Source organism: Camellia sinensis, chromosome 8, assembly GCF_055761805.1.
Source record: "Camellia sinensis isolate YWXY chromosome 8, ASM5576180v1, whole genome shotgun sequence".
NCBI lineage: Eukaryota > Viridiplantae > Streptophyta > Magnoliopsida > Ericales > Theaceae > Camellia > Camellia sinensis.
The window spans coordinates 169,546,716-169,618,804 of record NC_138968.1 but is presented as its reverse complement, the minus strand read 5'-3'; the positions used below and the strand labels follow the sequence as shown (position 1 = coordinate 169,618,804).

Genomic DNA, 72,089 nt, shown 5'->3' with positions numbered 1-72,089 from the left:
GGCTAAGGTGTATATATGGGGTTTGAGGTCCTCTATTACTTGGCTTTTCTCACAAAAAGATCGAATGATAGAGTGCCTGAAGAAGTACATTCTAGCTCTCAATTGTTCAAATTTCTCACTGGTGAGTTGTCTGATTTATTGGTTAGGAAAGGGGGCAGTTATTTTTCCTGGAGCTAATTTTTTAAGCTGGTTGGTTAAGGTTCGAATGGTTGCTCTCAATTGTTTTTCTTCGTCTCGGAGCTACTCTAGCTCTTCACTGACCATTTTGCCTTTATCCATAATTTTCTTGAAATTTCTGGTAAGGCCTTCACAATGTCTGCACATTTGGAGAGGATTTTGAGAATCTATATGAGGGTTAGAACTACTGCTTCCAGTACTACTGCTTCCAATTATCTGGCTAACTAGAACTCCACTAGTAGCAAGAATAGTTAACTGCATCTTGCCTAATGTGTCCAGGTAATCTTTAGCTATCTGGCTGATAAAGTAACTGGTTCCTATTTGTCTTCGGGCATATGTACTAGCTGACTCGAAATCATAAAATCGTTTATACTGAAGTGTGGGAAAATTTTTAACTAAGGGTTCAACTTCTATCCAGTCATGGTAAATACCACGCTTGGTTCCTTTAGCTACTACATAAAAAGAAAAACTTTTAGACAAAGGTTTATTTTGAATTTTTGAAAAATATATACTAAGAGAGTTTAAGGCTGACAGACGTTTAGCTGGGTGGCTATGGTTGTTCCAAAGGTTATCTAGAAGACACTGTTGAACTGGATCTAGCTCAATTCCTGTTAATGGTCTGAACTTGTTTCTGCTTTCATGAATGAGAAGAGCAAATCCCCCAAAGTTCATGGTTTTGTTGTTCTCCATTATCTGTACAAAAATTAAACTGGTTATTTTCTTTTTCTAAATAAATTTTCTTACTTAACCAATCTGTTAACCTATTATCACTCCCTTTAATATGTTCAAATTCTACTTTATATCCTTGTCCTACTATATAGTCTAAAAATTTTGCCCATCTTCTAGTACTTAATTTGCGCTCGTTAAGTTTGTTATGAAATCTAACTATAGCTTCACAGTCTGTTCTAATTGTAAAGGGTTTGTGCAAAAATAATCTGAATTTGTTTATTGCATATACTACTCCTAGTATTTCAAAATCTAGGTTGATCATGGTCGTGTCTTTTTCTTTAAATTTTTCAGAACTATATCTACAAATGAGTTCTTTATTTTTTCTATCATACTTACTAGGTTTAGCTAATAATATTGTTCCCCATCCTAATTGACTTGCGTCTGTTTCTACGATTATATATTCTGATTCCAAGGTAAGTTGTAGGTCTGGTAAATTTTTACAAATGTCTTTAATTTTCCTAACTAGAGCTATATCTTGTTGATTGAAATATTTTTGTCCTGTGGGTGTGGTCTTACTATATAGTGGTCCTATTATTTTACTAAGGTTGGGAATATGCATTCGTGCATAATTTAAAATTCCTAAAAATGATTGAAGTTATTTTGTATCTTCTAGTTTATTTGGATAATCTAAAATTTTCTTGACTACGTGAGGTTGTAACCTAATTTTTCCATCTCCTAACTCCATTCCTAAAAATTCTATATGAGGCTTATTTAATACCATCTTTTTCTTGCTAATTATTATTCCATTATTTATGAATTCTTCTAATGCTATATATAAATGATCTATGCGACTATTTTTATCTAGGCTAAATACTAATATGTCATCTATATATATACCAGTATAAAACTATATTTATTAAATATACTATCCATCTTACGCTGAAATGTGGAAGGTGCATTTTTTAGTCCAAAAGGCATAACTAGCCATTCGTAATGTCCTTGTGGGCAACAAAAGGTTGTCCATGGTATGCTTTCTTTTTCCATTTTTATCTGCCAAAATCCTGACTTTCAATCGAATTTACTAAATATTTTTGCTGTATGTATTCTGTTTATGAGCTGGTCTTCATCTGGTATATTATATTTATTGTCTTCTGTATTATCATTTAATCTTTTATAATTTATAACCATTCTAGCTTTTCCTCTTTTTATCTCTGCATGATTTCTAACCATGAATGCAGCGCTCCTATGCAGGCTATTACTTGGTCTAATTACTCTTAAATCTAATAACTCCTTAATCTGTGTTCTAAATTCTTCTATATCTGCTAGCGTATGATCTATTTGTGCTGAGGTAATCCTATAATCTTTATTTTTTATATCTAAACTGGCTAAAACTTTATTTCTTTCCCAGTAATTCATGGGATGTTCACCTAAAATCTCTGTTGTTTCAGCTAGTCTTATTATTTCATCTAAATCATTTTCTGTTCTTCTGTATACTGGTTTTTTCTTTAATTTTCCTATTTTTGAAAAAATTAATTCTATGTTAACTGTCTGTTGAAAATCTTCTAGGTTCCATTCAAATTCTTCTAAATTATCTAATTCATAATTTTCTATGCCTAAATTTTCTAAAGAAGTATTTGCTATCTCATCAGGTATATATTGTTGGGCTAGCTCGGGAAAAATGTTTCTACCAGGAAATAAAAAACTAGTGGGAACTGAATCTACTCCTATGGTACCACCATGATTCGCACGCAACTCTAATGAATGGGTAATGGTGCTAAGGGCATATGTTATGGGTGTATGTACAGTTCGTTTGAAGAAACTAATGTTGTTCTGACTGATAAACATGCCGCCGTGTAAACTAAGGATGAAGTTAAGTCCTAAGATGAAATGATAATTTTGTCGAGTATTTCCAATCCAAACTTGAGGTAAAGGGAACCATTCTATGTGTTGAGTTTGAGAACCTAGATGATGAAAACTAATATGTGCGCCATTGATGCAATGTGTATATGTCTATTTAGTGCCATCGGCTATATTGACTAAAGCTGGGGCAGTTAAAACTGTGCTCCATCCTGATGGAACTATGTGTTGTTCAATATATGACTTACTGGCTCCAATGTCTATCATGGCATCTATACTAAGGATTTTTTCTACAAATTTAATTACACAAGAGGTCTCAACTAAATTTGACTTGGGTATAACAGGGTAATTAAATGGTAAGTATGCATTATCTAAATGTGTCTGGGAGTTCTGACTAAAGGGTTGAGAATCAATTAGGTTGACTAATTCCAAAGAATTCATATGTTCTTCCACAAGTTTATCTTTTAAAGGGTATTTATTGTGAAATTGTTCTAGCTGCTGCTTAAACTGTCTATTTTCTAGTTCTAAACATTCTATGTCAAAACTAGTCTTAGTCTTTATCTCTCGTATTTGTAACTTGAATTCTTTTACTTGTATTTCTAATTCTCTAATTGTTAGATGTAATTCTCTGCTTTCTATACTTTGATCTTCGCTATTATTTCCTAATGTTATCTTATGTGTCATGTTTAATTTTTCGAGACAGACTATACAATAGGTTATACTGCATAATAAACACTGAGTTCTCTTATCTTTAGCTGGAAACCAATTACAATAACTGCATCTAGTGGTATCAAATCCTAGTCCTATTTGAAAATTATGCTGACATTCAGTATCTGCGTTGCATTCCATCATAAAGAAAGTATCATGAGAAGGAGTCGTTCCTATTTCTTGGTTGAGTTGTCTTAAAAGATTATCTACATCTGTATCACTTTCTGAATCACTATCTGAACTTATGGCTTCTATTTGATATTCATAATTACTGACTATGCTATACACTTCTGAATCATCACTATTTATGCTAACTATATCTTCTTCTAAGTCTTCTATTATATGTAGTCTTTCTATCTGTTTATTAGTATTATGTATTTGTCTTTTTGGGCAGGCTTTTGCAAAATGATTGGGTTCTCTACATATAAAACAATTGCATTTTTTATTGTTGGATTTTCTAACATATCTTTGTTTTCTTTTATCTCTTTCCTCTTCGGATAGTCGCTTATAATTTATCTTATTAAAAGTTCTACTCTTTCTTATGAATTTTTGTTTTTTTCATGGTTTTCTATATTTTTTCTTCCATTATTTTTCTTTTTTATATTTTTCATATTTTTTGTATTTTTTTCCTATTATATTTATCTTTATATTGCTGCGGAGTATATATTACATTGCTACAAAAATCATAATTTTGTTTTTTCAAATCTTTCTGTATTTTGACTTCTATACATTTTTCTCTGAGCTTAAGAAATGTATAAACTATTCTAGGTCCTATTCCTAAAGTTCCTCTTATTTTTACTTCTCCTGCGGCTATTTTTGCTGGTAAATTTGCATGATAAACTGACCATTTATTTTCTATTTCTCTTCCTAATTCTCCAGGTAATTTTATAAAATATTTATTTCCTATTTCCTATTTCTTCATCAAAACTTTTTCCAGTTCTAGCTGCTATGGCTAAGTATTCTTTACTAAAGGGTACAATATATTTCCAACTTCCTAATGTTATCTGATCTAACTCAGTTAATGCTATGCTTTGAGTGTGATCATTTCTTTTGGAAGGGTCATATCCTATAAGTATTTCTTTTATAAAACTAATAAAATTCCATGGGTTATCTCCTAGTTCTTTAAGCTGTTTAATTATCTCCTCATATTTTCCTTTAAAAGTTAGATAAATATTATAAGTTGAATCTCCTAAAAGTGTCTCCATATATTCCCACATATCCGTTGATTCAAAGGGATTACTCATCCATACCTTTACCGCATCTTTTTCCTATTTTTCTATCGCTTCTTGCCATATCTGAGGGTCAAATCTGGCTAAATCTAAAAGGGTTCCTTGATTATTGACTGGCTGTAATTGTATGCTCATATCTGGTTGTCTACGCTTTTCATGAAATCTATAGCTTTTATTTGGATTTGCTTTACTGCGTCCTAAACTAGCTAATGGTCTTCTTCCTCCTACTACATAATGCATTGGTTCTACGGGATCTTCTACAGTTGGTTGTGGGTTACTGGTTCCGGTGCTTTCTGTGTTCATGTAAAAAGTATCTTCTAAATTAGATTGTTTTGGTATTCTAAATATCTTGCTAGGATGTATTTTATCTTATATGATATCATCTACATATTCTGTATGAAATTCTTGATCTAGAAATGACACTGCTTCATCATGGATATCTCCTCTAACTAAATATTCAAAATATCTGGTATCTAGTATTTTATTCATATCGGTTAGAGTAAAATTTTTCTAAATCTATCTCATCAATATTATATATTTTATTTTGTGATATTATTTTGGGCATTGATTTAGACCCCCTTAAAACACACACCCCCACAACCCCCTCACACACATGGAGGTTGGGGATTGGGTGAGAAGAAAAAAAAAAAAAAAAAAAGGAAAAGTTGACCAATCAAAATTAAAGGGGGTCAAGGGGGTGACCCCCAAAGGGGTTCTCAACCTTTATTCTATTATTTTTTCCTCTGTCATTACATAAAGTTGATTTATGTCACTACGATTGTCTTGATTTTCTTCCCTATCTATACTACTAAATTCATCATCTTCAAATTTTTCTGGTGCTACATACGTAGATTAAACCGGTCTAGTTAATGTCATTACAGGTCCTGTTTTGATTATTTGATCTGTTAATTTTTCAAATGTTAATGGGTAAATTATTTATAAATAAATCAAATTGACTTGATAATTGTAACTTGTAATTCATCACATTCATATTTAAAAAATAATTGACAAATATGATTTTTTTTATAAAAAAAAAAAGAATTTCAGAACTATAGAATAATTTCCCGTAGGTTAACGAAATTTCTATTGAATATTTCTATGATGTGCGAGCAGGACAACACTTTCACTAGTTTAAAAGGGCTAATTTTTTTTAATTGTTTCTGCTTGTTTTATGTAGTCCTCTTCTCTAAGCAGTGACGTCACAATCAGAAAAAAAAAAAAAAAAAAAAAAGTTTGTCGTTTGTACAATGCTCCCTTTTTCACTTCTATTTTGTTGAGTTTTTTTTTCAAAAAAAATTGACCATGGTTAATGTTACTGTTTATAAAAATTATATTAAAATATATGAGAATATGTGAAATGAGAGTCTATTTTGAGCCATTATGTAGATTAAACAGGTCTAATTAACGTCACTACGTATCTTGTTTTTTCTTATATGGCACATCCATTCTTCTCTCATTCTATTTTTCTATTTTTTCTTATCTTTTTTATATTTTTTATTTCACTTTTTAATTACTTATGGCATGGATATAAAAGATTTTCAAAATATTTAAAGATAAAAGATTTTCAAAATATTTAAAAATAGAAGATGAGTTTGATTCTAATTTAAGTTTCTTCATCAAAACTCTCAATCCTAACATCTCATGAACCTCTTTCCTACGTGGCACATCCATTCTTCTCTCATTCTATTTTCCTAATTTTTCTTATCTTTTTTTATATTTTTTATTTCACTTTTTAATTACTTATGGCATGGATATAAAAGATTTTCAAAATATTTAAAGAAAAAAGATTTTCAAAATATTTAAAAATAAAAGATGAGTTTGACTCTAATTCAAATTTCTTCATCAATTTATGTCTTACCCAAGGATATTTGAAATAAATAAATAAATAAATTTATAAATCTCAAAACCTAACTTCTATGACAATATGAAATTAGGCAAAAAGATTGGAGAACAAAAATAACGTTCTAAATAAATTAAACGGGTGATTTAACCAATTATGCAAGATTTTTAGCATCTTATATGAAAAGAAGCACATGTTTTAAATCTCATATTGTGTTTTTTGCTCTCCTTTACTTTTGCAATTTATCTAAGTTTCTCTTTCTATATTCGTATAATTTATCTTCAAATTTACATTTGATTTTTTTTTTAATCTTTATTTTATATTTACAGGATCGATTCTTGCTTTTGATTTTTAATTAAGTTTATTCTATTTTTATCTGATTTTCACTTTCTATATTCTTATAATTTTTTATTCTTTCTTATTTCAATTAAGTAGCTTTAGAAGACAAAATTTGATTAAATTATAGGTAGTAGACACAAAATAGAGTTAAAATTTGTATAATAAGATAACATAATTGCTTATTTTTTAACTACACAAAATTTAAATTTTACAAAATTATAAGTGGCACTTAAATCTTATCTGATTTTTAACATACTACCTCGATTTATTTTAGGTTTTTTTTTTTTACAAATTTTAAAAAATTATAAGTGGCGTTTCACTCTTATCTAATTTTTTAATTATTACCCTCTCCATTTCTTCTGTTATTAGAGTTATATTAGATTTTATTTTTCTTTTCAAGTTTGTCTTATCTTATTTTTTAATTTTAAATTTCAACTTTGTTTTTTTTTTTTCAATTACTGAATTTCTCTCAACCTCATTTTTCTAGGATTTGTCTAATTTTCTTATGTATATATATATATATATTTATAGTTTATCTTCAAATTTAAACTTAATTTGTTTTTATCTATATCTTATATTTACAGAATCCACTCTTACTCTTAATTTTCAGTTCAACTTTTTTTTTTCTAAAATTTATTTAATTAAATATAGTAAGATCACTAAATATATTATTTCAATACCCATCTATCTATCTATCTATACTATATCTATAAGCAAATGTAGTGATCTCTTAAAAAATTCAAAACTCTCAATACTAACATCTCATGAACCTCTTTCCTACGTGGCACATCCATTCTTCTCTCATTCTATTTTCCTATTTTTTCTTATCTTTTTTATATTTTTTATTTCACTTTTTAATTACTTATGGCATGGATATAAAAGATTTTCAAAATATTTAAAGATAAAAGATTTTCAAAATATTTAAAAATAGAAGATGAGTTTGACTCTAATTCAAGTTTCTTCATCAAAACTCTCAATCCTAACATCTCATGAACCTCTTTCCTACGTGGCACATCCATTCTTCTCTCATTCTATTTTCCTAATTTTTCTTATCTTTTTTTATATTTTTTATTTCACTTTTTAATTACTTATGGCATGGATATAAAAGATTTTCAAAATATTTAAAAATAAAAGATTTTCAAAATATTTAAAAATAAAAGATGAGTTTGACTCTAATTCAAATTTCTTCATCAATTTATGTCTTACCCAAGGATATTTGAAATAAATAAATAAATAAATTTATAAATCTCAAAACCTAACTTCTATGACAATATGAAATTAGGCAAAAAGATTGGAGAACAAAAATAACATTCTAAAGAAATTAAACGGGTGATTTAACCAATTATGCAAGATTTTTAGCATCTTATGTGAAAAGAAGCACATGTTTTAAATCTCATATTGTGTTTTTTGCTCTCTTTTACTTTTGCAATTTATCTAAGTTTCTCTTTCTATATTCGTATAATTTATCTTCAAATTTGCATTTGATTTTTTTTTAATCTTTATCTTATATTTACAGGATCGATTCTTGCTTTTGATTTTTAATTAAGTTTATTCTATTTTTATCTGATTTTCACTTTCTATATTCTTATAATTTTTTATTCTTTCTTATTTCAATTAAGTAGCTTTAGAAGACAAAATTTGATTAAATTATAGGTAGTAAACACAAAATAGAGTTAAAATTTGTATAATAAGATAACATAATTGCTTATTTTTTAACTACAAAAAATTTAAATTTTACAAAATTATAAGTGGCACTTAAATCTTATGTGATTTTTAACATACTACCTCGATTTTATTTTAGTTTTTTTTTTTACAAATTTTAAAAAATTATAAGTGGCATTTCACTCTTATCTAATTTTTTAATTATTACCCTCTCCATTTCTTCTGTTATTAGAGTTATATTAGATTTTATTTTTCTTTTCAAGTTTGTCTTATCTTATTTTTTAATTTTAAATTTCGACTTTGTTTTTTTTTTTTCAATTACTGAATTTCTCTCAACCTCATTTTTCTAGGATTTGTCTAATTTTCTTATGTATATATATATATATTTATTGTTTATCTTCAAATTCAAACTTAATTTGTTTTTATCTATATCTTATATTTACAGAATCCACTCTTACTCTTAATTTTCAGTTCAACTTTTTTTTTTTCTAAAATTTATTTAATTAAATATAGTAAGATCACTAAATATATTATTTCAATACCCATCTAAATAAATATCATAGCATTTAATTGTTAACTTTTAGCATGTTCAACATTATTTACCATTTTTTGTTACTTGGCCGTGCATAACACGGGTTATCGCTAGTTTTTTAGATCTTAATGGGGTGTTTGGCAATAAGAGGTTGAGGTTATTATAGTCTCTTTTAGAAAATTAGCCCAAAAGTCAGCACTATAGCACCTTTTTACTGATTTTCAAAAAAAATAAAAAATAAAAAATAGGCTGCTGCCCGGACAGTGTACAGCCGGACAGTGTTACAGTAATTTTGCCCCTTTATATCAATTTTAAAAATAAAAAGTTATGGATAAATCTATCATTTTAAATTTAAACATCATTTCAACACACTTTCCAATATAACAACTCAACTAAAAATTCATCTCATCTTCTCAAACACAAAACTAAAATAGCCTATTAAAATAGTCAAAAAACCAAATAACCTACTAAAATAGTCACTTGCCAAACGAGACCAATGAGTAAATAATTTATAAAAAAATCAAATTGACTTGATAATTGTAACTCATGATTCATCACATTCATATTAAAAAAATAATTGACAAATATAATTTTTTTTAATCAACGATCCATACATAACCTTAAAAAATTAATAGATGAAATCATTGAAGAGGGCCTGTGGTGGGTCTACTAGACCATCCAATTGGAAACTAGAGGGAAGCTGTGTTCATAAAATGTATATTGAAATTTTAATTTTTTTAAAAAAATTATTTGATCTTTAGTCAAAATCCGATACGACGGAATTTTATTTCATTTTATTATTTATTTTTAGGACATGCCTACCTTAAACATATGATAAAAGTGGAACAAAAACAACTTCAACTTTTAAACACTATGGCCCTGTTTGTTTTGGGATATAAAGGATGGGAGAGAATTAAGATGGATGTGAGATTATTTAGTGTTGTATTTGTTTATAGAGTTAGAGAATAGATTAAAATGGAGGAGGGGATTAAGATGGAGGTTGAAAGAGCGATTGGGATGGAGGAGGTGGAGGTGGAGATGATATTAGAAAAATAGTGAGGGGATTATAAATTTTTTTATTTATTTTTTATTTTTTATATATTAGAATTTTTTTAAAACATTAATATTTAATTTTTTATATTTTTTATTTATTTTATTATTTTATATAAAAATAATTTAATAATTCTTACATTAATAATTATTATCAAAACATTTTAAGTTGGTTTGGGATGTTCTAAAAAAGTACACTTTTTGACTTATTGGCTTATATGGATTGGGTTTGGGTTGGGTTCATGTGATGTGTTAGAGAAGTGATATGATTTAAATAAAATGATGTGATTTAAATAGGATAGTGACTTTTTCACTTTTTGTATTATTTAGGCCAAGTTTGGCAACCCAAAAATAATCCATCTTTTTATCTTTTTTCCATCATATCACCACTCTACTTTTCTACATATCTTTTTATAAAAAGACAAAAAATACACTTATTTAAATCATCTCAAATAAACCCTTAATTTATGTCAAACCAACCCTTAATCCCGTCGCTACGAATTCTCATCCCTCTAAAGACAAATGGGGCTATATCTTACGCACGCGGTGACATCTCAAAGCAATAATACAAACTATGGCATACATAAATATATAGCTTATGTCCAGTCTTTAATCAGACTGCATCGTGTTGTTGGATTTGTAGAGGCTCATCATGGGTCTCATTTTGATAATCTGAACTGTGCAATGTGTAGAACTCGTCGAGTACTATATGTCTGTAAAAAATCACGTTGATCAGATATCGATAACTATGTGATCAAAATAGATTTTTGTCAACCGTTAATTTATTCACCGTCCATTTTTTTATACAAAACAGATTAACGTGATTTTTTATCCGATTAACGTAATTTTTTATTATTATATAGTACTCGATGAGTTCTACACATTGAACGGTTCAGATTATCAAAACGGAACCCGTAATGGACCTCTACGGATCCAACAGCACGATCCAATCCGATTAATGACTGAACAGAAGCCATGCCCCATATATATATATATATATATATATAATTGAGCTACTTTATAGTTTTCATAAAACAACCTACCGATCAATTGCAAAACACATTTATTGGCTTTTGAGGTCTGGTCTGGTCTGATCTGATCTGAGCTGATCTGATACAAAATGTCTGATGAAGTGGTTCTTGTGAGTTTCTGGACAAGTCCTTTTGGTCTGAGGGTGAAAATTGCCCTTGAAGAGAAGGGTATTGAGTACCAGTACAAAGAAGAGGACTTGTTCAACAAAAGCTCTTTTCTATTGGATCTGAACCCAGTTCATAAGAAAGTTCCAGTGTTAATTCACAATGGTAAAGTCATATGTGAATCCCTACCCATACTTCAATACATTGATGAAGTTTGGAAGGACAAATCTCCATTGTTGCCTTCTGATCCTTACCGGAGAGCACAGGCTAGGTTTTGGGCTGATTTCATTGACAAGAAGGTTGGTTCATTTTTAGCAATTTTTTTTTTTTTCTTTTTTTCTTTTTTTCATTTCAGTTTGAGTTTTGATGCCGCTCCGAAACCGATGGAGGCAGGTTTTGATTGGTGTTTTCATAATTAAATATTCTATCTGTCCGAAATTATTTATTCATTTTTGGCATTTATGACTTTTAATTGGCTTAATAAATAATATACTTCTGTTAAAAAAAAAATTATTATTTTTTTGATAAATTAAAAGATCTCAATTAATTCTTGTAGAAAAAATGTTCAAAATCGCTGAAAAAATAATAAATTGAAAAACAATTTTTTTAGATGTCTGGAGTAGTGAAAATGGCCATACAATTTGAGATGGAGGGAGTCACATCTTCTGTGATTCTTTGTCGTAAAGTGATACGCAAGTTTTATACATTTTTTCATTGAAAAAATTATGCACCTTGAAAAAGTATCCTCAAAATGAAGTGTATGAAGTAAATTCAAATTTGCTCCACGCATTTCATCTTCATTTAATTTTTCTAGTATTGCTAATTATTATTATTTTTTCCCAACTAATTTGTTGAAACTGTGTGACCTGGCACAGATTTATGCAGCATGTAAGAAGGTATGGATGAGTAAAGGAGAAGATCAAGAGATAGCCAAAAGAGAACTGATAGAGATCTTTAAGTTGCTAGAGGGAGAGCTTGGTGACAAGCCCTACTTTGGTGGTGACAACTTTGGGTTGGTTGACATTGCACTTGTCCCATTTTATAGCAGGTTTTACACATTGGAGAAATTTGGAAATTTCAGCATAGAAGCAGAGTGCCCCCTTTTGGTGGCATGGGCTAAAAGGTGTATCGAAAAGGAAAGTGTGTCCAAGTCTCTTCAAAACCCAGAAAAACTCTATGAATTTGTTGTCAAGCTTAATAAGATGTTAGGAGTAGAGTAACGTAGAGTAGCCTGCCTTCGACAGTATTTATATGTTTAGTCTCCAATTAGCATGGTAATAAAGAAGTTATAGTTGCTCAATTGAAGTTATTTTGATAGCATTATTGGCATTGTAATCAAGAAGTTATATTTGCACAATTGAAGTTATATTTGCACAATTGAAGTTATTTTGATAACATGGTCTATATCGATGTTTCTATGAGCCATATGACATGTAATGATACAGGATTTTCTTTTCTCAAATTTCTATATCTCTCTGTCTTAATACATTCTCAATTGGTTTGTGGCTAAAATTTCTATGTTTCTATTGATGTTTCTAAATTTGAGGTTCATATCTTGAGGTTCACATATGCCTCAAAATTCTTATATAATTCCATAGTAGGAAGTGCATTGAGACAAGGGGCGCATGTAATAAATGGACTACATTTGCTAATTGTATATCAAGTTCAAACTGACATTTATATATGCATTATTGTGCTAAACATCACATTATATAGTGGATCGCACAATTAAGGCTCTCCAAGTTCCAAAATTAGAACTTTCAATATTTTTGTTATTCAAGTATAACTAACATAAACGAAACATTCCCATAAGCAAACACAACCTCTAGAGAACAAATGGTAAAAAGAAAAAGGGTCCCAATATAGGCAAAAGAGAATAATGAAAACACTATGTCATAACACTCCAATTAAACACTCTTTTAGGGATTTACTTAGCCTCAAGTTTCTTTTTGCTCCCTAATAAGAAGTCATAGAGCTTGTGGTGGTTAGGAAATGACTTGGACACACTCTCCTTTTCCATACACCTATGACGCCAAGCAACAAGTTTAGGGCACTCTGCCACAATCCTGAAGTTGCTAAGCTGCTCAATTGTACAGAAAAAGTTGAAAAATGGGATCAGTGCCACATCCACAAAGCCAAAGGTGTCACCCCCAAAATAAGGCTTGTCTCCAAGCTCTCCTTCCAACAGCTCCAAGCACCCAATGAGGTCATTCTTTGCTGCTTCTTGGGCTTCACCTGTGGATGACCACGTCAACTTCGAAACACTACATATCTGTAGAACATGCAATAATGAAATGTTGGTACGTAGGCACAATATTTCAAACAATACTTAACAGTGGTTAGGTAAAACAGATATGGAAGAGTTAGGGCTCACCTTCTTGTCAACAAAATCATCCCAGAACCTGGCTTGAGCTCGCTGGTGAGGATCACAAGGCAATAATGGAAATTGTTGGAAATGGTTTAGAAAATTCTGGGTAAAATCAGAATTTTTTCCTAACTTTGATCTATTTTTTAGGTGGGCCCCGTGCGTCGATTTTCACGGGTCAAAGTGGTAACGCGTTCTATGTCGTATTGTGATTCACGTGGTATATTTGGTTGCTCAAAATCATTATCTAGTGAATAGAAAATTGAAGTCAAAGTATGTTCCGTGAAAATGGAGTTTTGGTAGAAAATCCTTAAAGATTTGAATAAGGCTTGTCCCACATTGATTTGGTGGGAAGTTTTGAATGGGCTTATAAGGCATGGGATTGGAACTTGGGGTGTACCCCAAGGGGTACTCAAGTGTTTTAGAGAGGGAGGTTATGGAAAAAATGGGCTAGACCCATTGGACCCAAAAAAACATCATGTGCGCGCCGCCATCCGTCGGGTCAGGCTGGGCTTAGGCGCAAGCGCGTGGTGTGAGGTTGGGCTTGTTCGGCCCAATACCTATCTTTTTGGACCAAAAACATTTGAATTTAATTTTATTTTTTGGAAAAATTAATTCCGAAAATAAACTGGTCCGATTTTGCTGTACACCCTAACAGGGCGCGTGGTGTGAGGTTGGGCTTGTTCGGCCCAATACCTATCTTTTTGGACCAAAAACATTTGAATTTAATTTTATTTTTTGGAAAAATTAATTCCGAAAATAAACTGGTCCGATTTTGCTGTACACCCTAACAGGGCCCTTCCCCTTTTTTTATCTGTTTGAATTTTTGAACAGATTCAAATTTGTTTAAATTCAAAACCAATCATACCTGTTCAAACAGGTTTGCACCTGTTTAATTAAAAACCTGCAGCCACCACTACATCTATAAATAGGACAACCCTCATTTAATGTTTACACATTCAGAAATTTCGTACTTCACCTCTGCAAATTTATCCTTCATTTTGTTGCATTTAATTTTTGTGAGAAAGAGTATAAACACTTAGTGTGTTCGTTAGGCAAACAATTTGTAGTGTTGCTATTGTTTGTAGTTGATCATTTCATCTTGAGAGATAGACGTCCACATTCTGAAAGCACCGTGGAGAGGACGAATCTGTCTTAAGGACACAGTGTCAAACACTGGACTTGATCAGATATTTATTAGAAGAAATTAATCAAGTAAGTTGTTTAATTTATTATTCTGTTTTATTTGTTTATTAAATCAGATTTTAATTTTATTTTTGTAACAAAATAAAATCTGTTTTTATTTATTTATTTATTTCTAGTTTGATTTTTATAATCAAACAAACTCTCTCTTTTCCTTTATTCCTTTATATTCTTATTGTTGTTTAATATACAACAGAATTTAATCTATTTAAATACAGTGAAGATTGTCCAACAGTTTTATGGTTTCATACTTCATCGATGTACTGAACAATGATGAGTGGCTCGCACACTGGTTTGCCGTTGTGGATCAACACTGGGACTTGCTTATGAACAGGGTTCATCTTGAGGAGCAGTGGACTCTTATTGCTTTTGATTTTTGTAATCAAACAAATTCTCTCTTTTCCTTTATTCCTTCATATTCTTATTATTGTTTAATACACAACAGAATTTAATCTATTTAAATACAGTGAAGATTGCCCAACAGATTTATGGTTTCATACTTCATCGATGTACTGAACAATGATGAGTGACTCCCACATCGGTTTGCCGTTGTGGATCAACACTGGGACTTGCTTATGAACAGGGTTCATCTTGAGGAGCAGTGGACTCTTGTTGCTCCGGTCCTCTTCTCTGGACTCATACTCTACTCCTTTCTCAGCCAAGGCTATTTTCACCCTCGTCGCAAAAGATCTAACCCAGAAGTCCAAGAGAATGAATTCGTCCGCCATTAATGAAGATGTGTAAAAACTCAGTGAAGATGGAAGATTGACTGAAAAAGAAGAGAGAAGGAAGGTGGGTTTAGCGAATTGTGTTTAAGGTGTTTGTTTTAATGCCAAAGAAAGGAGGTTGGAGCGAGTATTAAATAGCACTTGTTCGGCAGGTAGGCTGATTTGACTTTTTGGTTAAATTAATTATAGAGAGATATAATAGTATAAAAAATTAATATGATACATAGTCATATTTAAATTAAAATTATTATTTTTTTAAAAGTTTTAAAAATAAAAAAAAAAATCAATACAAATAAACTTTTTAAAATCAGACTAAAATAATCAAAAAAATAAAAAGTCAACCTACTTCCTAAACAAAGCCATAGTATAACTTTTTGAGGACCGTTCAAAGGTTTTGTTTGGTAGAATTTTTCTTAAGTTAAAAATTGATAATCAGAAAATAAAAGTTAAAAGTATCCATTCTCTAACTTTCAAGTAATCAATTTTTTTAAACTTATTTAAACTATTTCTGTCTAATCTATCTATATATTATATAAGAAAAATGGGTTTCTAACCCACAAGCTCTGTTGGAGTTCTAATATCTCAATCTTAATTTTCTAATTTTTTGATTTTTTTTTTAAAAAAAACCTTAACATTTATTGACTTCTTTCAACGCACAAATCTTTTTGACTTCTCTGATACCTATTGCTATACAATTTTCAACTTTTCTCATATACTATGGTTAGTGATGGAATTATTAAATTATTTTTATAAAAAAATCTTTAAAAAAAATTGTATATTAAAAAAAATCTAAAACAAATATAATTTTTTATTAAACCAATCTATCTATCTATCTATTATATAAGTAAAAAGGGGTTTATAACCACAAGTCTTGTGAGAGCTCCAATATCTCAAACTAAAATTTCTAATTTTTTGACTTTAAATAATTAAAAAAATCCTCTAAAGCTCTCATTCAAGCAAATATATATATATATATATATATATATTTAATATCTCTAAATTTATGATTTTCAAATATAAAGTATATCATTTATAGGCACTAAATATGGAAAGCAATCCATTAATTTAAATTTAAAATTATAATGATTTATCCCATAATATATAAGCTTTAAATAATGATCTATTCTATGATTTATCTATATATATACTATTATAATTGCAAAATATTGTAATTTCATTAAGATTGAAAGTTGTAATTCTTTTTTTTCATTTTTTTTTATTTTGTTTAATTTGTTGTTAATACGTATTACAATATGATTGGTCTATAAATTAATTTTATATTCTTAAAATAAAGGATAAATTACAAATACACCCCTTGATGTTTGATTAAAATACAAATCACCCCATGGAGTTCTAAAAATTACATTCCACACCTGAGATTTCTAATTTCATAACAAATCGCCATCTTTATTAATAAATCATCAAATCAATTAACAGTTTTTAATGATGTTAGAAATATGTTTCAATTAACAATTTAGGTAATTTTATTATTGTATAGGACAACAATTATGAATTTTATATTTTTAGTTAATGTTAAATAAAAAAAATAACAAGGGGTTATTGTAATTTTCCAAATCATAGAGGGCAATCTGTACTTTAAGCAAATCTCAGGGGGTGTATTCGTAATTTACCTTAAAATAAAATTTTAAATTTAGATTCTTACTTAAATTATGTTGCTATAATTGGAATGAGACCAATATTCATTCCTTAAATTTTGCATCCTTTATTAAATTATAAAATAAAACTACAAATTAATTTTTTTTTTCAAATTATATTGTTACAATTAAATGAGATCAATATTCACATTTGTACAAGGGGGTGTTATAATTTTCCAAACCATAGGGGACAATCTGTACTTTAAGCAAATCTCAGGGGGTGTATTTATAATTTACCCTAAAATAAAATTTCAAATTTGGATTCTTACTTAAATTATGTTGCTATAATTGGAATGAGATCAATATTCATTCCTTAAATTTTGCATCCTTTATTAAATTATAAAAGTAAATTTCAAATTAATTTTTTTTTTCAAATTATATTGCTACAATTAAATGAGATCAATATTTACTTGTGTCATAATATACATGTGTTCAAATTATTAATTGTTATTAAATTGTTATTTCTTTTTTTGTTTTAAATTTTATAAAATAAAGACTAGAACAATAATATTTTTTCATATAATTTTTTATTTTTTTTTTTGACAAGAGAACAAAACATAATTTTTTTAATACTTACCAAATATGGTGAATTTTGTTAGATTTTTTTAAAAAAAAATCTCAACTGTTAATTAAAGAAATTAAAATAAAGAATAAAAATATCATTGGCTCAAAACTTTTGCTAAAATAAATTAGAAAGAAACGTTAATTTTTTTTTTATTAAAAGTGATAGGTCGCTAAACTTTTTTTATTTAAAAAAAAGAGGGTTATAAGTGATAATTTATTGTTCATCTAAAATTATTTTCAGATTAAATGAAAATACCATATTAAATTTTCTTTTTACCTTTTTTTTTTATTCAAACACTTTTATTTTGTAAGAAATTTGTTTTTATTCTATTTGATATTTTATTGTGATTTTTAAATTAAAAATAATTTCTAAAAAATCATATTTAAATTATTTATGCCATTATAAAAAGTAAATTTTTTTATTATCACCTTAGTAGTAGTTTGAAAAGTGCTAAATAAGTATACTTTTTTAATTTTTACGAAAATCCGTACAGAAAAGTAAAGATGTAATGTAAATTAAAAAAGATAATTAAGTATACTTTTTTTACTTTTTACAAAAATATATACAAAAAAGTAAAAATGTGATGTAACCTAAAAAAGATAATTAAGTATATTTTTTTTACTTTTTACAAAAATATATACAAAAAATAAAGATGTAATGTGACCAAAAAAAGATAATTAAATATAATTTTTTATTTTGTATGAAAAGATGTATAAAAAAATAGATTTGTGATGTGATCCAAATTATAAAAAAAAAATAAAAAAAAAAGTGAGCTATTTGATGATTCATTTCTAAAAGGTTTATTTTTTAAATATTTTCAAAAAAAATTCTATCGAAAATCTTAAATATATTACTTTTTCTATTGTTCATTAATATTAAATTTTTAATTAATTTTATTTATTATTTAAAAAATAAATTAGCAAATAATTTATATATTTATATATAATTTTGTTTTGGTTTTTCAAGTTATCTGGTGTTTCTATCCAAGTTTACTCAAATTTAATTTGAATTTTTGAATTTTTGCATAGGTCCTCACTTAATTAAAAACTATATTGTTTAATTTTTTAAAAAAATTTAAGCTTGACTCAAGTTGTTTGCATTAAGTTTACCTAAATTTGCAATTCTAGCAAGGGCGATTGAAAATTATATGATTAAATTTGTGACAAATTTGTTGGCTTTTTGGCTTTCGAAGGTTATTATTGTAATTGCGAGCGTGCCAGCAAGGATCAATCAGTCCTTACAAAAATTTAATTGCCAACCAATTATCAAACGATTGTGTTTTAGTTCTCTCAGCCTCAATGAAGATGACTTTTACTGGTGGCTTGATTTAGGAGAATTAAGCAAGCAAAATATCAATCAAATAAAGAACAACTGAAGCATTTCATTAGAATGAAAAACTTACAATAATTCAAACTCAGCCTCGTAGAGGTTTACAGCGACAATTTACTTGAAACTACTCCTATGAATAAAGCGCAGTGCAGAATTTAAAGTACTAGAATGTAAAGAACAGGAACGTAAAGAACAGAAAATGTAAAACTAAGTAAAGTAGAATACGACTGGTTTTTTGGATCTGAGTCTGGACCCTTTTTCTGGGCTTTCTCTGCCATTTATACTACTCGAGGATGACCATCGAATTGCATTTCCAACCGTCGAACTGCTCCTCCATGATCGCTAATCATGTTGCCTCAAGATTAGCTCCATTACGCCATCACTTGCAGTTAGGCTTCCTTCTTAAATTTGAATTTAAATGTGAGTAACCGTTGATGCCACATCACCTTGTATCTCTTTGTTGATCCACTGCTACTCAGATCTCGTAACAACCAATACTAACTGCCATGCGTACGATCAGGATCAAAGATTTGGATAGTCCTCCCGTACTACATTTACTTCGCCACGCGTCGAATTGTAACTAGCTTGTACAAAATATGTAGCCAACATTACCCCCCGCACTAATATACCCAATACTTGGTGATATTAGTGGATCAAGGTCTTTTTCCCACTTCTTAGAACGTGCATGGGTTTTACATTTTTCCAGAAATGCAACTGTCATTTATTATCTGCATTAAACTCTCCTTCAATCTTTTGAACAACCCCACCACCTTAGCATTTGAACAGACTGATACATTTTATGGCCGAATCAATTTTCTCCTCCAATGATCGAGCACACGAAGAGTCATATAATGATGATGTTCCTCCTCGAAAGAACCTCCATGCATTAATTAGTCATCTTTACCCCCCTTTTCTATATTCAGGTCATGGATGCCTTTGCAGATTATCAACCCTTGGACTTCGAACATACTGCCCTTAATCCTTTGATTCAGAAACTTATAAATACGGACACGGAAAGTTCTTTTTCTGCCTCACCCTTGGACTACGAACAAACTGCTCTCAATCCTTTGATTCAGAAAGTCGCAATATGGACATTGGAAGTTCTTCTTCACAAACCTCTGCATGGGATAAGGCTGCAGCTTCTTCCTTTTCTGGGGCTTCTGGCTGGACAAATTGGCCAAAGCCTGAAGCCTGTGATTTGAGGGAACGAATCCACCACCACTTTGTTGAGTTTACTGATCCTTTAGAGTTCCTTTCCTATGCGCGAAGCTCGGTGGTATATCCCTCTGTTCCCATTGACCATCGACGTAGTTTGGAGGAAAATCTGCTTGTGGCATGGTATACATCTTCCATGCCTACAAAGATAGTGCACCCTGCCCGACATCTAGAAGAGGCACAGGGGTACAATCCATCATTCTTAGCCCAGAAGGCAAAGATTTGTTCTTCTGACTGGCTTGATTATATTAATGCCTTTGTTCCTTCTGCCCTTGCTCCACCTCCTAAAATAGAAGCATCCACACCTTTTTCTTCACCAAATCCTTACCGGACAAAGAGACTGAGGCTTGCCCTCTCCGCGGATAAGATCTTTCCACCTTACAAGCCTCCACCTTCTCCTACTCCAGCTGAGCGAAAGCAAGCTCAACTTCTACTCGCGGCTTTCTCTCACTTGCCCTCAATGTTCTTGAGGACGAAGTCCCTTTCAAGAACCTTCGATGGGCTTGTGATATTTTGACTCGGGGCCATGTCCTCAAGCCCCTCACCCAAGCAGAGCTTCACATGTTTTTGGACCAACTTCCATTGCTTCTCCACTGACATCGGGCCTCCATGGCTACCATACAATCTTTAGACCAACTCTCGTCTCTTCGAGTTCATGCCCAGTACGAAGCAGAGAATTTCATTGAAGAATTTAATGATTTCAAGAATAAAGATTCTGCCTACTGGAATGACTTGGATATAGACGAACTGGAACAAGGGTTGAGAGAAACAGCATTCGAAATAAAGGTTGAAGAGCTCTTTTACGAAATGAGAGCACATCAACTCATGCAGCCAATGTTAGAAGAAATAAAGGATAGAATAAAGAAAGAACAGAAATTCATTGATCATAGCTGAACTAAATTTCATGATCTTGTTATTTATTTCATTCCTTATTTTTATGAGCTTGAGTTTGTACCCAAATAGGGTCATTCAATGTAATTTCTCTTGTTTTAATACCACCAAGACTTTTTTTCTTTATTTGGCATTGTTTGATCTTGTCTCCATTTGTCTTTAAAAGCAAACTCAAGGCTTCGAAATGAACAATCTTATCCTTCAAACCTGGACTCAATCGTCTTAAATGAACATTAACAAAAATGACCATGAACTTTTTCAATTTATGGAATGCAGTTGATAGTTTTTGATGATTTTTATTCAGGATCCATGCTTCGAATCTAACAACCTTACCCTTCAAAACTTGTTTCAATCATAACCAACATATGGTTAATGATTTAATATGATCAATCAGTTTTAAATTGATCCTTTTGCTTTGAACAACAGTCCATAATTTCAAAAAATATGGAAGCCCCTTTTGAGGGCTGCACTGTCTTAGTATGAAAAGACAATTGGTTTTGATGTTTCGAATACCAATTTCCATTCTTAAGGGATCTCTATTTTTGCTTCGAAGAACATTACTTTTATTGAGAAACCTAAAATAGGTCTTTAATCCCTTTGAAGTAAATGAATACTTAAGCATTCTTGTATCTATTAGGTATGGAATGTGCTTCGAAGCCGGCTTCGTAATTTCGAAGCCGCTGTTACTTGACTTTTGGCGCCAAAAATCTAGTTTCGAAGCCAAAGATTTTATTTTGAAGTTGGTATTATCATCTGGGTTGTGTTTTTCTCTCCAAATGTATCAATATTGAAGGAATCTCTCCGTATTCGTACTTTTAGTACTTTAACAAATTACGCGATATATTTTCCAGACACAAAGACTTTAAAACCCTTTTTATTTCGTACTCTGAAATCACTCGCTCGTTCAAAACACAAACCCTTCTCCATGACTCCTCCTTGCTGCTTGTTACCACTGGCTTCTTCTTCTCTCAAAGTGCTTGCTGGTGATCACATAAGTCCAACCATGGCTTTGAAAAAATGCATTGATGAAGAGATCGCCAAGTTAACAACTGGTGAGTCAAAAGCCATAAACGGTCGTTTCTTCGTCCCTCGCCACAGCAACAAACAAGAATACGTCTGGGGCCCCATCTTTCGAGAGGCACCTGCTTAACTTCCAGCTTTATACCCTCGGCTGGAGGACCATTTTCTTCTTTACGAAGGAGGGCTCGATTGGGGAAATTGGAGAGTGACCCGACCTCATCGTTGTTGGCCAACATTGAGAGCTGAATGGGAAGAATGGTATGACAGAGTTGTACCTACGCGAGAAGATGACCTGCAAGAGCTCTGTATTCTCGATGCCCTCCGTCTTTCCAGGTTTATCATTCCTGAAGACCCTTTCTTGATTCCTACTGCTCTTTGTTTTTGGAACATGGCATTCAATTTTTTCCAATTTCGGTGTGACATGATGGCTCCTACCGTTCTTGATATTTGCCATCTTTTAGGGCTTTCATCCCTTGGCTCTCCTTTCACTCCTAGTTATCCAGATCTCTCTGTTAAGTTCTCCCTTCCACCCTTAAACTCCTCCTACAGTGATTTTGTAAAGGCCGAAAATAAAAGGGTAGGTCCCGTGAGGGATAGAGAACTTTTTTCCTTCATTTTGTACTGGTTGTGCAAATTCCTTTTCTGTATATCATCTCAGAGGATTATGCCTGAGTTCGCTCCACTTGCGAAGGCACTTGTTTTGAAAAAACGTATAGCCCTGGCTTCTTACCTCTTAGGCCATGTTTATAAAGCATGTTCCCAATTTTGTGAGAAACCTCTCGATGTGAACCAAGGGGGTCCCCTTTGGGTGCTCCAACTTTGGCTCTTCGCCTATTTCACTGATTTGCATCTCAAATGCTTAAGATTCCTTGTTCAGAACCCTAGCACTTATGGAGAGAAGTGTGCTAGGATTACTCTTTATCCTGCTTCATTTGCTTATTACCTCACCTTTTTTCACCAACGCCCTATTTCTCCATCTCCCACCTTCTTTTGTCCCTTTGATGCCAACAAAGGACCTGCTTGGCTATAAACTTTTTTGGCTGATAAAGAGTGTTCCACTTCACCTCACAAAGATATGTGGGCTTATATTTTGTTACCAAGGGAGCTGTTTATTGGCACTTTAAACCGTCGAGCTTATAAATGTATAGCTAAGGTGTACTGCCCTTCTCAGTTTGCCAGACAATTTGGGTTCACTCAAGGGATTCCTGTTCCACTTTGCAGTCTCTCGAATGTCCATCTTACGGCCAGAGACCTGAGAATACCGAGATCAAAACTAGAGGCAGCTACATTCAAACTGCTGAAGGAATTATATGAGTTCATATTTGTCCCATTTCTTCCCTATGGCTTGGTTTTGAAAAGATTCCAAAACTGGTGGTCAGTCAACATGGAAGTGCGCCTATCAGCGCACCCTCACGATTTACTAATAGGGTTAGGAGTGTCTTCTAGGGCTAAATCAACAACAGCTGAGAACATGCCTTCTCTTTCCACAGTTGCCCAAACTGTTCCTACAGCCTCACCCCCTTCGGCTAGAGTCATTAAAGCTGCTTCAAAAAAGGGTAAGTAATTTCAGGTCACTTTTCTTTTCGACTCTTTTGTTTGCTTCCTTTACACTCATACATTTTGGTGTAGGGTCTCCACAAGAAGAATCTCCTAAGAGGACTGAAATTCTAGCTGCTCTCAAGGACAAACAACAGTAGAAAAAGAAAAGAAAGCTGGTACTTACTCCTGAAAAATCTGAATCCCACACCGAAGAGAGGGAGATTGAGAAAGAATAGGAGGTACCATTGTAGAGGAAAAAGAGGAAGCAGATGACTGCCTCTTCTGCTGATTCAGTCGAAGACCCTACTCCTGGGACAGTTACCGAAGCAGCAGAAAAAGAACTTGCCCCTGAAGAGTCTGAATCGCATCTTGAAGAGAGAGAGGTTGAGAAAGAACAGGAAATGTCAGCACCAATAAGAAAAAAAAGGAAAATGACTGTCTCTCCTTCTAACTTCGTCGAAGACCCTATTCATGAGGCGGCTGCTAAAGCAGTGGAACATAAACATTCCAGGGCCATAATTGTCTTTGAGAGAGCGGAGAAGAGACGGCAGCAGCAATTCTTAAGAGATGAAGCTGCTGCTGCTGACGCAATCAAAAGGAAGGCTGTAAGAAGGCAACACATTGCTGAACACTACTCCCTCCGAAGCTCTCCTATTGTTGCTATCACTTATGAAACAAGTAACTTCTTTCAAGCCTCTATTGTTTCTCTCTTATCAAATTTTTGGTGTTGAACTTGACGTTATCGAGCCTATTCTTAGTACTTTTCTTCTTTTGCAGCAACAACTACTGAGCTTATTCTTCCAATGAGGACTCCTCAGTTTCAGTTGAAGTTGAACAGATGCAAAATGTGAGGACTCTTCAGATAATGCTCCCACTTCCTAGGCCTACATTCAATGTATCTTCCTTGAGGCCAAGCATTCCTGCATCTCTTTCTTTTGGATTAATTCCATATCTTCCTTACTTATCTTTGGATCTACCTCAATTCATTTCTCTTTCGAGCCTTGCTCTTCCCCCTCCTCCTAAGGAAGTTCCACCTGCTGCTCCATCTCTGATGGTAGTTGATTCCCCTACAGAGGGTGCTGGTAGCTCTCCAACTCATGGTTTATTACCTTTACTTACTTCCAACCCTTCTTCTCTTGACCTATTAGTGGCTAGGACCATAGAGACTGCTGAAGATGCTCCACCTATTTCTCCTATCCCCATGCAGTCCTCTGTGCTTTCCACCACTACCCTTTTTGCACCCCTCATGTCCACGGTTGAGGTAGATATCTTTGAAGCGAGACTAACCAGTCTCTTTGACATGCCCTCTATCTCTCCAATAGCCAATGATGAAGTTGAGCCATTAGTTTTGGCTGACTCTTTACTAGAAATTTTTCAGAGTCCTTCTTCCAGAAGTAAGCCTTTTACACCTCTGATAGATTTGGACAACTGCCTAGAAATGTTGACATCTTTTTCAAGGATTCCTTTCGAGGCCCTAGAGAGACCTATAATAAGGAATGGCTTCCTTCAGTGCTGCAAAATTGTTAAGCAATCTGGCATGTCTGTCTCGAGTCATTTATCTCAAACAGCAGCTACTATTGACTTCTACATCAATATTTGCTGTGCTGCCAAGGCTGCAGAGGAGAAATTGGTCAGATATCAGGACTTTGTTTCAGCAGTACATGCTGAGATATCAGAGTTGAAGGGACAACATTCCTCTGTCTCCCAATTTCGCACTCAACTATTGGAGAGGAAGGCTCAACTTGATGAGGAGTTATTTGTAGTCAACCAGGCCTTAGCCCGAGCTGATACTAAGTTGCTGATCACCAACCAAGGACTGGCCGATCGAAAGCAAGAAATGACTACAGCCATTCAGTTGTTTTCATCTTTTAAAACTAGAACATCTGTTGTAAAAGAACAACTGAGGCATTGTAATGATTTTTGGGCCAATTTATGACAGAATGTATTCAACTCTTTATGAAAGACAAATTCTTATTTATCATTTGAGTATTTTTGTGTTCTTGTACTTGGCGTTTATTTTTCTCCCTGTGTTTTCCATATAGTTAGAAAATAAGGCTTCAAATACTTGCCATTAATTTTTTTGGGATGTACATATCTATTCAAATTTCTCAAATGGTATGCTCCAAAAGGAAGGACTCTATGGACTTAGTATGGCCCCTCCCAATTAGGTGACCATTTGCCAAACTTATGGCTTTTAAACCCTGTTAGGAGTATAGTTTTTCACACCAAATCACCTTCATCGAAGCCAATGTGTTTGACTTTCTTATTGTAATTTTTGGCTGCTTTCTTCTTTTGAAAGAGAATGCTATTTAATACCAGAATTCTAGCTTCATCTATTCTTTCTAATTCCAAGCACATACTCTGATGGTATTGCTCAGGATCTAGCTGGTCTTGGTATCTTACCCTCAAAGACTTAATATTAATTTTCAGAGGCAACACAGCATCATGCCTATACACCAAGGCATAAGGAGTAACTCTTGTGCTTGACCTTGGGGAAATTCTATAAGCCCACAATACATCCAACAATAAGTTATGCCAATCCCTAGGATTATCTTCCACAACCTTTTGTATTCCTTTCTTCAAGGACTTATTGGATGATTCATCCTGGCCGTTGGCTTGTGCATAATAGAGAGTGGAATTAACAAGGCTAATTACAAACTCTGCCACAAAAGACCTTACCATTTTCCCATCGAACACAGTCTCATTATCAACAGTTATAGTTTGTGGGATGCCAAACCTATGGATTAAATCCTTGATGAATCCAATGACCTCAGTCTGGTCTACAGCGTTGTATGGCTTAGCTTCGACCCACTTGGTGAAGTAATCAGTAGCCACTAAAATGAAACAATGATGCTTCGAAGAGGGTGGGTGTATTTTCCCCATCATATCTATGGCCCATCCTCTGAATGGCCAAGGCTTTACTACTGCATGTAGGTCAGTTATGGGCACATGCCTTATTGTGCCATGTTTTTGACATGCCTGGCAACCCTTTGCATATTCTATGCAGTCTTTAAGGATAGTTGGCCAATAGTAAGAATGCCTTCGAAGCAGCCATCTCATTTTCACACCAGGCTGATGAGCACCACAGATGCCTTCATGAACCTCAGCCATAGCTGTTAATGTTTCTTTTGGGCTTAAACAATCTAGCAGTAAACCATCTCCCCCCTTTTGTAGAGAGCATTGTTATATATGATGTATTGCATAGATTGCAATTTAATTTTTCTGCTGGCCTTTGAGGATGTGCCAGCCAAGTACTGCATTATTGGATGCCTCCAATCTTGTTCCTGTAAGTCATTATGATTGACTTCTAGGACCACATTCTTTTTATTTAAGGGTGGTATAGATTTCTGATATGTTGTTTGGCTTATGTCCCTTTGAATATTATCCCTCATCTTGAAATTCAAAGCTTTCTGAGCCACATCATTAGCTCTATTATTCAAGAATCTTGGGACATGAGTTACATTTGCTATTTGAAATTGAGAAAGCAAATGTAATGCAACAACATAGTATGGCAACATGCTTATACTTTGACATTTGAAAATCCTTTTCACTTGGTTAACCACCAATTGAGAATCTCCAAATATGTCAACTGCATGTACTTGTAATCCAATAAGAATTTCCAATCCCACTATCAAGGCTTCATATTCAGCTTGATTATTAGAACAAGTAGTTTCATCCACTCTGAAACCATGTGTGGTTTCTATTCCTTGTGGTGCCTTAATCACTATACCAATTCCAGTTAGGCCATCGGCTTTCGATCCATCGAATCACATTTGCCACGGCTCAACACTAGCCATACCAAGTTCCATTATCTCTTGGCTCTCTGTTTGAGATGGATGGTCTGCCAAAAAATTGGCTAAAACTTGTCCTTTCACTGCCTTTTGGGGAACATATTCTAAATGAAATTCTGACAAGGCTAATACCCATTTGTCAATTCTTCTCCTCAACATAGGTCTAGATAACATGTACTTAACCAAACCTGTGGTTGCAATTACCAAGACAGTTGTAGGCAAAAGATAATATCTTAATTTCATTGCAGCAAAATACAATGCAAGGCACAGCTTTTCTACAGCTAAATATTTACATTCACAAGAATTTAAAAATCTACTAACGTAATAAACAGCTTGCTCCTTACCTTCTTTATTGTCTTGGGCTAAGAAAGCTCTCAATGAATCTTATGCTGTAGCTGTGTACAACTTCAAAGGCTTATCGCCCTTTGGTGGCATTAGCACTGGAGGGTTGGCCAAGTAGGCTTTGATTTCTTCGAAAACAATTTGATGCTCTGCTGTCCATACAAATTCCTCTTCATCTCTTAACTTTAGCAAGGAAGAAAATACTTTAGTTTTTCCTGTAGTGTTAGAAATGAACATTCGAAGAAAATTAACCTGTCCAAGGAACTTTTGTAATTCCTTCTTACTTGATGGAGGTCTGGCTTCAATGATGGCTTTGGCTTTTTTCTAGTCAATCTGTATTCCTTTCTTGTGTACTACATAGCCCAAGAAATTTCTAGATGATACGCCAAAAGCACACTTAAGAGGATTGAGTTTCAACTTGAACTTTCTCATTCTTTCGAAAGCTGCCTCTAAGTGAAACAGATGCTCCTCCATGGATTGGTACTTAACTACAATATCGTCAATATAACACTCTAAATACCCTCCAATGAGGTCGTGAAAGATAGCATTCATAGCCTCTGATATGTAGCCCCAGCATTCTTCAGACCAAATGACATTTTAACCCATTCGAAGGTGTCAATATTTCCAGGACATCTGAATGCTATTTTGTGAACATCCTCCCCTGCAATGTAGATTTGGTTATAACCAGTGTGACACCCCTGTCCTGTATTATGCTAATTGGTCCCAAATACAAATGTGATTATATGTTTTGATATGATTTTGCGTGCCATTATGCGAATATATGTGATTTTGAAGTTTTATCTGTTCACCGTAGCAATATCTGTTTGAATAATCTACTTTGGAAATTAAATTGAGGGCCTTATCGGCCACAGAACCCGGAATCGATTATGCCATTGTGATTGGCATAATTTTTAGAGCCTACGGTGAAATTTAATTGAAAAATTGATTTGGACCAGATTAAGTTAATTAAATTGGTAAATTGGTACCCAATTATTTATTATTATTATTATGAGTTAGTGGAAATTGTTGGGTAAGGGCACTACACTTCCCATTCTCGCTTATGTATTCATTTGGCTGATCAAACTTTGAGAAAGGGAGAGAGAGCCGACTGTTAAAGAGAGAGAATGAGAGAATTGTGTAATTTGTGACTCAAGCTTGGAGATTTGGAGTCTAGTTCAAGAATTAACCATAGAGTGTGAAGATTAAAGCTCTTTGGTGAGTGATTCATGCATTTTTAGTTATTATCTTGTGAATTCAAGTTTAATAGATGGCCAAGAGCATGAATTAGTTTGAATGTAAGGGAATTGAGTTATATATGTTGAATTTAAAGTCTTAGAACACATGCATGTAAGAAATGGCCATGAATCTCCATGTTTGAGTACAATGTGTATGATTTATGTTGAATATTGTTTAAAAACCTTGCATTTGAACCTTTCTTCACCAATTAAGTTGATATGAATGTATATTTCTCACATGCAAGAGTAGATCATGGAGGTATGAGCTTGGCATGTTTGAATTTAATGTATTGGTGATGAGTTTGGATTGATTTGAGGCATGCATGTGTTTGACTTATGAAATTGAGCTCCACTGTAATGTGTTTTGGTGTTCATACCATGTTAGAACAAGTATATGTGAAATTTGAGCCTTAGAATGCATGAAATATTGGCTAGAAAATCGAATTGGAGCTCAAGAACTTAATCTGAAAAACCCAAATTTTTTATGTCCGCTCGAGCGGAAAAATCGTGCTCTTAACACTTTTTGTAGACATGGTGCCTGCTCGAGCGGGGAAGTTGACGCTCGAGCGGGGAGCTATGTAGGCAGGCCATCCGCTCGAGCGGCAGAGTTCATGCTCGAGCGTGATTTTGATGTAACTAGTATTTTTGCAGGCCTTAAGGGTCCGCTCGAGCGGGGACCTTATTTTCTGAAATTCTAAAATTGCATTCTGTGTTCTGTTTTCCGTTCTCTTTCACTTGTAAGCACTCTTAGGCATACATTGAACATTGTAAATGAGTTAACGAGATAAGAATAAAGCCTAAAGAGGAATATGTGAATTAAAGAACGGATTGAACTGTTAGTGACCCTTTTGTGTTCATGAAATGTGTAGGGTCAAGCTCCAGGGCAAATCCACAAGCCGATCACTGTGAGTAATATCGATATTTGAAAGCTTGTCAATGTCCAATTGTTTATTCCCTTATAAGCTTTATGAGTTACAAATTGGGATTGTGGACAAAAGTCTGACATGAACGGATGAATGGACCAAAGGTCGTTCTGATATAAATAAATAGAACTAAGGTCGTTTTGATCGAAACAAATGGACCTAAAGTCGTTTTGATACAAATGAATGGACCGAAGGTCGTTTTGACAGAAATGAATGGACCGAAGGTCGTTTTGATAGAAATGAGTGGACCGAAGGTCGTTTTGACATATATGAATAGACCTAAGGTCGTTTTGACATGAATGAGTGGGCCGAAGGCCATTTTGACACGAATGTATAGGCCGAAGGCCGTTTTGACGTAAACGAATGGGCCGAAGGCCATTTTGACAGAAATGAACGGGCCGAAGGCCATTTTGACATAAATGAATGGGCTGAAGGCCATTTTGACATGAATGGAAATCTGAATGGGCCAAAGGCCATTATGTTGGGAACTACAGTCGCTTGATCAAAATTGTGTATAAGTGCATATATGTTAAGTAGAAATATGAATTGGGCCCAAGGCCATTTGGAACATGTTGTTTTACATTGTTATGTAATTTCTGTATTTGATATTATTCACCAGGCTATCGCTCACGCGCATTCATGTGTTTGTAGGTGAGCCAAGAGAAGTCCAAACCCAGCCCCAGTGAAGTCTGCCAGGAACAACATGAGTTTTGGAGAGTCAACCTTGTGTCTTACGCACGAGACCCATCCTTTCCATTTTGTTATGTATTTATACTTTGTCTTGTTGGCAAGGACTTTGTGTATATCTGTATATAGTTTTGATATGGGTTAACTCAGTTTGGATGATCTTATCTGTAAAGGATTTTATGGTACTGTATTTTGTTGTGGGTTATTAACATATATGTGTATGGTTTGTTTTAAAGTGCATATAAGTACGGCTCTATGGACAAAGTTTTTAATTATTGCTTCTGTTTGGCCCCTTTACTCTGTTGAGTTACGTCTGTTTTGGTTTGAGGCCGTAAGTAATCTCAGGATTACTGGCCGGTTATGTCCTTAACCCATAGGGGCGGGTTCGAGTCATGACAACCAGAGTGCCCATCCATCATTGATAAAATTTGATGCCCTGCTAAACTGTCTACCAGCAAATCTACTATAGGCATAGGATACTCATCTTTTGGAATTGCTAGATTTAAGTTTCTAAAATCAATGCATCCCTCATTTTACCATTCTTCTTAACTACAAGCACAATATTAGATAGCCATTCAACATACCTGGCTGTCCTAATAAAGCCTGCCTTGAGTAGTCTAAGAATTTCTTCCTTAACTTTCTGAATCACTTTTGGACCCATTCTTCTTGGTTTTTGCTTGTATGGCTTGAAGTTAAGCTTCATAGGGAGCCTATGTTCCACTAATGACCTATCCAATCCTGGCAGTTCATTATAAGATCATGCAAAACAATCTTTATATCTCCTCAGAATAACCAACAACTGGTTCCTATCAAGAGCATTCAACCAAGCACTTATATAAATGGGTTACTGTACAGAACCTTCCCCTAAATTTATTTCTTTTAAGGGGTCCTGAATCTGAGAATTTACTGAAGCTCCTTCTTTGATTCCTTCTGGCTTCGGAGCAATCTCCTTGCTGTGTTCTATTCCCCGATTCTTTGATTCAACCTCTTTACCCTGCTCCTCATAGACAAAGTCTGTCCACAAGGCATCTTCTTCCTGTATTTCCTAGACTTTTGTTTCAATGTCCAATACACAGTATTTATCAAGGGCCAAAACTCTGGCTTGTTGTTGTTCCTGCTTGTAGCCAATTATCATGGCTTCTTTCTCTTGCTCCTGCACTTTCTGGACTACTGACTTTACATCCAATATTGAAAACTTAATTAAAGCAAAAAACTTGGCTTCTGGTGCTTCATCTCTTTGCCTACAACCAAGCATCAGTGTCATCTTTAACGATAACCTTTTCATCAGCACTCTTCTGGACTAAGTGCTTCAGGTGTGTCACTTCCTCATCAGCCGTCACTTCGGCTGAGCCATCAGATTTCCTCAGTATACTGAGTGGTGCCACTCCTTCAATATATAACTTGGCCTCTGTGAAATCTGCGCAGGCTATGAAAGGTTGAGGATCTGCATCAATTTCCTCTGTCTCTCCATTGTCCAAGGCCATCATTATTTTTTGATGCAAAGAGGAAGGCACACATTTGTTAGCGTGGATCCAATCTCTACCAAGTAAAGCATTGTACTTAGCATTACTGTCGATCACGAAGAACGCCATCATGCAGTCCCTGGTTCCTACACTCAAGTTAATGGGTAGAATTTCCTGAGCCATTTGTCTGTCTCCAACGAAACCAGCAATGGTTGTACTGGTTGGGATTAACCTGGGATTCCTTTTCCCTAATTTCTTCAAGGAAGATTTCGGTAGTAAGTTCACCGCTGCCCCATTATCCATTAAGAATCGGTTCAATTGTATCTCATCGAAGAAGGCCTTAATATACAAAGGCTTGACATGCTGTGTCATAGAATTCGAGGGATATTTAGAAGGATACGAGAGGTTAATACTTGCCACTTCTTCACTCTCATATTCAGTTTCCATTGGGGTAACCATTCCGGAATTATCTTGCACCATACTCACTTGTGAGTCTTCACAAGAGATTGGAATTGGGTCAATTTCTTGCTCCTCTTGATTCTCATCTCCAACTTGGAATTCATGTAGTAGTATGTGTACCATGTTCACTGACACTGAGCCAAATTGAATGGCTGACTATGTCTACTTCTCCTTTTGGTCACCTTGTTCAGTTACTCCAGAAGCATCCTCCATGCTGCTCTCTGGTACTTCATGTAACGCCCTCATAATAATAACATTTAAACCCAACAATTTAGACATGCATTAGTATAAGAGATAAATATTCTTCTATTCCTCAGAGTAATTCTTTACAAAAGTATTATATGTTAACAACAAAAGCAAATGCCCTACGGGCTTACAGCTTTCAAAGTTAACACTTGGTTACAAAAAGAAGAGTGCTAACTCAATACATATTAAGCCCTTGGCTTGAATTTACATGTAATACATCAAAAGCAAATAACGAGCAGTCAGTCTGCCTCTAGCCTCCCAAGTTATGTCCTTGGAGGTGGCATGCTACTTGTACCTGAAAATGATGTCCCATAAAGGGTGAGCCACAGCCCAGTAGAAATACACTAAACCAGCCATGAACAATGACTAAAATGCTAGCAGTTGATAGATGGTCAACACAGATACATCCACATATATCACATTTCGATTTCATGACATTAAGTTCATGTTACATTTCATTTCTCATATCTTTTCCAACTTTGAGTTTGAAAACAAGGCTCAACACCTAGCCAAAAAACTTAATGAGATTTAAACTCATCTTAAGAACACTGTCAAAATTTCTAAGGGATACACATTTTAATGTTGTATCAATAACACTTAAACCATTTCTACACTTTGCGAAAGATACACATTTCGGTGCTGTATCAACATAACATAGAATCACTTCTATACTTTACAATTGATAACGATATACATTTTAGTGCTATATCAAATCAATTCAAACACTTCCATAATCAACACTTGATACACATTGTAGTGCTGTATCAATGTTACACAAAATTCGGTTCAGAGGTCCATCCCCTATCTTTCCCTAAACCGTGGAGTACATCACATATTTCCTCCCACACAACACATATATATAAACATAGGTCATATACATTCAATCAATACATAGAATTAATGTATTATTCCAGTTGTTATATTCAATAGCATACTCATTCGATTAGTTTTAGTTTGCCTAATCATCATGCAGTGTCTACAACAATCAAGACTATCCTCCACCGATAGCCCAAAGCAGTTATTTCTATACTGAAAATAAATGCATCAAATGGATATATAATCAACATTTCAACTAGGTGAGCTATGAACGAATCAAACTACACCCTTTAATCCCATACACATCTAATTCCAACATTCTCGATTTAATTCTTCTTTCCTTCAAATTAATTATCCCAATTAATTTATCAATGTAATTAGAGCATTTCTCATAGTTAACATCACAACCCCAAGGTTTCATTTTTACCAATAAACCAATATTAATCTCATTTCTCTATGCCAAACATGCATACAAGTTCATATAAACAAAACCCCAACTTTTGTAAAATTACACAAAGGCCCAAACTTTCTCAAAATTACCCACTAACCCCCAACTCATCAAAATGCTAAAATTCAAAGACAAAACTCATGAGAATGAGTAGGATATCCCTACTTCGAAGTTAGAGCTCAAATGGGGAAGGAGAAGAAAGTGAAAATGCTCCAAACACCACGATTCTCGGACCAAAACGAAGTCCTTGACGATCAACACACTTTTTACAAAGACCAGAGGATAGAGAGACACTCTAACTAGATCAAACCCTAGAGAGAAGGGAGTTTTTAGAGAGAGGAGCTCGCAAAATAGCTTTTTAGAAAGTAAGAGAGAGAGAGAGAGAGAGAGAGAGAGAGAAAATGTAAAAAGTGATTTTAAAATGCTCAGCTGCCAACTGATGTACGACATTCCCGCTCGAGCGGAGAACACAACGCTCGAGCGTCAAGAACAAAAAACTAGGTACGCTCGAGCGCAAGAAGGCCTGCTCGAGCGCTAAGACACAAGAATAAAGTACATCCGCTCGAGCGCGAAAACCAGTCCGCTCTAGTGTAGATTTCCCCTTCCCAGAACTAATACCAAAAAGTACTACCCGCTCGAGCGCCAAAGCACCTGCTCGAGCGCTACCGCTCGAGCGTAAAAAAATCCGTTCGAGCGTAAAAATCACACCTGCAGAAGTTTTGCAGGGACACGAAAAAACTAGGAGCGTGCAATCTCCGCTCGAGTGCAACAAGGCCCGCTCGAGCGGAACGACCAAAAACCTGGCAACAAGATTTCAGACTAAGGTTCAACCCACCTGTTCGAAACATGCCCAACATATCCTAAAACTCAAACAAATGGAATTAAAAAACGACAACAAGATAGATACAACTACTAACTCCACGGAACCGAGCCCGGAATACAACAGAACAGTAAAGGGACAACTGGGATCACTATACTTCATCCTTCGAATGGTCTGTCACGACTGGTTTTTTAACCAGAAATATTTGTTCAGCCATGAAGGCTTCGAACATTTCTTCCTCAACTATTTCTTTCTTTTGGCCTAAGCCAACTTCTGTCTTGCCTCGCTGTCACTCTCCATCAATGCCTTCTTCAATCCCGCTAAACTGGACTTCTCTCTGGCTTTTAGTTCAGAGTGAACTTTGGCCAACTGTTCTCTGCTGCAACCCATTTTGCCTTGTAGAGTTGGTTTTGGAGTGTGGTCTAACTTTAGATTCTTTTTTCTTTCTATCTGTACCAATGAAGAACTCTCTCCATTCTCTTTCAGGTCTCGTTGGTACTGAGTGTACCTACGCTGAATTTTTCTCCTTTGTGATCTAGAAATCACGGGGACCATATCTGGTTCCTTTGTTTTTCGGTGCTTAAGTAAGACCCAATTGTTTGGAGCCACCAAAGGAGGTTTGACCATCCTACCTTGGTTTCCAGCAACCTCTCTCTGGGTAGACACCTCCCTAGGTTTATTTTGCATTACAAACCAGTCTGGGACCCCAAGTACCCACGAACATACTAACCCTGCCATTGAACTGCTTCTTTCCTCCTTCAAAGTCATCTTCGAAGCTAGCTGCAAAGGCCACTACTTGGTCCTGACTTCATGCTTTGGGCCTAACTCAGGCCTTCGATGAAGGTGTCCACTTTCTGTCTTGCGTAAGGCTGGTATAGAGGGCCAATCTCTGGCTTTGATCCCATAAACTAAACCTCTCTCCAATCTCCTCTCAGAATGAATGCTCTCCATTCTATAATAATTAGGTGGCTTGGATTCATGTAAAGGCCTCTTGCCTTTGGAATGCATCCTATCAGCTGTTGGTTCAACCCTCAATGGCTGCTGCCTAACACCAGATGGATATGGCCTTTTATTGTAAGCATTGGTTGGTTTAGGACGTCTCTGCACATCCTTGTAGTATTGCTTCCCATCAATTGGAAGTCCTTTTAACCACTTGTAGCTTAGTCTGCACCTAGGACACATCCTCGACATTATAGCTGCTTCCAAGGAATCGTCATCCAGTGCTTCTTCCTCAGAGTCTTCCCTCTAGTGTAAGAAACCTTGTCCAATAGCTGATAGATTTCCAGTGTCTTTCTTAATAGTTGTCTGGTTGGCCACATGCATCTACACATTGACTTCTTCTAATTCTTTCAAAGACAGGTTTTGAAAATCCGGCATAATGACATTGGCTGCCACCTCTTCAATTTCTGGAAACGGATTACTGTCAATCCCCATGGCCTTTTCAACTTTGGCTGGGAATTTCAAACTTGCTTTCCGAATTTGTTCTTGGATCCTGTCTCGAAAAACAATACAGTTCTTAGTCGAGTGAGACCAAGAATTATGCCATTTACAATATACTTTTCCTTTAAGTTCATCAAGAGATGGAATTTTAATTCCTTTTGGTAACTTAAGGAAGTTGGCCGCAAGCAAATGATCAAAGATGTCATCTGCCTTAGTCAAATCGAAAGAATATGTCCTGTGAAGGTCTTTCTTTTTAAACTGCTGGTCAATTGTTGTATCCTTATGAATCCATGTTTCACAGATCACAGGTTCTTTCCCCACAATCTCTGCTGCATCGATCTCATAATTAGGATCTTTGTTGTAGGTCTTGTATGATGCATTATTTCGATCTTATTCCTCATTTAGTAATGTTTCATACCTAGATGCCTTATAAGTCAGTTCCACTAAGTCCCTGAACTCAGTTGAGTCAAACTTCTTTCGAAGTCTAAACTCTAAGCCATTTTGAGCCAATCTTAGGAATTCTGGCTCTGGTAAGATAACTCTACATTTATTTCGAGCCCTTTTAAATCTGGCAATAAACTGAGTAGCTTTTTCTTCAGACCTTTGACTCAACCTTGCCAGGTCTACCATAGAAACCTCTGGCTCCGATTGGAAGAATTGGGCATGAAATGCCTCTTCCATTTGTTGCCAAGTTTGGATTGAGCCAGATGTAAGGTTAATGTACCATACAAATGCTCCCCCAGTTAGAGAGTTTGGGAACAGTCTCAGCTTCATATAGTCATTATTACTAAATTCACCGCATTGAACAGCAAACCTAGCAATATGTTCTACTGTTAATTGGTTTCCACTCCCATAAAAAAGGGTAAAATCTAGTATCCTGAAACCTCTTGGGTATTCATATACCCTATCTACCCATTCTGGGTATGATTTTCTGTACACAGGAGTCTGGACCACCCGAGCCATCGGTCCACACATCTCCCTAACGATGTCAGCAATTTGGTCCCTAGGAATCATATTTTGTGCCTGTTGAACCACTACTGGAGGAACAAACACAGGATTTGGTGGACAAACTTGTGCTTGTGGTCCTCTTGGTCCATAAGGTGGTATGTTTGGGACTAGTTGTCCCTGTGGTGCAGGTTGTTGTTGGGGGTGTGGGTAACCCCTTTGAATTTGTCTTGCGAAAGGACCAGCAAAAAGTGCTGGAACTGGTGTTGTGTCTCTTCCATTTGTAGGAAAACCTTCCAACCCCTCGAGTATAAATTCGAATAAGGAATTAGTGAACCCCCTTGTGCCAGGTATGGCTTCGAACATGGGATTTGGAACCATTCTTATGCCATTTTCTTGTACGAGGCCAGATCCACCAAATTACATGGCTTCACTGTTAAGTACTGAGGCATTTTGACCTGCTATAGGCCTCGGAATAGGCTCGTACCAAGATTGAGGTGATGGTCTTTCACAGTTCTGATTACTAGTTTGACCATTAGAATGTCCATTAACTTGCATAGTCTGTTTATCTCTAGTCAATCTTTGCTGAGGGACATTAGGAACTTCCTCCATGTGTCTTACGTTTGTTAATTGGTGGTTATTCATTCGATCCAAAAAGGATGTTACCCACATTTTCATTGTGTTCATTAATTGCTATCCCATTGCATCTATTAAGCCACCCCATGGATTCATTGGTTGTGTAGATGGGACAGTGGATGGTCCAATTCCTTGATCTCGTCCAATATTACGAACATATGGTACTTGTTCTGAAGTACTGGTCTGTTCGACCATAAGTTATGATAAAATGGGAGTTTCCATAGGATGTGTTATCACATTATCTTCAGGATTAGGTATCTCTATCTCTTCTTCCACGCCTTCTTCCAAGCGTTCATTTTCTCCTTGTCTCCTACGTCTAGCCATTTCAATTTGTCCCACCGGGTGTGCCAAAAATATATGTTGGCCTTTTGACTTTCGAAGATTATTATTATTATAATTGCGAGCGTGCCAGCAAGGATCAATCAGTCCTTACAGAAATTTAATTGCCAACCAATTATCAGACGATTGTGTTTTAGTTCTCTCAGCCTCAATGAAGAGAACTTTTACTGGTGACTTAATTTTGGAGAATTAAGCAAGCAAAATATCAATCAAATAAAGAACAACTGAAGCATTTCATTAGAATGAAAAACTTACAATGATTCAAACTCAGTCTCGTAGAGGTTTACAGCGACAATTTACTTGAAACTACTCCTATGAATGCAGCGCAGTGCAGAATTTAAAGTACTGGAATGTAAAGAACATGAACGTAAAGAACAAGAAATGTAAAACTAAGTAAAGTAGAATACGACTGGTTTTTTGGATCTGAGTCTGGACCCTTTTTCTGGGACCTTCTCTGCTATTTATACTGCTCGAGGATGACCATCGAATTGCATTTCCAACCGTCGAACTGCTCCTCCATGATCGTTGATCATGTTGCCTCAAGATTAGTTCCATTACGTCATCACTTACAGTTAGGCTTCCCTCCTAAATTTGAATTTAAATGTGAGTAACCGTTGATGTTACATCACCTTGTATCTCTTTGTTAATCCACTGCTACTTAGATCTCGTAACAACCAATACTAACTGCCACGCGTACGATCAGGATCGAAGATTTGGATAGTCTTCCCGTACTATCCTTACATCGCCACGCGTCGAATTATAACTGACTTGTACAAAATATGTAGCCAACAAAATTAAAAAATAATAAATAAATTATGATAAAATTATGGAATTTAAATTGTAATTTTTAATCTTATTTATTTTTATAATTTACATATAAAAATTTAATTATTTTTATAATTTTATATAAAAATATATTATTAAATTTTTATATACAGTGCATAGCAGGAGTTATCCAGCAAATTATAAGTAAAGGGTACACTCTAGAACTAAAATAAATTATAATCGCTTAACAGTTCCAAAGTCGTCGAAATCCCTCGTAGAATTTCGGGGATGCAAATTTTCTAATTTCTAGTATCTTCGGAAAGATCGTCATTGCGTGCGTCAAAGATTTTTTGTCCATGGGCAGAGAAGTTATTGGTTGGCTGTTGTGCCTAGTGGTTTTATGATTAGTGATTGGAGTGAAATTTATAAATTTTCATTAATTAATTAAAAAAATATAAAAAAAAATTATAATGAATTATAATTACTGTAAAATATAATTACGTAATATTTTAAGACTAGTAAATAATTTTTCCTATGAGTGTGGGTCTAATTTAAAAAAAAAATACTTTATTGTAGTCGTGTACGGGTGTAAATTTGGTTTGGCCTAGCTCATGTTGGGTTTTGCGGGCTCTCGTCAAAATTTGGGGGCCAGGCCAACTCACGGGCTGGAAAATTAAGTCTAAACTTAGAGAGTATTTGGGACTTGGGCGGGTATGAATATTTTTTTTTTTCAACTAAAAGTTTATTATTTTTTACTAAAAAAAGACACTAGACCTCGGGTTGGGGCTTGAATGGGCCTTAAGGGTGGGCCAGGTCAGACTTCAAAGTGATAGTCTAGTCCTAGGCCTAAGGTCTCGGATTGGGCTTGAGCTGAAACGGGCCTAAACTAGCCAGACTTACTCCAAACCACAGACGAGATTCAGGTTACCCCTGAACCGTGGGCTATTTTTACACACTTACAGTCGTGCTTGCCATGTAATTTATTTTTGAATTTTTGTGTTTAAAAAATAAAAATTAAGTCTACAAATGTACCCTATTAAGAGGTACATGATGTGTCCATGGTCTATATTGCATCACATTATAAAAATAATTAATTAAATTGGTTAATTATGTTAATTTTTAATTTTTTATAATTTTTTATCTAATTTAATTTTAAATTTGAATAAAAAAATGATTAATATGAACTATTCTAATATTTTCATTAAATTTTCTTCAATTGTATTATAAAAGTTTTCCTTTTATCCCCAATTTTTCTTTTCATTAAATTTGATTTAAAAAAAATTATCTTTGATGCTTCATCTTTTTAAATTTTTATCAAATTTAAATTTGATGAATTCACAATTTGATTAAAAAAAAGATTTTTCTTGATTTGATGAACATTTCATGAAAGGATTGTATATGATTTTTGAATATTTTTTTGCCAAATTCCAATTTGATGAAAGAAAAAATGAGGGGTTAAAAATGTTCTAATATTACATTAATAAAATTATATTAGAGGAAATTACAAAAAAATTCTCAGGTTTTATCTTGGCAATAAATCAAATCATATGATTTTTTAATATTTTAAAATTTAAATTAAAACAATTAAAAAGTTTAGAATATTCAAAACCTGTCTAATATAATCATTTATTGTGGAGATGGAAATTAAATTGGTTAAGTGTGTGATGTTTATGAGTGAAATGAATTTGAACCATTAATTGTTATTTATACATAAATTCTTAATAAAAAATTTTAGACTTGTAGTCACTTTGCTGCACTAATAACTCAAGAACGTAAAAAGAATCCAAAGATGGAATTTTCCACATTGATTGAGGTAGAAAACTTAGAATATCAATAGACCTTGACATTCTGCTGAAAAAATTAAAAAAAAAAAATTTAGTTTCAGACAAAAAAGAAAATAAGTAAATTTGCAAATGTATATCCGAAATTTTAAATTTGACAGACTTCTATATGCATGATTGTTTTCGACTGTATAACCATATACTCCAATGTTGTGTAACAAATGTACTTTAATTTTGCAAACAAAATCACCTTTGGAAATTGGTGTTGCACAAACATTTTCCAAGTCAAGTGGTGCTTCATTAGTGCATTTTCTTTAGTATAAAGTAAATAGAAGTACAAGAGATATAATTCAGTGGGAGATTCATCAACCAGCCATTTTAACTAACTATTATAACATATTCAAAGCATCCACATTAGAAATTGAAGAATTGCCCATTTGTGAGAGCAATGCACAATTTGTGTCTCTTCATTACAGCAATTTGATCTTGTTCAATTTCATCAAATTCTGAACAACATCTCCTAGTATGTTTCAATCAAATGGAAGTTGTGCGAATCAAATTATTGAATAATCATCAAATCAGATCTCTTTCAATTAAAACAAAAAAAGTTCTCTTCTTTATTTCAAGTATTACACAAACAAACATTCCCTTTAAGCAAACATAACATCTAGAGATAGAAAGGTAAAAATAAAAAAGACAAAAAATAAAAGGGGATCCCAAAAGAGAACTATGAAACTGTACGACATATAACACTTCAATCAAACATTCGTCTAGAGATTTACTTAGCCTGGAGCCTCTTTTTGCGCTCCAACATGGAGTCATAGATCTTGTGCTGGTCAGGAAGATGCTTTTACACCAATAAACCCAAGCAACAAGTGCAGGGCACTCTGCCACAATGTTGAAGTTGCCACACTGCTCATAAGCAAAGAAAAAGCTATAAGATGGAACCAATGCCACATCCATAATGCCAAAGGTCTCTCCCCCAAAGTAAGGCTTGTCTCCAAGTTCTCCTTCCAACACCTTCAACTAACCTATGAGGTCATTCTTTGCTGTTTCTTGGGCTTCACCTGTGGAAAACATTAGCTGCATCCCAGCGCTATAAATCTGTATAACATATCACATGTAAATGTTGGTCAGACGGCATAATATTTACCGATTATGATCCTCTATCTCCACTCCCCTATCCCAAAATACTCACAGTGGTTGGTTCATTGAAAAAACTAAGCACCTTGATAAAGTACACTAAAAATGAAGTGTATGAAGTAAATTCAAATTTAGTGTAGTGTGAGTTACACCTAGAATAAATTTACTCCACGCATTTCATCTTCACTTAATTTTTCTAGTATTGCTAATTATTATTATTTTTTCCCAACTAATTTGTTGAAATTGTGTGGCCTGGCACAGATTTATGCAGCATGTAAGAAGGTATGGATGAGTAAACGAGAAGATCAAGAGACAGCCAAAAGAAAACTGATAGAGATCTTTAAGTTGCTAGAGGGAGAGCTTGGTGACAAGCCCTACTTTGGTGGTGACAACTTTGGGTTGGTTGACATTGCACTTGTCCCATTTTATAACAGGTTTTACACATTGGAGAAATTTGGGAATTTCAGCATAGAAGCAGAGTGCCCCCTTTTGGTGGCATGGGTTAAAAGGTTTATCAAAAAGGAAAGTGTGTCCAAGTGTCTTCAAGACCCAGAAAAACTCTATGAGTTTGTTGTCAAGCTTAATAAGATGTTCGGAGTAGAGTAGAGTAGAGTGGCCTGCCTTTGACAGTATTTATATGTTTAGTCTCCAATTGGCATGGTAATAAAGAAGTTATAGTTGCACAATTGAAGTTATTTTGATAGCATTATTGGCATGGTAATCAAGAAGTTCTATTTGCACAATTAAACTTATTTTGAGAGCATGCGCTATATCGATGTTTCTATGAGTCATATAACTTGTAATAATACAGGATTCTTTGTCCTCAAATTTCTATGTATCTCCGTCTTAATACATTCTCAATTGTTAAATCATATCTTGAGCTTCACATATGCCTCAAAATTCTTATATAATTCCATAATTGGAAGTGCATTGAGACAAGGGCCACATGTAATAAGTGGACTACATTTGCTAGTTTTATATCAAGTTCAACTTGACATTTATATATGCATTACTGTGCTAAACTGCATAGCCATATACTCGAGGACATGAACTACTTGTTCTTTAATTTTCATCAGTACATTTTCTTTGGACAAAAAAAGTAGTATCTTCAAAGGAAATAGAAGTAAAAGAGATGTTTCATTATTTCTAGTCTTGTAATTATATTGCAATTTACAGACTTTTCCATCACAAACAGATTAGTGTCCATACAAAGTACTTGGCCGGGGGGAGAAACATTACTTGGCAGTGGGAGATTCATTGACCAACCAATTTCACTAACTTTAAGAACATGTGTAGTTGTTTGTTCAAAGCATCCACAGTGGAAATAACAGAATTATCCATCTATGAGGGCAATGCAAAATTTGTATCTCTGCATTACTTAGCAATTAGATCTTGTTTAACATCTTCAAATACTGAACAAGATCTTCTAATATGCTTCAATAAAATGAAAGTTGTGTGAATCAGATTATTAATATCAATCAAATCAAGCATTTTTTCAATTAAAACAACAAAAAGTTTCCTTCTTTATTTAAGGAGAAGTGATTGAGAGCTCTAAAACTAGAGTTCTAATATGAATTTTAGTGATGTGGTATGGAGGGAAAAAAAAAAAACGAAACAAAACAAAACAAAACACAAAGACACAAAAAAGCAAGCATAAACATTACATAGTAGATCCCACCATTAGAGCTCCTCTAGAGCTCTCAATCATTTTTGTTGTTAAGTATAACATAAACAGAACATTCCTATAAGCAATTACATTCCAATTAAACACTCTTCTAGAGATTTACTTAGCCTCAAGATTCTTTTTGAACCCCAAGAAGTAGTCAGAGAGCTTGTGGTGGTCAGGAAGTGACTTGGACACACACTCCCTTTCCATACACCTATGACCCCAAGCAACAAGTTTAGGGCACTCTGCCACAGTCCTGAAGTCGCCAAGCTGCTCAGTTGTATAGAAAAAGTTGTAAAATGGGATCAGTGCCACATCCACAAAGCCAAAGGTGTCACCCCCAAAATAAGGCTTGTCTCCAAGCTCTCCTTCCAACAGCTTCAAGCACCCAATGAGGTCATTCTTTGCTGCTTCTTGGGCTTCACCTGTGGACGACCACATCAACTTCCCACCACTATATATCTGTAGAACATACAGTAATTAAATGTTGGTAAGTAGGCGCAATATTTAAATCAATACTTAACAGTGGTTAGGTAAAACAGATATGGAAGAGTTAGGGCTCACCTTCTTGTCAACAAAATCAGCCCAGAACCTGGCTTGAGCTCGCTGGTGAGGATCACAAGGCAACAATGGAGATTTGTGGTTCCATACTTCATCGATGTACTGAACAATGATGAGTGACTCGCACACCGGTTTGCCGTTGTGGATCAACACTGGGACTTGCTTGTGAACAGGGTTCATCTTCAAGAACAGTGGACTCTTGTTGCTCAGGTCCTCTTCTCTGGACTCATAATCTACCCCTTTCTCAGCCAAGGCAATTTTCACCCTCGTCGCAAAAGGGCTAACCCAGAAGTCCAAGAGAATGACTTCGTCCGCCATTGATGATGATGTGTAAAAACTCAGTGAAGATGGAAGATTGACTGAAGAAGAAGAGAGAAGGAAGGTGTGTTTAGCGAATTGCGTTTAAGGTGTTTGTTTGCCAAAATCGGAGGTTGGAGCCAGTAGTATTTAAGTCATCGAAATCCCTTGTAGACCAAACCATCCCAAAGTCGTCGAAATGTCGACATCCCTTGTAGACTATACCAAAACATCCCAAAGTCCTCGAAATCCCTTGTAGAATTTCGGAGGTGCAATTTTTCTAGCATCTTCCGAAGGATCGTCATTGCGTGCGTCAAGATTTTTTATCTATGGGCAGAGAAGTTATTGGTTGGTTGTAGCGCCCAATAGTTTTATGGTTGGAGTAGAGGGTGAAATTTTTAAATTTATGTCGAAGAATTGAAAAATATATAAAAAATATAATAAATTATGATTGATATGAAATATAATCGCATAATGTTTTAAGAGTATCTCCAACGGTTCACTTAATTTTTTATCAAATTTGAGTAAAAAAATGACTATTTTCTCAATCTGATACAAAATGCTCCAATGGTTGATTATCAAATCTGCTCCAGGGACGACCGGTTGGCTAGTCGACCGGTAAGGCAAAAAAAAATTTTTTTTTTTTTGAATTGTTTGGACCTTGAATTGTTTGGACCTACCTATTTGAACAGTTTGAGCCTTTTAATGGTCTACTGGCTGGTCAACCAGTAAGGCAAAAAATTTTTTTTTTTTGAATTGTTTGAACCAATCCATTTGAACTGTTTGAACCTTTTAGTGGTCGACCGGTTGGTCAACCGGCCGGGCAACCGGCTGATTGACCGGTTCAGCTCTTCCAACGGTCAGGAACAGTAATTTGGTAAAATCTGCAGCTTATTCTCAATTTGATATTTTTTTGCTGAATTCTCATTTTGATATCAATTTGGTGAAACGGTTGGAGCACCAAAAAGTACTTTTTTCACCAAAATTTAAATTTGATGCCAAGTTTAGTTCACCATTGGAGATGGTCTAAGACTAATAATTTTGATAGAGAGTTCTAATAGAGATACTCTAAGGGGTTGTTTGGGATGTCCTAAATAAGTGTACTTTTTGTTTTTTTGGATTAAAAAGTTGAGGAAAAAAATATGGATGTTTGGGTTAACTTTTTGACTTTTTATGAAAAATATGTATTAAAATATTGTATAAAATTATAAAATTACGAAATTACCCTCGCTGACAAGAGAGTGCAGTACTGGCAGTACACTTTATGTCTCTTTTCAAAAAAAAAATTATTTTTTTATTTTTTTAATGGCATGTGTGGCTACACAGTGTGCGACGTAACTTTTTGACTGGGATATGTGACTGCATCGTACCTGTGCAGCTGTTTTCCCTTTCTTTTTCTTTTTCTTTTTTTTTTCAATTGAGAGATTTCCCTCTAAAAGAGATAAATAGTATGGAATTTTTTACTTTTTTAGTGACTTTTTGAATTTTCTTAAAAATGTCAAACTTGGCCTAAAAACAATTCTAGTGAGTTGGCATTACACCCAAAAAAAAGGGAGGGGGGTAAAAGACAAAACATAAAGAGAAAAAAGACAATTTAGGGATTGTTTGAGGTGTCCAAAGTACACTTTTTATTTTTTTGGGTTAAAAAATTGAAGAAAAAAATATTGATGTTTGAGTTAATTTTTTGACTTTTTTTAAAAACATGTATATTAAAAAATTGTATAAATAAGTGTGTAGGAGAAGATAGGGTAGGAGGTCGTACGAATTGGCAGTGGAGTCGGCTGGTTGAGTAGATGAGAAAATATTGTCTTCTTTTTGGACTTTGATTGGATGGTGTTGTTTTGCCCGTGGGGGCCCACCACGGGTCTCGTTTTTCCAATCGGAACCGTTCAATGTGTATAACTCGTCGAGTACTATATGCTTGTAAAAAATTACGTTGATTCGATATCGATAGCTATCTAATCAAACTAATTTTTTTTGTTAACTGTTAACTATAACACCATCTAATTTTATACAAAACTGATTTGATCATGTAGTTAATGATATATGATAGACGTGATTTTTTACAGGCATATAATACTAGGCGAGTTTTACATATTCAACGGTTCGGATTATCAAAACCGAACCCATGGTGAGCCCTCACGGGCCCAATTTTACCATCCAATTTAGTGAATATATACATAGAATTTTTTTTTTTACCTTTCACTAACTAGTTCGTCACGTTAGTGCCTAGATTTTATCAAAAAGTTGATTTGACTTAATATTTGTATATTAATTTTTTAATTTTTTTTGGTGAATGATTATAATTTTTTAACATTTTTAATAATTTTTTAATTTTTTGACTTTTTCTAAGATTGTCAAACCAGCCCTTAATGTTCATTTAAAGCTCTTCTTTTAGAGGTCTCATCTATTTTTTTAAGACTAAGCAGTTTTGATAGAGAGTTCTAATAAAGGTACTCTAAAAGTAGCTTTAGTGAGTTGCCAATACACCCAAAAAAAAAAAAAAAAAAAAAAAAAAAAAAAAAGGGGTAAAAAACACTTCATTGCAGCCATGTTTGCCATGTAACTTATTTTTGAATTATTGTGTTTAAAAAATAAAAAATAAGTCTACAAATGTACCCCTATTAAGGTCTTGTTTAAAAACAAGTTATTTTAATAATTATTTGACTTTTTAATTAAAATATGAGATAAAAAAATTAATATATTTGGAATAATTTTTTGATTTTTTATAAAAAGAAATAAAAAAAGTAGAGAGAAAATAAAATTTTTAATTTTTTAGTATTAAGTTATAAACTTTTTGATTTTTTTTAGAAATTTTTTGACTTTTTTTGCTAAAACTGTTGTATGCCAAACGAGGTCTACAAGGTACATGATGTGCCCATGGTCTATATTACATCACATGATAAAAATAATTAATTAAATTGGTTAATTAAGTTAGTTTCTAATTTTTATTATTTTTTAATATAATTTAATTTTAAATTTGAATAAAAAATGATTAATATGAACTATTCTAATATTTTCATTAACATTTCATCAATTTTATTTTAGAAGTTTTCCTTTTATCCCCAATTTTTCTTTTCATTAAATTTGATTTTAAAAAAATTATCTTCGACGTTTCATCTTTTTAAATTTTCATCAAATTCAAATTTGATGAATTCAAAATTTGATAAATAAAAAAAATGATTTTTCTTGATTGATGAACATTTTATGAAAGGATTCTAGATGATTTTTAAATATTTTTTTGCCAAATTTAAATTTGATGAAAAAAAAAATGAAAGATTAAAAATGTTCTAACATATTACATTAATAAAATTATATTAGAGGAAATTACAAAAAACTCTCAAGGTTTTATCTTGGCAATAAATCAAATCATAATTTTTTAATATTTTAAAATTTAAATTAAAACAATTAAAAATTTTAGAATATTCAATACTTGTCTAATATAATCATTCATTATGGATTGTTTTTTTTCCAAGAAAATTACTGATAATGCAATATAGAATTGGAAGCTATGGTTTTTTAAATAAAAATTCAGTATACTATAAATTTTGTTTTTCACAAGATATAGCCAATCAACTTACAACATAACCCAAGGCGGCCTCTCTGTATTTGTGCTGATAAAACATACAAAGTACCTAATATAAATTATGAGAAATTCTATTAAATCAGAATTACTTTGTGGAGATGGAAATTAAATTGCTGAAGTGTGTGGTGTTTATGAGGGAAATGAATTTGAACCATTAATCGTTATTTATACATAAATTCTGAGTAAAAAATTTTAGACTTATAGTTACTCTACCGCACTAATTACTCAAGAATGTACAAAGAATCCAAAGATGGAATTTTCCACATTGATTGAGGAAGAAAACCTAGAATATCAACAGACCATGAAAATTAAAGAAAATTAAGTTTCAGACAAAAAAGAAAATAAGTAAATTTGCAAATGTATATCCTAAAGTTTAAATTTGACAGACTTCTATATGCATGATTGTTTTCAACTGTACAGACTTCTATACTCCAATCTTGTGTTCTTTAGTTTTGCAAACAAAATCACCTTTGGAAATTGGTGTTGCACTTCAAACATTTTCCAGGTCAAGTGGTGCTTCATTAGTGTATTTTCTTTAGTATACAGTAAATAGAAGTACAAGAGATATACTTCAGTGGGAGATTCGTTAACCAACCATTTTAACTAACTATTATAACATATTCAAAGCATCAACATTAGAAATTGAAGAATTACCCATTTGTGAGAGCAATGCACAATTTGTGTCTCTCCCTTACTCATCGCAATTTGATCTTGTTCAACTTCATCAAATACTGAACAAGATCTTCTAGTATGCTTCAATCAAATGGAAGTTGTACGAATCAAATTATTAATAATCATCAAATCACACCTCTTTCTATTGAAACAAAAAAAAGTTCTCTTCTTTATTTCAAGTATTACACAAACAAAACATTCTCCTTAAGCAAACATAACATCTAGAGATTGAAAGGTAAAAATAAAAAGACAAATAAAAGGGGATCCCAAAAGAGAACTACGAAATTGTATGACATATAACACTCCAGTCAAACATTCTTCTAGAGATTTGCTTAGCATGGAGCTTCTTTTTGCGCTCCAACATGGAGTCATAGACCTTGTGCTGGTCAGGAAGATGCTTTGACACACTCTCCTTTTCCATACACCGATGAACCCAAGCAACAAGTGCAGGGCATTCTGCCACAATGCTGAAGTTGCCAAACTGCTCATAAGCAAAGAAAAAGCTATAAGATGGAACCAATGCCACATCCACAATGCCAAAGGTCTCTCTCCCCCAAAGTAAGGCTTGTCTCCAAGTTCTCCTTCCAACACCTTCAAGTACCCTATAAGGTCATTTTTTGCTGTTTCTTGGGCTTCACCTGTGGAAAACATTAGCTACCTCCCAGCGCTATAAATCTGTATCACATATCACATGTAAATGTTGGTCATAAGGCATAATATTTACTGATTATGATCCTCTATCTCCACTCCCCTATCCCAAAGTACTCACAGTGATTGGTTCGTATGAGAATTTCGAACCATGAGAATCTCAAAGTATTATGCAACGACTATATGAGTGCTTTACAACAAGTGTACAGAGAAATTTTGCATGCCTACAAATGCACCCTTGAGACTTGATTAGGATTTAGGATATAGGATCAAGATGCACGTAAGCTAATCCGACAGTCATAAAAAAAAAAAAAAAAAGTGTACAGAGAAATTTAGCAATAGAAGATCATGTGTCCAATATTTATCGGTTAGACTGACTCTATCCCATAGAAGAATCTTAAGGTGTAATTGAATTGACTATTGGGCTCCTCAGCCATTTTGGTAAGCTCTTTTGGTATAATTTTTTATTTATTTATTTTTTTCTTTGGGTCTGCAAATCATTTTTATGTACAGATAAGACAGAGATGGAAGAGTAAGGCCTTACCTTCTTGTCAACATAACCTGGCTTGAGCTCGCTGGTGAGGATCAGAAGGCAACAATGGCGATTTGTGATTCCAGATTTCATCGGTGTACTGAACAATGATGAGTGACTCGCACACCGGTTTGCCGTTGTGGATCAACACTGGGATTTGCTTGTTGGCAGGGTTCATCTTCAAGAGCAGTGGGCTCTTGTGCTCAGGTCCTCTTCCCTGAATTCATAGTCTACCCCTTTCTCAGCCAAGGCAATTTTCACCCTCGTTGAATAAGGGCTAATCCAGGTGCCCAAGAAATTGAGTTCGTCCACCATTGATGATGATGATGATGATGTCTCACAACTCAGTGTGGAGATCAAAGATTGAATGAAGAGCAGACAAGGAAAGTGTGTTTAGTGAATTGTGTTTAAGGTGTTTGTTTTTATGCCAAAAAGAGGGAGTCCGGATCCCCTCCTTATCACCTCTCCTTCATCTCCTCCTTGCAACGGCTGAGATCAGCCATTGCAGATCCAACGACTAACAAAAAAAAAAAAAAATTTAAAACAAATTCAATTTGGTTTTCCTGCCCAAAGTGAAACAGAGCTATACAGCTTTATACGCAATCCCCTTCTCACTCAACCCCTTCCTCCTCTACCAAACCCACCATCTCCGTCGAACCCACCCTCACCGGTGACCCAATCTCGACGCCGTTGCAGATCCCAAACCAAAGCCGTCACGCTCTTCTGAAGCACACAAAAAAAGCATCTGAACGTTATTGTTGGGCTATTTGTTTTCTTATTATTTGCTAATATGGAAGACGTACTGATTTGCAGAAAAAATGGTTTTGCTAATTTTGAGGCTATTTCCCTGAACAAGAGCTTCAGTAAAAGAACATGTTCATAGTTGGTCCCACCACATTTTAGGAGCTGTAGATCGATGATGGGTGCTGCTTGAATCCATTTTATGTGTTGTAAAACTGCATTTTGTGTGGGGAAAGAGTAAAATATGAAAAGAAAAAAAGGAAAAAAAGAAAAGAAAAGAACTTTATTGTATGTATATGTACTGATTTGGTGGATTATCATGTGAAGCTTTAGCTACTGGTTTGTTGTCTCTGCCTTGTACCATGGGCTGTAGAACTTGTCCATTCTATGATTTTCTTTTTCTTTCTCATCTCATGTCTTACTTATTTGATTAGTGGAGTGGTTTTTGGTTCATGCGTTCTCTTGGACTTTTTTTTTTTTTAAACAAATCCTATTCAGTTATTTGATTTTGTTTTCAGAATCTGTTTCTGAAAAACATTGAAACTAATTTGGTATTCTAAAATTTGAAACATTGAAACTAACATTGAAACAAATCCTATTCAGTTATTTGATTTTGTTTTTGATTTTATTGCCTATTCTAAAATCTGCTTAGTGTAAAAATAATTGTGGCAAGTCACTCAACTTGGTGGAGCTCTCTCTTTCAATCACATATTCCCATCAAATGAACCAGACATCTGGATTGAACAACAAATTCAGCATTTATAAACAACAAATTCAGCATAATTTCAGTGTAAATACAAGCCATAACACACATTTCAGCTCAATTTCAGCAACTATAAACAAAAAACAATTTCAGCAAACATTTAACCCTCATACATGTTCACACAAAAACAAGAACAAATTCAAGCTCTTTTATGTTCGCAACAGATGTACAGCAGCAGCAACAGATGGACAGCAGTTTCAGACAGTGTTCAACCCCATTTCTGTTTGAGCAACTTTATCTCTGCACCCATTTCAGCAGCAAGAAAGACTCCCCAAAATAGTAATACCTAAGGGATTGGAACAAGTTTGGCAAACAAAGATTCCCTAGAAATACCACAAAAAGACTAAATCAGAATTACTTGAATTAGATATTCCAATCTTCTACCCCCAAACAAACAAAATATCAGAAAAAAGTCTCAGGATACAACCGACTCAGCTGTCTTAAATTCACCTGATATGGAATAGATATCCAATCAGCTAATTACTATCAAGAATTATTTTCTGAAATTATGTATATGGTTTGCTCTCTGGTTCGCAAAGTGAGGGCAGAGAGAATGAGGGTGTAGACACCCCATTTTTGATCGTCCTCAAGACTTGGGCGTCTCCATTTGAACACTCGGTGATCATCCTTGTTTGTGTTCGTCTTGAGTTCCGGAAGGTCTTGGCTACGCGCCTTGCCTCAGGATCTCTCGACTCGACTGTTTTGTGTTTGGTTTTGCACCAAACACTTGTGTTTTGCCTTTGAGGGGCAGGGAGTGGCTTGATGGCCATCCCCACACATCACCGGCCATGTCTTGAGGCCACTGGTTGTGTTTTGTTGCCATCGGCCAAATGTTTGGCCGGTCGGCATTCTGTTTGGTCGGTCGGCCACTGATTTTGGTCAATCGGCCACTTTTTCTGGCCGAGCCGTTTTCTTGAGAGGGTTTGAACCTTTTGAACCCCTATTTTAGCTTCTTGAGGAAGCTTGAACCCTTTTGAACCCTTGGTTCTAGTTTCTTGAAGAAGCTTGAACCTTTTGAACTCCTGGTTCTAGCTTCTTGAGGAAACTTGAACCTTTTGGACCCTTGGTTTTAGCTTCTTGGGAAAACTTGAACCTTTTGAACCTTTGTTCTAGCTTCTCCAAGAAGCTTGAACCCTTCTAAACTTCTAAGAGAAGCTTGCACCTTTTGCACCTTTTCCTCAAGCTTCTAAGAGAAGCTTGACCCCTTTGCCTAGCTTCTCCAAGAAGCTTGAACCCTTTGCTCCAAGCTTCTCCAAGAAGCTTGAACCCTTCTAAGCTTCCAAGAGAAGCTTGCACCTTTTGCACCTTTTCCTCAAGCTTAAGAGAAGCTTGACCCCTTTGCCTAGCTTCTTCAAGAAGCTTGGCCCTTTTGCTCCAAGCTTCTAAGAGAAGCTTGACCCCCTTGACCTTTTTGCTTAGCTTCCCTTAGAAGCTTCAAGCCTTCATCTTCTCTATAAATAGAGGGCCTCTCCTCCCATTTTTAGGGTTAGAAAAATCTGATATATATCATATACTAGGGTATGCCAATGCCTGAAGGCACGGTGACCATTAATTGAATATAAAATTATTGGGTTAAAATGTAATTTATTTAATTTGTTGGGAAAAAAAATTTGAGGTGAAAATATAAATAGATTATCTGTATGGTTTTGAATTTTCAAATGAATTTTATAATTAGATTTTTGAAAAGAGTTTGGAGTATTATAGTATGATGACACAAATGCAAACAAAGATCATATCACCAAATATTTACTATTGTAGTATTTTTGTTTATGTAACCCACTTGCAATTTGTAATAGAAAATAAGCATTTTATTATCCTAGCCAATAACAGTACCCAAATAAATTTCTATATCCACATTTTCTTAGATAGTGAGTTTGTGGTTGAAGTAAAGAAAAGAGATCTCAAAGCTATAGTTTTGCATCAATTTTAATGTAATGGTTAAAATCTACCAATTTTTACGATTTGGTGGTCAATTTATTGTGCAGAAAATTAAATAAATAAAAAATAAAAAAATTGTATGCTGCTTGGTGAATAAATCAATTTGAACATAAATTTTCCAAATTTATAGGTAAACGAAATAGTGAAAAGTAAACACATAATTGCTACGTAAAATTCAAGCACAATAAAAGCATAAGATTTTAAACAAACAACAAAATGTAAATCCCACAACACAGAAACATCTATATAAAAATCAGACGAAATATGCCAGCCAATGCTATGCAATAGAAAAAAATAAACAACAAATTAAGCACACCAGCCAATGCTCTGCAATACAAAAACAATGCCAAATAACAAATTAAGCACACCAGCCAATGCTCTGCAATACAAAAAAAAAAGCCAAATAACAAATTAAGCACACCAGCCAATGTTCTGTAATAAAAAGAAAATGCAACACCCTTCCTGATAAAAAGATAACCAAATAAAATATGATTAGTTTTGTTTAACCTAATTCAAGAGCATATTAGGAAGAAAAAACAAAAAAATATATATCACCTAGTGTGTTACATTTACAAAAACAAACTCATAGCATAAATCAATAATTCAAATGAAAATGATCTAACATACATCTAAACTTAGTTATAAATTCCACATAGATAAAAGGCTTTACAAAACTATTGTAAGTAATAAATTTCACATCGATCGGAAACTTTACAAAATATGGATCGTAGCTAGCATATGTATGCTTTTCACAAAAATAAATATGAGATTCAAACTTCTTCTTTCTTAGAAATCCTAGGAGCGCCTCATCACTTTCCAAAAAGTCCTCATATCAACTTGTATGTATCCCCAGTGAGGAGCATGTACGACAATCTATTAATTTATGAAAATAAAAAAAAGTTAGTATATTAGCAAAAGAAAATTTATATATATATCAAAACACTTTCAAATTGAAATTACCTTGTTACATCCCCATCGAAGCAATCTAGTTGTATTTATATTTTTGAGCTCCATATATTTTTTAACCCAATCCTACAAAAGTCGACACATATAGTAAAATATTTTAAAAATAACAATTTGTAATCAATAGAAATAAAGTTATCAAAAAATGAATTGTACCTTTTGACAAAAGTGGTTTGATCCATAAGTAACACTATAACAAAATTTCAGGATAAACAATGTTTGTAGTAGAATCTGGCTCATCATTGGGAAGGAGGACACTTATGCGATCAAAGGATGTGCATTTAGATAGGGCCACATACAATTGCCCATGACTAAACACTGGTGTGCGCAAATCAACTCCAACAAATTTCACAGATTGCCCTTGAGATTTATTAATGGTCAGGGCATATGCCAATCGAACTGGAAATTGACGTCTTGTCATTCGAAAAGGCATTTCTGAAGAAGACGGTGTCAATGATATCCTCGGTATGAATACCAAATTGTCACATTTTTCTCCAGTTAAAATTCGAGCTTCAATTATGCGAGTATTGCATCTAGAAACCATCAATCTTGTGCCATTGCACAGTCCATCTTTTGGTGCAATATTTCTTAACAACATTATAGGACAACCCACTTTCAACTCTACCTTAAAAGCCGGTAGCCCAGGAGGATCTAATGAATTTAAATATTCATTAGGATATCTATTTATTATAGTACGATCAATTTCATCATCTTCAGACATCTTGTCTGCTGCCAAATAAGTATGTGTGTTATCGGGAAAAATATTTAATGATGCAGTATTGATAGCACTAACATCATCATTCCGTGCAGAAAAAATTGTATGTTCAGTTAAAAATGTTGCAGTCGATGTCATTGCCACATCCAATTGTGGATAAATTACTGAGATTATGTCTTTTAGATCTTGGCATTTGTGTATTGTTGATGGAAGTTTAACAATTTCCTGAGGATTGGTCCCAATCTATTTATAAAAATAAATAAATAAAATAGTAAGTAAAATCAATTAAAGTATATAAACGTAAATATATTTCGTCAATTTAAAAGAACCATATAATAGAGAAAAAGTTTGAAGAAATATTACCTCCATCAAAAATTTTGCAAAATTAGCATTTTCAAGATTTGCATGATTCAAGCGCATGTTCAAATTTAAAGGCAGAACATGTATATCCTTCCATAGAAAAGAGTGTCTTAATGATGCATTCACAATTTGCTCACGGACTCCTTTGGTTATAACTGGTAAGATTTGTCGAAAATCTCCACCAAGAACAACAGTAATACCCCCAAATGGCTTTTCACTATCACAAGTGTCCCGAAGTGTGCGATTAACTGCCTCAACACAATGTCTATGCTGCATAGGAACTTCATCCCAGATTATAAGTTTTGTTTCTCTAAACAATTCTGCTTGTAATGATTGCTTGCTAAATCCACAGATTGAATTTTCCAATACATCCAACGGAATAGAAAAAGTTGAATGAGCAGTACGACCTCCTACCAATAACAATGATGCAATTCCAGATGAAGCCACAGTAATAACAATATGGCCAAGGCTGCGACACTTTAATGCAATCGCATTGTACAAAAACGTTTTCCCTGTTCCGGCACCTCCATTCAAAAAGAAAATAGTTCTTTTATTTTCAAAGACTGAGGAAGTGATTGCATCATAAGCTGTTCATTGATCATTGTTGAGGCGATCAATAATAATTTCTGCATCTGTCTGTTGTGCCTCATTATGCAGTTGTTGATGTTCGAATATCAACCTATTACCAACTATTGAACTCCAATTTGTAGAAGGTTGTGGCATTGGCGGGAAGTCAATTAAACTTTTTCCTGATTCTTGGAGCATTTGATTCAAAAGATATAGACCATAGTCTTCAATTTGAGCCTCAGTTGGTTCAGAAATGGAAAACAATGTTCGAATCTTATGTGAAAGATCATTACATATATGCATTGAAAATTGATTCCATAACGCATATGATTGCAGTGGAAAGCACTGAGTAAGAATAATAGTAAACAATCTCCTTAATTGATAACCAGTTTTCATAACTGCAGCCTCTTTAAGGCATTGTATCCATTCTTCATCATCTTCTAAAAGTCCTCTTGCAACACATGCTGATTTAAATGTATCATGCAAAACATTATTGACCGTGCGTAAACATTGAAATGATTTTGGTCCTTTGACAACAGTTAATAGCAAACGCAAATAAAATCTCTCTCCACAATTATGGCTAGCAAAGTACATTCTACCGATTGCATAGCCCTGCTGCCTTGGTTTCCATCTCTTTTCTGAATTAAGCCAAACAAAATGTTGTGGAAATTCTTGGTAAGTGAATGGAAATTCATCTTCCATAGAAGCGCAACATGCAAAAAAACCAGTAAGAGTTGACATTTGTTGGCCAGCTCTAGAAACAATTGCTTCTAATGATTCATCAAGATTAACAAGAACGCGGTGCATTCCAGGTAAATGAAGTGCTAAGCGTACAACTGTTGGTATCTCTGCATGCAATGGATGACCAAATATTTGCCAAGCAGCTTCTGGAGGTCCAATATACCTCGCATCGAGATATTGTTAGATCTCATTTATCAATCCTAACACCATCGTTGTACGATCATAACCCTTATAAATGTACTTGTGTATATACTTAACGCATCTCATTTCGGCACAAACTTCCACATTTATGTGACAGTTGAAACGTGCAGAAAGATATGCATTATATGGTACGATGTCTCTGTTATCAACTTCTTTCCCCCTCACAATATGAGCTTGACCATTATTGCGACGACGATAGATAGGATATCCATCTTGATCCATAGTAGTTGTTTCTGCGAATGCTCGAGGGTATCTCTTAGTGCATTTACCATTTTCCATACATGGTGCTTGTGGATTTCGAGCACCACATGGTCCATGTACCATACAACACTTGATAGTTTCAAAAATCATAGGTTCATCTTTTGGATCTGGAAATTCTGCACAAACCAATTTGTCTACTTGAGCACATGTTTGAATTTTGTCTGGACCTTTAAGAAATAGAAGTGCATGCATATGAGGAAGGCCTCGCTTTTGGAATTCAATTGTAAAAACATGCGCAACTTTATTACCAAACACTCGGTTTGTTTCTATCTCCTTCATCAAGCACTTTCTCTTTAACTCAAAAATACGGGCAATTAAATCAGGACGATCAATAGGCTTTTGGTGCGGTAATAATGCCGAAGTAATTTCTGGCCAATTAGGATTTGCAGTCATGGTGAGAAAAATGTCTGGATGTTGGTTGTATCGTGTGATAGCCATTGAGTCTTGAAAGATTTCAAACATGTGTCTAGGACCTCCAGCAAATGAAGATGGCAAAACAAACCTTTGACCAATTTGATTGGGTTGAAAGTCATTTGGATCAATATCTGTCAAATCTTAGTAAAGTTGAGCACGGATCTTCCCTTGATTAAGCTTGTAGTAAGTCAACCTATTTTGTTCAGTTGCAGCCCAAGCATCAACCAAAAACTCTTGGAACAATTTTCCAGCTCTCAAAATTGTTGAATACTCTGTGGGTCGTTCAAACAAACGATAACTATAAAAATCCATTTGAGTAAGCCGATCAGTTGAAGGCCGATCACGTTCAACATCCCACAGTTTCATCCCAGGTTCCCATCCAAGCTCACCATGTGGAAATAATAAAACATAATGTAATGGCAAATATGCTGGGTGACATTCATTGATTTGCATTAGCTCATTATTTCCATGTAGATGTAAGATAACATCTCTCATTCCACTAACCTTGGTTCCATCACCTGGTATTACAACTACAATCTCATCTGTAGTTGGTAGGTTATACCGTCGTCGATCTGTCGATGAACTGTAGTGGAGATGAGCAGGCAAATTTCGTCCTGTCAAGGCTAATTGATTCAAAATTGCATGAGCCTGGCGAAATTTAGAAACGAATGCATTAACCTGTAATAAATTATCTTGAATAGTTTTTAGAACATCTCTTCTTAATTGAGGATTTCTACGATTGCGAACTTCTAAAGCTGAATCAAGGTCATAAATGTACAATTGCGCATAAGCTGCATCTTGCCCTGATTGTGGTAGTAGTGATCCTGTTCGATGTCGCAATTCCCCATGGATAGTGAATGATGTAGGGCCTCTTCCAGTAAGTACTCTTGGATCTAATGTAGCACCAAGACTTGTAAAAGCCTTGGTTGTATTGTACACTCGAGTATAACGTCGAAACGATTTTGATTTATCATCATTCTCATCATATAATGCTTGAAGAAGTGAAGGGGGTCTAATAAGCAAAGGAAGCTTAACCTTCCCTTTTGAACAACATGTTCCGAATAGAGGATGGTTTGGAGATGATTTTACTAATTTTTCATCCATCCAATGTAATGCTGAACAGAAAGGACATAATACATCCATCTTGCCAAGAGAATGACGACATGAATTTATATGTGCTCGAGTACCAACCATTGGACCCATGGGCATATCCTCTAATTCCTCATTAGTACATAGATCCTCTTGAAGGGAAGGAGTTGTAAGAGTAGGCCTACAAATATTGGTTCTGTGTAAATTAAAATAGAATGGTAATAGTAGGAGTATGTACTCGAAGGATTAAACACAGTCTTTTACCAATTCCTTTGTGGAGCTAAAGATGTGCTTGACATTGAGAACGAACATGTGGAAGGATGTGCAACCATTGTTCATTTTTGCGCCGACTGAGTGTCCTCAGTTGCCTTTGTTCCTAGTTCCAAGCAAGCACGACTACGACGACACGGTATTAAAGAAGTTTGTCTCGGTTGAATACATTCTCTTGATTTCTCCCGTTCTCGTCGTGCACGTTGGGCCAATGTAGCTTTTGATATAACATTGTTATTGTGCGCCTAAAATGTGAATATTATGTCATTGATACCTAAAATACAAATATTATCGTATACTATTTTATTTCTTTTTCTTTCTGCCTTGTGATAATTTTAAGAATATTTTTACATTTTCTTTGTCCTACTTCCTTTTCCATTTTGCTTCATTTTCCCTCTTCATGCCTTGTGATATAACAATTTATTTTTTAATTATTGTTTTCCCTTTCTTCTTGCCTCATGATGATTTTAAGAAATTAAAAATATTTTCTATGCCTATCTTCCTTTGTTCCTTTGCTTAGATGTTATAAAGTTTTTCTTGGAGTTGATAAAGGTTACAATTATTTTTTAGGAAATGTTAAAGAGAGCTAAAAATACTTTGTTTGAGTGTACAGAAAACAAAGAGCACACAAAAAAATTTGACAACACAGTTTACATTTTTAAAAATATACATGATCAATGTTCACTTAAACAATATGATTGGCTTTGTTTTACTCGATAAATATTTTTTTAAAGATGTTGAATATATACCATTGGACATGCGTTGTCCTTTCCTTTGTCAAAAGAAGTTGCCTTTTCTTTTCCTTCAGACATTGCCTTGGCCTTTTCCTTTTCCTTTGCCTACAGAATACGAAAAAGAACATGTATTTATAGAATTTATTAAGATTACGAAAAAAGAATATGTTGAACTTGATATTTATACTTACCTTAGAATTGCGGATAATATTAAGATTGCACTCATCACGAATAACAACACCGATATTCCTAGTCTCATGGAGCAATGGGCTTGCATGAGTAGGCCTACAAATATTGTTGTGTACAAAATAAAATCTTAACAATAAGAATATGTATTTGTAGAATTAAATACAATGTTTTACCAATTCCTTTGTGAAGCTAAAGATGTGCTTGGCGAAGGCAGATGTGTAAACATTACTCCTTTCTGAGCCGGTGGAGTATTAGTTGTGCATGGTGGAATCAATTCTCTCGATCTCTCTCGTTCACGTCGCAAACGTTGTCCCAATTGATATGAAGAGCTTGCCTTATCATTTCTTTCGCGTTCTCGCCGTGCACGTTGAGCCTATGCAGCTTTCGATATAACATTATTGTTATGTGCCTAAAACATGAAGATTAATTTCATAAGATGCCTAAATTTTATCATCTATTGTTTTATACTTTACTCTTCATTTGTAAAAAAATTGAAAACTTTTTCATTTTGTATCCCTCCTCCCCTCATTCCTTTTTTTGTTCTATTCCTTTTTTATTCTCTTGTAGATGTTCATGTCAATAGCAAAACGCCAAAAAAGAATAATAATAATTTAAAACAAATATAATGTTTTTTGTACAAATGCTATTTTAGCATGCTTAAAAAAAAACATTTCACAAATTTATATGAAAATGTTTACTATAAGAACAGTATATGTCACTGCGCAAGTAGTATGTCAATTTTATATTTAAAAATAAATAAATAATCAAGGTTCATGGTCCAAAATAAATATTTCAAAAAAATAACTTTAAATGGAAATGTTGAAGAGCCATACCACTGAACATGCATTTTCCTTTCCCTTGCCCGAAACGGTGGTCTTTTCGTTTTTCTTCAACAATGCCTTGGCAATTTCCTTTTCTTTTGCCTACAAAAAAAAAAAAAAAAATAATTTAAAGAATAAAGAAAATATATATATGTAGAAAGTTTTTAAAAAATATATAAATAAGAATATACAGTGTATACGGTGTTTTGAATGAAAAAAAAAATCTATATAATTAAATTGGGCCTACCTCTCGAACACGGATGACATTAAGGTCACACTCATCATGGATAACAACATTAACATTTCTTTATTGAAGAAATTAGACCTAAAAATACAAAAGAATTAGAGGTAAAAAAAATAAAAAAAATTATACATGTAAGAAAATGAGTAAAAGGAATCAGTATTACAGTTCGACGTAGGTCTCCATCCATCTGTAAATTATAAGAAAAGAGAATTTTGTTATAAGGAGTTAGATGAAAAAAAATTATGAAAAGAAAAGAAAATTGACTTTTGCTTATAAGAAAAATGTTTTTTTTTTCAAATAAATAAAAAAGAAAACAACTTACGTGATCGAAAATAGTAATGTTGTCCATAATAAGCGGTTGAAGGTCAATGGTGTCTCAACCTGAAAGTGCCAGGTTATGTAAATTTGACAAAGATAACTGTATGAAGGCAAAATGAGGTTTAATAATTACCATAAAGAAAAATTAATCGCTACAAAATTAACAACCTCCTAACATATTTTAGTTAACAACCTAGTTTAAGAAGTTCGTTTGTGCATGAATATCACAAATGGAGAAATTCACCTACTACAGGATAAAAGAAAAATTATCATTTTTTTATGTCTTCAATATACGTTAAAAAGGATAGAAGAAAAATTAAATACTCTCATAGAAATCTTCATAATTTTTCTCTATTGACCAAAATGTAGAACTATAGCAATACATGATTTTGTGGTTGATTCTATGTAGCAACTTTGCACTGACAAAGGTTAATTCTTATGGATTGTATTGCCCATTTTTCCTACTAACAACTAAGTAAATTATAAAAAAAATATATAAATTATACTAATGAATAAAATTTTAGCAAAACTAAATTACAGAAATTTAATTACTAAATTTGCATTTTAAAATGTGAAAATGAAAAATAAGTAAAAAACTACAATAAAAATTTATAAAAGGGCTCACCACACTGTAACTGGAAAATTACAAATACCTTTTGTATTATCTGTATAATTGCAAATGCCTTTTTCAAAAAAGTATACTACACAGTAACTTATTTACTCCAAGGAGTAATACTCTCATAAAAATCATTAAAAAGTTATTAAAACAAATTTTTAAAATAAGTTTAAGTTTTTTCAAAAGTCCTGATAAACATCTAAAAAGTCTTTTTATTTTTTTTTTGAAAAATTCCATAAATAAAATTGAAACAGAAAAATAAACTGGACTCTTTTTAAAGAGAGAGAAGCCTAAACATTTTAAAATAGCAGTTCAATAAAAAATCAAATTAAAAACAATTCACTAAAAGCAAAAAAAATAAGGGTCATCAAATTAACAGTTATATACCAAGATACATAACTATACACACTATATTAGACTTATTTCTAAACCAAATATTAAAAGCTTAATGTTTAATCTAATTATTGAAAATTCGAAGACCAAACATGAAAATTCCAAAGCATTAAAGAAATATGAATGAGTCCATTCATTAATCCAAAACATTTATTAACCCACTGCAATTCAATAAAGAATGTGAGGAACTAATAAAGAATTGCAAGGGATAGAACACTCATCACAAAGAATGTATACAAATCTATTTTTATATTTGGTGAGTAAAAATATGACCATTGATGATTAAAGAGAGCCTCAACCCATCTGACCAAGATGAAATAAAAATCTATATAACAACAACCTAATTAATGTCAACATTAACTCAGAGTTTTTTTTGGAAGCTCAACCCATGAAGATGAAATAAAAATGATTGTTAATATAAAACCCAATTTTTCTTAACCCTCATTTGAAACACGAAACCTATTTTTCCTTAACCTCCATTTGATAAAGAGAGAAAAGTGGGTGTTAAAATTCCATTGATTATTAAAGGGTACCTCAACTCAATTAATGTTAACATTAACTCAGAGTTTTTTTTGGAAGCTCAACCCATTAAGATGAAATAAAAATGATTACTAACAAATAACCCAATTTTCCTTAACCCTCATTTGAAACATGAAACCCATTTTTCCTTAACCTCCATTTGATAAAGAGAGAAAAGTGGGTGTTAAAATTCCATTGATTATTAAAGGGTACCTCAACCCAATTAATGTTAACATTAACTCAGAGTTTTTTTTGCAACCTCAACCCATTAAGAACAAAACACAACACAAATTTTTTTTTTTTTGGCTTCAGATTCTTAATGTTAACATTAGCTCTGAATTGAAAAAGAGAAAAAAAAAAACCCAGAGCATGATGCATTACTTCACTTCTTTATAGTCCACTTCATCCGAATACCACTTTTTTAACATGATGCATGTCTAGGATATGAAACCCAAAGCTATGAATTGAAAAAGAGAAAAAAAAAAAAAAAAAAAAAAAAGAGCTATGAACTGACCCAAAAAAAAAAAAAAAAAAGAGTTATGAACCCATGTCCAGAAACAGAGGTACAAAAACAGAGCTATGAATTGAGAGGAAAAAAAAATAGGGGTAAAAAAAATGAATGGAACAACAAAAAAGAAAGTGAGGAGATAAGAGTGCCTTACCCGGTGATGGTGGAGAAAAAATGAAAGGAATGCGAAGAGCTTTGTTCTTCCTTCAGGAATGCGAAGAGCTTTTTGGAGCTTTGTTCTGCCTTCAATGGTGATTCACTTCCTCTCCTTCGATTGCAAGCTTCTTTTACAGTGATAGGTAAAGTCCAGTGGTGGGTTGGTAAGAGTTGATAGGTAAAGATATCTGGACCATTGAATTTTAGACCATTGAAAATATTTGTGAAAGTACATCTGAGCCATTGTTTTTAATTACTAATTTTGCATTTTAAAATGTGAAAAAAAATAAGTAAAAAACTACAACAAAAATTTATAAAAGGGCTCAACAAAAATTACAAATGCCTTTTGTATTATCTATATAATTACAAATGTCTTTTTCAATACACATCATAAAAATTTATACTACATGGTAGCTTATTTACTCAGTAGCTTATATAAACCCAGAAGTAATACTCTCATAAAAACCATAAAAAAATTATTAAAACAAATTTTTAAAAGAAGTTTAAGTTTTTTCAAAAGACTTGATAAACATCTAAAAAGTCTTCTTTTTTTTTTTTGAAAAATTCAAAAAATAAAATTTAAAAAGCTAAATAAATTGGACTCTTTTTAGAGAAAGAGAGAAGCCCAAACATTTTAAAATAGCAGTTCAATAAAAAACCAAATTAAAAACAATTTACTAAAAGCCAAAAAAAAAAAAGGTCTTCAAATAAAAAGGGTTAACTTTTTAATGTTCCCTTTTCCTTTCAATCAACAAATTCCCTTCAAATCCTAAACCCAAATACAGGCTATGAGATGGGGAAAAAAAAAAAGAAGACATATCATATTACAAAATTAAACTGTAACAAAATCCTTGTAATTGCATGAATATCACAAATGGGGAAATTGAACTACTATAGGATGGAAGACAAATTATAATTTTTTGTCTTCAATATACATTAAAAAGGATAGATGAAAAGTTAAATACTGTCATAGAAATCTTCATCATTTTTCTGTATTGGCCAAAATGTAGAACTATTGCAATACATGATTTTGCGGTTGATTCTATATAGTAATTTTGCATTGACAATAGTTAAATTGTTATGGATTGTACTGCCCACTTTTTCTATTGACAACTAATATATACCACACCAAAAAAAAAAAAAAGTAAATTATAAAAAAAATGTAAATTATACTACTTATGAATAAAATTTTAGCAAAACTTCAATATAGAAATTTAATTACTAATTTTTCATTTTAAAATGTGGGAAAAAAAAATAGGTTAAAACCTACAATAAAAATTTATAAAAGGTCTCACCACACTGTAATTGGATAATTACAAATATCTTTTGTGTTATCTATATGATTATTTGGGGAGGCAAATAAAGTCTGTCTAGTTATTTTTACATTCTTTTTTCAATTTAGAAGAGTGTTATCATTACATTATTTTTTTCTTCTTTAGGGTGGTTTTGTTTCCTTACTGCATTTTGTTGAAACAGTTCATGCTTCAACTACTTTCTTAAACATGCAAACAATTCATGATTCTAACTGATCTTTTTACATCTCTATCACTGCTCATATGATTTGGAGCATAGGATGAGGAGTCAAATCAACAGTAGACGTGGTAAGAGAAAGGTTTTAGATAGTAATTTCACAATTCAATCCACTCAAATCTTTACCACGTTGATAGAAAGTAACCCATTTCTTAAAAACTGTCATTTACCCCTTACTTGCTCCACTTAAGCATCCTCAAGATACTCTAATGAATTGTATGGGACAACTTTAGAGATAACCCTTTTATAAGGGAAAACAGAACCATAATATCTTGAAAACTTTTTACAGTCCAAAAGCTTTGTTGTTGAAACTTAAAGCAGAACTATAGGATACTTCAGAAAATTAAAATAGTTCAAATTTAAATTTGTTTAGATGTGATTTTAAGATTGAATTTGAAAATTTTGTCTTGACAAATTTGAAATAACGTAGTAGTTACTTGAAATCCTTAATACTAAGTGTTACAGTTCTACAAAGAACCTAATAATAGCTTAAACTACTTGGTTAAAAACTATAGAATCTCTAATTGTTTGAAATAGTAGTATCCAAATGCTTTGTTCTAGTAGTCTATTTGATGCTTTGTGATACAGTGTAGCTTATCTAAATTGGACATAGGTTGCGATGCAAATGGTGTTGGATTTGGATTATGGGTCCCCAATTGGTTATTAAAGAAAAAAACACAATAAAAAATTTTATTTTGTTTAACATTTGATACATTATAGGAATTATCAAAGCTCATCCACAATAGCAGCATTTAATAGATTATAGGAATTATTATCACCAAATAAATGGGCTTTTGATTATGCCTATAATGCAAACAAAATGCTAATGTTTCAAAATCAAACTAAAAAACAGAATGCTAATGTCATCAGCACCCATACTAAAAAATTTGTGGGTTTCATCCTATGAAATCCTCATAGGATGAAACCCACAAATATGAACCCAAAATCAAAACTCATTTCATAGAAATCCAAAATACAAAACCAAAATACAATTTTATAGATATCAAAACCAAAATCAAAATCCATTATAATCATAGGTTAGTTGATAAAACCCATCAATGAAATAGAAATATATAAACCCATCATATTTGCAACTAATTTCAAACCTACAAAAAGAAAATGTAAAGATTTCAAGGTTCTTAAATGTAAAGAAAATGTCATCAGCACCAAAATGCAAAGAAAATGTAAACCCATCATGGTCATCTAGGCATAGAGTTTTCAATGAATGAATATATGTTCAAAAAATTTTAATACAAAGATTCTTAAATTTTCAACCCATCATGGTCATCTAGTAGAGTTTTCAATGAATGAATATAACATATATTTTAATGAATGAATATATATTCAAAAATACTTTTAATGAATGAATGAATTTTTAATGAATGAATATATATTCAAAAAAATTTCAATCTTAAAGATTCTTAAATTTTTAATGAATGAATATATATTCAAAAATACTAAGATCATATAATATAGAGCTCAAGAAATCAGTATAAAAAATTAAGAAGGGTCATGTTCATGACACTTTTTATACCCCAATACACTTTTTATACATATACTAAGAAACGTTTTACACATTTATATGTACGGTCGTTAGTATTTTCCTTAAGGTCACTATTTTGTTATTACAATAGAAAAAAGAAAAAGAAAAAAAGATACCAACTTAATACCTCTTTGTGCCTTTTTCGCTAGGAGTAATGTTGCCCTGTTCTTGATCAACTGAAGCACTGATATAACTCCCCTGCTTTCCAAATTCACCTAAATCATTTATGAGCTGAAATCTTTCCAGTGATGATATGAAAATACTTTTGGTCACTGAAGAATCAGTGATCGACACTAAGCATCCAATGGCATCTTGATATTAATGTACATGCAAAATAAATTATAGTAAACTGGAACAACATTTTTTGTTAATAACAATAGATTTTGGCCTTGAAAATTTCCCAAAGCAACAAGAAAATTTTAAAATTTTAATCTTGAGATGTCAGAATTTTTAAATTTTAAATGATATACATATGAGCACATTTGGAGTAACTGTGTAACTGTGTAATAAGGATTGCAGCATATGGAAAATCATGTTCTTAAACTGTGAATGAATCTATAAACCCACTTCAGTGATAGAAATCCATTTCATAAGAGGGAAAAAGCTAAAAAGAATAGAAACCCACTTCAATGATAGAAAGTATGTAAGAAGAATAGGAGGGAAAAAGCTAAAACCAGTTTGTATTTAAGAAGCATTGTTTTAACATGGGAAAGAGAGACAGAGTAAGCTAAAACAATTTCAAAGGTAAAAAAAAACAGAAGGTGGTCCGAATGTTTCAATGACCCATAGCCTTAATGTTTCAATTTCAACTTCAATGACCCATAGCCTTAATGTTTCAATTTCAGAGAGCAAGCATTCAAACTGAGCATTCAAACTCAAGGTGAGCAAAATAAAGTGAGGAGATGAGGGTGTCTTACCTGGTCATGGTAGAGAAGAGAGCTTTCTCAGAGTTTTCTTCCTTCTTCACAGCTTTCTTCGAAGCTTTCTTCAAAGCTTTGTTCCAGTTCAAAGCTTTGTTCCTAGCCTTCTGCATTGATAGGAATACAAATGATGCCTTACCTGGTAAAATGCAATGGGTTGGTGAGAGTTGATAGGAATACAAATCTGGACCATTGGATTTTAGCCATGGACAAATCTAAACCATTGAAACTCTTTTCAATCTCAACCATTGTTTTTAAATTAGATAAATCTGAACCATTAAAGATAGTTTGTGAGAGAGACATTTTCAAAAATAAATCTGAGCCATTGATTTTAAATCTAAACAGATCTGAACCATTGATTTGAAAGACATTTTCAAATTAACCCTTCCATTGTTATATAGATATATCACTCTCTCTTTATATCTCCATCTCTCTCTACATTTGTGTGGGTTAGAGGCTGCAAAAGGGTCTAGTTCTTGGCCATTTGAACTACACCTCCTAGCACAACACCTCCATCATCAACCTAAGGAGCTTGGAGGCCATTTTCAGAGGCTAAGGGACTGTTTTTTTGGACCAAGAGGCTGCTGTCCTCTTTTGGCTACAAAGGTAACTCATTTTCCCTCTTTATTCCCCGTTTTTGCACACACTTTTAGCCTGTCTTTCTTGCTGATTTGAGCTTTGTGTATAACATAAAAAATTTCTGTTTTTTTGTGTTTAAGTTACTTCATTAAGGTCACTTTTGTGTTTGAGGTTGTTTACCCCCTCTTAGGCCTTGTTTGGCCCCATTTTTGTGTGTTTTTGGTGAGCTCCGGGACCACTTTGTTTGGGCCTCCTCACTACTGAAATCTTGAGGGATTTCAGTGGTGAGGATGGTTCCTTGAGGTCCTAAGAAGGAGAGGGTCATCCCCTCTCCTTGTTGTCTTCAATAATGGCCATTATAGCCTCATGTGTGAGCATCATTTCTAAGTGCATGTTGGCCATGTCTTAAGTGTTATTTGGTAGTATTTTTCCATATATTACCTCTGCTTTTACTTGGTTTAGACACACCATGCTTAGCTTGTATACATGTCTTGTAATGCCATGATTTGCCTTAACATGTGCCTAGCATTTAGACTACCATGCTCATGTGTTTTGGCCTAGCTTTGTGAAGCTTTTATGCTTATTTTAGTATGCTAAGGGATTGTTTTTGGTCATTTGAGTCATCCATGCTTTGCTTTGTATAGCTACCATGCAAACTCTCTTGTATGCCTTGAGCATTGACCCCTTTAGCATGCCATCCTTGCATCATTTCAGTGGTTTGGAACCACTTATCATGTTATTTCAGTCCTTGTGGCATGCCTATATGCTTGCATTTGATATCCCTTTAATGTGTTAAAAGGCTGTTGTCTTATGCTCCTTGTTTGGGCCCTTGTACATGCTTCCATACTTAAGCCATTTAGATGCCATTTAGGTGGGTTTTGAGGCTCATTTTAGCATGTCACATATCTGTTTTCAGTCACTTAATTCATGCCATGTGTGGTTGCACTAAGTATAGTTCAATGCTTCTTTGGTGAGCCTTAGGCTTTAGATCATTTGTTGTATGCTATGCTTGTCTTGTTTGCTTGTTTTGGCACCATCATTAACATGATTTTCAGAGCTTACATTGTATGCCATATGCCCATGTTGTTCCTCTTTTAAGTGTGCTTAAAAGTTGTCTCTATGTGCCTAAGTGTTGGACCTTGCATGCATGCCTATTTGTATGTGTTTTGGCTTCCATTCTTGAGCATGTTGGCCACTGTTTTGGACCTAGTAGAGGGCTGTCCAAATTAGTTTAAGACCATCCCTTTGGCATGTTGTTGCATGCTATACATGTTTGTATTTTTAGGTACTTAGCCTATTAACATGTTGCATGTTTAAGTGTCATTGCATTTGGCATGCTTCTTGTGTTAAGTCACTTTGCATATTTATATGTCATGTTGTTGCATGTGTGTCATTAACATTGATGTTATATGCCTTGCATGCTTACTTGTTTAGTTCATGTGCCTATTGCACATGGTTTTGTTGTTTGCATGATCATGTTGCACACTTAGCTCACATGCCTAGGTTGCATTACATTGGCATGCATGCTTTGCCTCTTGAATTGAGTATGATAGAGGTTGAGTTCATTGTGTGTTTGTGTGCATTATATTTGACATTAAAATGAACAACTTGGTTTCTTGGGCCATCACGCATTGAAACGCGCGATTGGTGGTCCGAGAATCGAGTACCATACCCTTTTGAGTCATAAACATGATAAGGGGTGTGTTGATGCACACATTTGCTTGAAATGCATTGTCATGCCTTGTTTTGCCCTCTGCTGCTGTCAAAATAGGTTTTGTAGGAAGAATTGGCCGGTCGACTACATACAGTGCCGACCGACCATGTATTGCTGGCCGAGAGTCACACCAGTGGCCGATGGCCGGTGGCGCTCCACAGTGTGCAGAGAGCATACCTTGGGACTTGTGTAGTCTTCAGAGGTGCCAAACAGTGAAAACAGAGGCAACATGTGTCATGGCAATGGATTTCCGAGCGAAGCCAATCCGAGCATGCATTCATCCCTCTTCCCGAGGCTGTTTTACTGCTTTAGTAGCTTAGTTAATTTGTTTAATTAATTAAGGGTTTGTAATATTTAATTAGCTAAAGTAGTTAATTACTTATTCGGTTTGTATTATTCTTTTGGTCCCTCCGAGCGAGGGCGAATTTGTAATAAGTGTGGGTGCGTGTGTACATGTCTTCCAACCCCCACTTCTTTCTCCCTTTTACTTACCTGCTTTTGATGGTTAGTATTAGGTCATATTTAAATTAGCATACCTTATGCTATGCATGCGTGCATCCATACATTTGTCTTGCATGCACTGGGCTCGGCGCATTATACTAACTGCATTGTATTTCAATTCCAAGTTGAATACGTGTTAGTTGTAGCATCATCATATGCCATCCATAGATTAGCCGAGCCTATTGTCGCTGCATCTTGCATGTGTTGCATTAGCCATCTTAACATGAACTAGGATCATGCATAAAATTACTAATTAGTTTCTGTTTTGGCTTGGAGTACTCGATAAGCATTTATGTTTTAGCATCCTTGCATGCGTGTGAGTGTTGCCATGACAGCATGCTTACCATGAGGCTACTTGCTTATGTGATGAACTGCCTGAATGCCTGTGGGTGAAGGTGGATTGCTTGAGTTGGAACAACTCATCAAAATCCGTGTTTTAGCCTACTCACGAGTTGCAAATTTCAAAACATTTTCCAAACAAACGGATATGCGATGCTTTGTTCTGAATTAGGCGATCTAATCTATATTTGTTTGCTGTGCGCATAACATAGTAATTTTAGGCTAATAACCGGAATAGGAACATGTAATGTTTTCAAAACAAGATATCATGGTTAGTAGAGGCCGATTTTCGATCGGGCGAGAGGGAGTGCTCATAGCTGACCTTCCCCAATCGTACCCAAGTTCCCGAGCCGAGGCAACTTTGGTGATGACGGACACATGGCCTTTGGCACCGAGTCAGGGTTTCCTAAATTTTTCAAAATAAAATATTTAGGTGGCGACTCTGTATCTGGCAAACCAGTCCATGTTTGGCACTTCTTTCTAAAAAATTAGTTTTCCAAAACGATTTGCCGGATTTGGACTCTTTGGTTCAGATTAAGAACCGTGACAATTTGAAAGTCTTGAACTGTAGTGAACCCAATATAAACAGAACGAGACTCATCCTCCCGGGGCGTTCGGGGACGTCTACAGAGGGCAAAGCAATGGGTTAGGTTTGGGGAGTGGGTCACCGTCGAGAGGGTCGCCGGTGAGACGGGTTCACTGAGGTGTAGGAGACGAGCGTGAAAGCTGTGTGTTTGCGAAGCAGATAGATAAAAGATTCACCTCGATCAGTTGGGTTGGGTTTCACGAGTGGGTCGCCGTCAAGCTTGGGTTGCCGTCGGGAGTAGGTCGCTGGTGAAGGTGGGTTCTGCGGAGGAGAAGAAGTGCGTGTATAACCTATACAGCTTTGGGTTTGGGAGGGAAAATTTTAATTCAGTTTTTAATTTTTTTTTCTTTTTTAGTAGCTGTTGGATCTGCAACGGCTGATCTCAGCCGTTACCAGTAGGAAATGATGGAGAAAGCTCAAGGAGAGGATCCAGACTCAAAAAGAGTAGGTCATTTACAGATGGCATGGCAGCTCAAAATCGTCGTAGAATTTTCGATGCCCTATTTTTTCTATTAGGTGGTGTTTGTTTTGAGGGATTGAGGGCTAATAGTTTGTTTGTTTGATTCAAAATTTTTATATTAAACTATTAATTCCTTCAGACTATTAGTTTCAAATCTATTGGACTATTGTATTCCATGGAACGATGTGACATAAATGGAGGGATAGGGGATATATGATTAGGTGATGAAATAATCATTTTGACCCTCTACTATTGAATTATGTATTATATTTTAGTAAAATTTTATAAAATTTAAATGTCTCAATTTAAAAATAAAATAATTTTATTTAATTTTTATTGATGTTTTATTTATTTAATTTTTTATAGATATTTTATTGAAGTTTTATTTTAAAATTTTATTTATATTTTATTTAATTTCATTATTTAAATTTTAATAGATGTTTTAT

At 33.9% G+C, this 72,089-nt stretch overlaps 4 protein-coding genes and 1 pseudogene across 5 annotated transcripts; 1 reads left to right on the top strand and 4 right to left on the bottom strand.

Moving 5' to 3' along the window:
• The first annotated feature begins 10,668 nt into the window (after positions 1 to 10,668).
• LOC114292142 (glutathione S-transferase U25) lies at positions 10,669 to 12,661 on the top strand. Its single transcript, XM_028236051.2, has 2 exons — positions 10,669 to 11,498; positions 12,075 to 12,661. Exons 1-2 carry the CDS (start codon positions 11,184 to 11,186, stop codon positions 12,417 to 12,419), a joined length of 660 nt encoding a protein of 219 aa, XP_028091852.2. The 5' UTR covers positions 10,669 to 11,183; the 3' UTR covers positions 12,420 to 12,661.
• A 465-nt stretch (positions 12,662 to 13,126) lies between these two features.
• On the bottom strand, positions 13,127 to 15,495 carry LOC145798276 (putative glutathione S-transferase parA). The gene is made up of 3 exons (XM_082885785.1): positions 15,268 to 15,495; positions 13,574 to 13,615; positions 13,127 to 13,471 (listed from the first exon to the last, which is right to left on the bottom strand). The coding sequence occupies exons 1-3, from the start codon at positions 15,493 to 15,495 to the stop codon at positions 13,127 to 13,129; spliced, it is 615 nt and encodes a 204-aa protein (XP_082741911.1).
• A 25,943-nt stretch (positions 15,496 to 41,438) lies between these two features.
• On the bottom strand, positions 41,439 to 44,869 carry LOC114292139 (putative glutathione S-transferase). Its single transcript, XM_082884775.1, has 2 exons — positions 44,219 to 44,869; positions 41,439 to 44,116 (listed from the first exon to the last, which is right to left on the bottom strand). The coding sequence occupies exons 1-2, from the start codon at positions 44,531 to 44,533 to the stop codon at positions 43,772 to 43,774; spliced, it is 660 nt and encodes a 219-aa protein (XP_082740901.1). The 5' UTR covers positions 44,534 to 44,869; the 3' UTR covers positions 41,439 to 43,771.
• Positions 44,870 to 48,885: 4,016 nt separating this feature from the next.
• On the bottom strand, positions 48,886 to 50,396 carry LOC114292143 (putative glutathione S-transferase; annotated as a pseudogene). The gene is made up of 2 exons (XR_014339059.1): positions 49,963 to 50,396; positions 48,886 to 49,445 (listed from the first exon to the last, which is right to left on the bottom strand). The product of XR_014339059.1 is annotated as a putative glutathione S-transferase (transcript).
• Positions 50,397 to 54,545: 4,149 nt separating this feature from the next.
• LOC145798275 (uncharacterized) lies at positions 54,546 to 57,638 on the bottom strand. Its single transcript, XM_082885784.1, has 4 exons — positions 56,992 to 57,638; positions 56,117 to 56,901; positions 55,557 to 56,017; positions 54,546 to 55,313 (listed from the first exon to the last, which is right to left on the bottom strand). The coding sequence occupies exons 1-4, from the start codon at positions 57,636 to 57,638 to the stop codon at positions 54,546 to 54,548; spliced, it is 2,661 nt and encodes an 886-aa protein (XP_082741910.1).
• Between the last annotated feature and the right edge of the window lie 14,451 nt (positions 57,639 to 72,089).

Bases quoted from the DNA above. Each gene is read 5' to 3' on its own strand.
- LOC114292142 (XM_028236051.2), top strand. From the start codon at position 11,184: ATGTCTGATGAAGTGGTTCTTGTGAGTTTCTGGACAAGTCCTTTTGGT. The intron at 11,499-12,074 runs GTTGGTTCATTT...GACCTGGCACAG, and splicing joins CTGATTTCATTGACAAGAAG to ATTTATGCAGCATGTAAGAA.
- LOC145798276 (XM_082885785.1), bottom strand. From the start codon at position 15,495: ATGGCGGACGAATTCATTCTCTTGGACTTCTGGGTTAGATCTTTTGCG. The intron at 13,616-15,267 runs GTATGAAACCAT...GATCCTCACCAG, and splicing joins TTGTTCAGTACATCGATGAA to CGAGCTCAAGCCAGGTTCTG. The intron at 13,472-13,573 runs GTGAGCCCTAAC...CATGTTCTACAG, and splicing joins ATGATTTTGTTGACAAGAAG to ATATGTAGTGTTTCGAAGTT.
- LOC114292139 (XM_082884775.1), bottom strand. From the start codon at position 44,533: ATGGCGGACGAAGTCATTCTCTTGGACTTCTGGGTTAGCCCTTTTGCG. The intron at 44,117-44,218 runs GTGAGCCCTAAC...TATGTTCTACAG, and splicing joins CTGATTTTGTTGACAAGAAG to ATATATAGTGGTGGGAAGTT.
- LOC145798275 (XM_082885784.1), bottom strand. From the start codon at position 57,638: ATGGCTATCACACGATACAACCAACATCCAGACATTTTTCTCACCATG. The intron at 56,018-56,116 runs GTAATAGGTTGA...ATCAATGAACAG, and splicing joins AAATTGGAGTTCAATAGTTG to CTTATGATGCAATCACTTCC. The intron at 55,314-55,556 runs GTGAATGCATCA...TTTTATAAATAG, and splicing joins AAGGAGTCCGTGAGCAAATT to ATTGGGACCAATCCTCAGGA.